General features: G+C 43.8%; 1 protein-coding gene across 1 annotated transcript; it reads right to left on the bottom strand.

Annotated features, from left to right (window-relative positions):
* Window positions 1-19472: 19472 nt before the first annotated feature.
* On the bottom strand, window positions 19473-43184 carry LOC125523544 (sodium/calcium exchanger NCL1-like). The gene is made up of 7 exons (XM_048688572.1): window positions 42826-43184; window positions 41935-42126; window positions 31796-31977; window positions 31530-31675; window positions 31178-31445; window positions 20081-20380; window positions 19473-19973 (listed from the first exon to the last, which is right to left on the bottom strand). The coding sequence occupies exons 1-7, from the start codon at window positions 43085-43087 to the stop codon at window positions 19725-19727; spliced, it is 1599 nt and encodes a 532-aa protein (XP_048544529.1). The 5' UTR covers window positions 43088-43184; the 3' UTR covers window positions 19473-19724.
* Window positions 43185-72089: the final 28905 nt, after the last annotated feature.

Below are 72089 nucleotides of genomic sequence, written 5' to 3'. Positions count from 1 at the left end.
GAAGGCGTGTTAGATTATCCGCATGCCATCCTTAATTTTTTCGCACCCAAAGAACCAGTAAGCCCACACGCGTCGCTTGGCCCATAACTACATTGGGCCACAGAACGCGCTTAGAATCGTACGTGAGAGAAGAGGAGCGACCTACAAAGAGATAGCGAGTCCAAGTCAGCGTTCGCTGCGAGCCAGCGACGGACGAAAAAAGTTACTGTGGACGAAAAAAGTGGAAAACAATCCATACTTTAATATTAGGGATAGAATAGATATCCTTATCTTTATCTTTATCTAATATTAAAGGAAAGATTGTTTCTCCATTTTTTTGATTTATGATGGGTCCTAAATAATTTCACAGGACACACAGGGCCATAATGGACCGGCCCATTAGCGTACCAACAACCCGCAACAGTTCAAAAATTTCCAAGGAAAATACTGTGTTGCGAGGAATCGAACCATGTTGTTGAGGCAGGAGCGCTCAAAATGCTAGCCACTAGACTAAACAACTGTTGGTGTTCAATTAGCAGCGCAGATTTTAAATTAAGCTCACAGTCCTGCGAAATACTGAGAGGAAAATATTTGTTTTTTAAGTGAATATATGACGTGGATAGGCAGCGCGCGGGCGCTAGATGGAGTGCCCGAGCATATCCTCTATATTAGAAAACCTGTGTGCCACGTCATCCTATTCTGTGAAAAAAGAAAAGTACATGAGCCTTCAACCTCACGTTGCCTCAGTAAGAGCCCATGTGCATTAATTTTTGGGTTTCAAATTTTTTAAAAAGCTATAACTTTTGATTTAAGCATCCGAATGAAGATCCGTTTTCACCGCTGGGTTTCTCTTGACGAGCTCTTCAAAACTAGATCTCATATGAGTAGGTTTCAACAAAGTTTATTTTAGAGCAACTTTGGATACTATAGAGGCAACTTTAGTGCTGTAGGAGAGAAACTCCTTTTTATTGCCTAATATGACTACCTATGAGTCGGGAGTCCTTCTAAATTAGTTACCATGACCAACAATGATTAGTTTCACCTCTAAGTAGCACTATAGGGAAGTAGCTCCTTCTTTTTTGCCTAGTAGGACTACCAATTAGGTTGGTTTGTGTAAAAAGAATGAGAAAAATCACACGAAACATGAGGTAGTGCTACATGCAAGCAACTTCACTGCACTACGTGCACCTGTTAATTTACTAACATTATCCCAAAATACCTATCGTAGCTGCTCAGTTGTCTGTAAATACTATGGAATTTCCTATCATTGATGTCTAGTTGCCTACCATTGTTGACCAGTTGCCTACATATATTGTGAAGGTGTTTATCCTTGCCTTTCTAAGTTGCCTACAACACTATAAAGTTGCCTATCGGTGATGCTTAGTTGCCTGCAATTGGTAATTAGTTGCATACCATTGCTGCCCAGTTGCCTAACTTTACAAAATAGTTGCCTAGATATAGTTTGAAGTTGCTTACCATTGCTTTTTTAAGTTTCCTACAACACTATAAAGTTGCCTACCAATGATGCTTAGTTGCCTGCTATTGGTAATTAGTTGCCTACCATCGCCGCTTAGTTTCCTAACTTTACAAATTAGTGATACGTCCATTTTGCATCATGCTTTTATATCGATATTTATTGCATTATGGACTGTTATTTCACTTTATGTCACAATAGTTACGGCTATTCTCTCTTATTTTACAAGGTTTACATAAAGAGGGAGAATGCCGGCAGCTGGAATTCTGGTCTGGATAAGGAGCAAATATTAGAGACCTATTCTGCACAACTCCAAAAGTCCTGAAACTCCACGGAACGTCTTAAAATAAATAAAGAAAAATCCACGCCAAAGATGAAGGCCAGGGGGCCCACACCCTGCTCACGAGGGTGGGGGCGCCCCCCAAGGCGCGCCCCCTACCTCATGGGCCTCCTGGTGGCTCTCCGACGCCCATCTTCTCCTATGTGAAGTCTTTCGATGAGAAAAAAATAGTAAGGAACTTTTCGGGACGAGACTCCGCTGCCACGAGGCGGAACCTTGGCGGATCCAATCTAGAGCTCCGGCAGAGCTGTTCTGCTAGGGATACTTCCCTCCCGGAGGAGGAAATCATCACCATCATCATCACCAACGCTCCTCTCATCGGGAGAGGGCAATCTCCATCAACATCTTCACCAGCACCATCTCACCTCCAAACCCTAGTTCATATCTTGTATCCAATTCTTGTCTCAAAGTCCGGGATTGGTGCTAGTAGGTTGCTAGTAGTGTTGATTACTCCTTGTAGTTGATGCTAGTTGGTTTAATTGGTGGAAGATTATATGTTCAGATCCTATATGCATATTATTACCCCTCTGATTATGAACATGAATATGCTTTGTGAGTAATTACGTTCATTCCTGAGGACAAGGGAGAAGTCTTGCTATGAGTAGTCATGTGGATTTGGTATTCATTTGATATTTTGATAAGATGTATGTTGTCTAGCCTCTAGTGGTTTTATGTGAACGTCGACTAAATAACACTTCACCATTATTTGGGCCTAGAGGAAGGCATTGGGAAGTAATAAGTAGATGATGGGTTGCTAGAGTGACAAAAGCTTAAACCCTAGTTTATGCGTTGCTTTGTAAGGGGCTGATTTGGATCCACATGTTTCATGCTATGGTTAGGTTTACCTTAATACTTTTGTTGTAGTTGCGGATGCTTGCAATAGAGGTTAATCATAAGTGGGATGCTTGTTCAAGTAAGAACAGCACCCAAGCACCGGTCCACCCACATATCAAATTATCAAAGTATCGAACGCGAATCATATGAACGTGATGAAAACTAGCTTGACGATATTCCCACGTGTCCTCGGGAGCGCTTTTCCTATTATAAGAGTTTGTTTCAGTTTGTCCTTTGCTACAAAAGGATTGGGCCACCTTGCTGCACTTTATTTACATTTGTTACTTGTTGCTCGTTACAATTTATCCGTCACAAAACTATTTGTTACCACTTATTTCAGTACTTGCAGAGAATACCTTACTGAAAACCGCTTATCTTTTCCTTCTGCTCCTCGTTGGGTTCGACACTCTTACTTATCGAAAGGACTACGATAGATCCCCTATACTTGTGGGTCATCAAGACTCTTTTCTGGCGCCGTTGCCGGGGAGTGTAGCGCCTTTGGTAAGTGGAATTTGGTAAGGAAAAATTTATATAGTGTGCTGAAATTTACTGTCACTTGTTACTATGGAAAGTAATTCTCTGAGGGGCTTGTTCGGGGTATCTTCATCCCGTCCAGTAGAGCAAAGAGTTGCTCCTCAACCTATTGAACCTATGGAAAATAAAACTCCTTTTGAATTTCCTTCGGGTATGATGGAAAGACTTCTAGCTGACCCTTTTACAGGAGATAGAACAAAGCATCCTGATGAGCACTTAATATATGTGAATGAAGTTTGTGGATTATTTAAGCTTGCAGGTATACCCGATGATGTTGCTAAGAAGAAGGCCTTCCCTTTATCTTTGAAGGGAGACGCATTGGTATGGTATAGGCAATGTGATGATATGAGATCATGGGACTATAAAAGATTGAAGCTAGAATTTCATCAAAAATATTACCCTATGCATCTTGTTCATCGTGATCGCAATTATATATATAATTTCTGGCCTCGCGAAGGAGAAAGCATCGCTCAAGCTTGGGGGAGGCTTAAATCAATGTTATATTCATACCCCAATCATGAGCTCCAGAGAGAAATAATTATGCAAAGTTTTTATACTCGGCTTTCTGAAAACAATCGCAACATGCTCGATACTTCTTGTGCTGGCTCTTTTATGATGAAGACTATTGAATTCAGATGGAATTTATTGGATCGAATTAAACGCAACTCTGAAGATTGGGACCTCGACGAAGGTAAGGAGTCAGGTATGATACCTAAGTTTGATTGTGTTAAATCTTTTATGCATACTGATATTTTCCGTAAAATTAACACTAAATATGGACTTGACTCTGAGATAGTAGCTTCTTTCTGTGAATCTTTTGCTACTTATGTTGATCTCCCTAAGGAGAAGTGGTTTAAATATCATCCTCCCATAGAAGTAAAAGTAGCTGCACCTGTTAAAGTTGAAGAAAAGACTGTCACTTATAATGATCCTATTGTTCCTACTTCTTATATTGAGAAACCACCTTTCCCTGTCAGAGTAAAGGATCATGCTAAAGCTTCAACTGTTGTTCGTAAAAGCAATATTAGAACATATACACCTCCTGAGCAAGTTAAAGTAGAACCTAATATTGCTATTGTTAAAGATCTCTTGTCTGATAATATTGATGGGCATGTTATTCAGTTCGAAGGTGAAACTGCTAGAATTGCTAAACCTTGTGATAAAGATAAACATAGACCTGTAGTAGGCGTGCCTGTTATTTCTGTTAAAATAGGAGATCATTGTTATCATGGCTTATGTGATATGGGTGCTAGTGCTAGTGTTATACCTCATGACTTATACAAAGAAATATGCATGATATTGCACCTGTTGAGTTAGAAGACATCGATGTTACAATTAAACTTGCCAATAGAGATACTATTTCAGCAATGGGAATTGTTAGAGATGTTGAAGTCTTGTGTGGGAAAACTAAATATCCTGCTGATTTTTTTGTTCTTGGTTCCCCACAAGATATCTTTTGTCCCATCATATTTGGTAGACCCTTCTTGAACACTGTTAATGCTAAGATAGATTGTGAAAAGAATGTTGTTACTGTTGGCTTGGATGATATGGTTCATGAGTTTAATTTCTCTAAATTTAGTAAACAACATCATGAGGAAGAATTACCCAGTAAGGATGAAATTATTGGTCTTGCTTCTATTGCCGTACCTCCTAGTGATCCTTTAGAGCACTATTTGCTAGACCATGAAAATGATATGTTCATGAATGAAAGAAGGGAAATAGATGAAGTATTCTTTAAACAGGAACCTATTCTGCAACACAACTTGCCTGTTGAAATTTTAGGGGATCCTCCTCCACCCAAGGGTGATCCCGTGTTGGAGCTTAAACCGTTGCCTGATAATCTTAAATATGCTTATCTTGATGAAAAGAAAATATATCCTGTTATTATTAGTGCTAACCTTTCAGAGCATGAAGAATAAATATTATTGAAAACTCTGAAGAAGCATCGTGCTGCTATTGGATATACTCTTGATGATCTTAAGGGCATTAGTCCCACTCTATGTCAACATAAAATAAATTTGGAAGCAAATGCCAAACCAGTTCGTGATCCCCAACGACGTCTGAATTCTAAAATGAAAGAAGTGGTAAGAAAAGAAATACTCAAGCTTTTGGAGGCAGGTATAATTTATCCCGTTGCCGATAGTGAGTGGGTAAGTCCTGTCCATTGTGTCCCTAAGAAGGGAGGTATTACTGTTGTTCCTAATGATAAAGATGAATTGATTCCACAAAGAATTATCACAGGTTATAGGATGGTAATTGATTTCCGCAAATTAAATAAAGCTACTAAGAAAGATCATTACCCCTTACGTTTTATTGATCAAATGCTAGAAAGATTATGCAAACACACACACTATTGTTTTCTAGATGGTCATTCTGGTTTCTCTCAAATACCTGTGTCGGCTAAAGATCAATCAAAGACTACTTTTACATGCTCTTTTGGTACTTTTTCTTATAGACGTATGCCTTTTGGTTTATGTAATGCACCTGCTACCTTTCAAATATGCATGATGGCTATATTCTCTGACTTTTGTGAAAAGATTTGTGAGGTTTTCATGGACGACTTTTCCGTCTATGGTTCCTCTTTTGATGATTGCTTGAGCAATCTTGATCGAGTTTTGCAGAGATGTGAAGAAACTAATCTTGTCTTGAATTGGGAGAAGTGCCACTTTATGGTTAATGAAGGTATTGTCTTGGGGCACAAAGTTTCTGAAAGAGGTATTGAAGTTGATAAAGCCAAGGTTGATGCTATTGAAAAGATGCCATGTCCCAAGGACATCAAAGGTATAAGAAGTTTCCTTGATCACGCTGGATTTTATAGGAGGTTCATTAAGGACTTCTCAAAAATTTCTCGGCCTCTGACTAATTTATTGTAAAAAGATATACCATTTGTCTTTGATGATGATTGTGTAGAAGCATTTGAAATACTTAAGAAAGCATTAGTCTCTGCACCTATTGTTCAGCCACCTGATTGGAATTTACCCTTTGAAATTATGTGTGATGCTAGTGATTACGCTGTAGGTGCTGTTCTAGGTCAAAGAGTTGATAAGAAATTAAATGTTATTAATTATGCTAGTAAGACTCTAGACAATGCTCAAAGAAATTATGCTACTATTGAAAAAGAGCTTTTAGCAGTTGTATTTGCTTGTGATAAGTTCAAACCTTATATTGTTGATTCTAAAGTAACTATTCACACTGATCATGCTGCTATTAAATACCTTATGGATAAGAAAGATGGTAAATCTAGACTTATTAGATGGGTTCTCTTGCTACAAGAATTTGATTTGCATATTGTTGATAGGAAGGGAGCTGAGAACCCCGTTGCAGACAACTTGTCTAGGTTAGAAAATATTCTTGATGACCCACTACCTATTAATGATGACTTTCCTGATGAACAATTAAATGTTATAAGTACTTCTCGTAGTACTCCCTGGTATGCTAATTATGCTAATTATATTGTTGCTAAGTTTATACCACCTAGCTTCACATACCAGCAAAAGAAAAAGTTCTTCTATGACTTGAGACATTACTTTTGGGATGACCCACATATCTATAAAGAAGGAGTAGATGGTGTTATTAGACGTTGTGTACCTGAGCATGAACAGGAACAGATCTTACGCAAGTGTCATTCCGAGTCTTATGGAGGACACCACACTGGAGATAGAACTGCACATAAGGTATTGCAATCTGGTTTTTATTGGCCTACTCTCTTCAAGGATGCCCGTAAGTTTGTCTTGTCTTGTGATGAATGTCAAAGAATTGGTAATATTAGTAGACGTCAAGAAATGCTTATGAATTATTCACTTGTTATAGAACCATTTGATGTTTGGGGCTTTGATTATATGGGACCTTTTCCTGCCTCTAATGGATACACACATATTTTAGTTGCTGTTGATTACGTTACTAAGTGGGTAGAATCTATTCCAACTAGTAGTGCTGATCATAATACTTCTATTAAAATGCTTAAAGAAGTTATTTTTGTGAGGTTTGGAGTCCCTAGATATTTAATGACTGATGGTGGTTCACACTTTATTCATGGTGTCTTCCGTAAAATGCTTGCTAAATATGATGTTAATCATAGAATTGCATCTCCTTATCACCCACGGTCTAGTGGTCAAGTAGAGTTGAGCAATAGAGAGCTCAAATTAATTTTGCAAAAGAATGTTAATAGGTCTAGAAAATAATTGGTCTAGAAAGAATTGGTCTAAGAAACTTGATGATGCATTATGGGCCTATAGAACTGCATACAAAAATCCTATGGGATGTCTCCATATAAAATGGTTTATGGAAAAGCATGTCATTTACCTCTCGAACTAGAACATAAGGCATATTGGGCTATTAAAGAGCTCAACTATGATTTAAACTTTCCGGTGAGAAGAGGTTATTTAATATTAGCTCACTTGATGAATGGAGAACCCAAGCTTATGAAAATGCCAAGTTGTTTAAAGAAAAAGTTAAAAGATGGCGTGACAAAAGGATACAAAAGCGTGAGTTTAATGTAGGTGATTATGTATTGCTATAAAACTCTCATTTAAAAATTTTTGCAGGAAAACTTCTCTCTAAATGGGAAGGCCCCTATGTTATCGAAGAGGTCTATCGTTCCGGTGCCATAAAAATCAACAACTTCGAGGGCACAAATCCAAAGGTGGTAAACGGTCAAAGAATCAAACATTATATCTCAGGTAATCCCATAAATGTTGAAACCAATATTATTGAAACCATAACCCCGAAGGAATACATAAGAGACACTTTTTGGAACGCTTTAGACTTCGAAAAGGAATAGGTATGTGGTACGGTAAGTAAACCGACTCCAAAACAATTTTCAAGGCAATATTTCTCCGTTTTGGAATATTTAGAAAAATATAAAAATAAATAGCAGTCCGGAAAGGACACGAGGGCCCCACGAGGGTGGTGGGCGTGCCCTCCCCCTGGGTGCGCCCCCCTACCTCGTGAGCACCTCGTGTGCCTTCCAGACTCCGTTTTCTTGCACGATACGTATTTTGGTCTGTAAAAATTCATTATATATTCTCCCGGAGGTTTTGACTCCAGTATCATGCAAATTTCCTCTGTTTTTGTTTTCGAGCTGTTGCTGCTGCAGATTAGAGCAAGATGTCTTCTCAAGAGTCAATCGGGGAGAGCTGGGTATCTAATCCGGCACCGGAACCAAGGGCAAACAGTGACGCTGACCACTTTGGGCCAGCAACGGAGGAAGAGATTGAGGCTGACTTGATGAGAGTAGATGCTATGGAGGATCAAGAAGTCACCTCTCGCCTCCGAGATGGATTCACGATGGGGGAACTACAGAGCTCAACTATCCCAAACTCGGTTATCCCTTCTAATGTTAGATTTCTTTCTTATGAAAATATGAAGAGGAGTGTCACTTGTTCTCCCGCAGCTATGCAACACCCTTGGGTGCAAGGAGCTTTAGCTGCCACAGGAAAGCTTCGTAAGGAAATAATGGATCTCAAACAGCAAGTTAATAAGCTCGAGGAGGAGAACCGCATCCTGAGGGGAATCATCACCAAGAATATTACACCGACAACAAAGAAGGAGACATAATCACACAGGTTTGTGCACTCCCCTTGGCAACTGCCAAGCTTGGGGGAGGTGCCCCGGTATCGTATCACAATCACAACTCCTATTTTTACCGTTTTTCTGAAGTTCGATCCTATTAGTAGTATCTTGATCTAGTAGAATAAAGTTTATGGCATGATCTAGTTTTGAGTTTTGCTTTATGATCTCTCTATGTAATCGAGTCCGTGAGTTATATATAATAAAGATTAGTGTTGAGTCAAGGGCTTGATTATTTTGCCATGATCTTGGGTAAATAAAAGAAAAGAGAAAAAGAATAAAAAGAAATAAAAAGTTCATATTGATCTTATTGAGAGTAATGACTTCACATAGAAAGAGTATGATGATTAAAAGTTGTTGGGAGTTGGCAGACATAGCTTTGGTCATTGTTGCAATTAATAGGAAGTAATAAGGAAAGAGAGGTTTTCACATACAGATATATTATCATTGACATCTTTTATGATTGGGAGCACTCATTAAAATATGACATGCTAAAGAGTTGATGTTGGACAAGGAAGACAACGTAATGAGTTATGTCTGTCTTATATCTGAGATAAAGTATGTTGTCATGGTTCCTCTAACTTGTTGAGCTTCCCTTTCCCCCTCATGCTAGCCAAATTCTCAGCACTAAGTAGAAATACTACTTGTGCTTCCAAATATCCCTAAACCAGTTTTACCATGAGAGTCCACCATATCTACCTATGGATTGAGTAAGATCCTTCAAGTAAGTTGTCATCGGTGCAAAGCAATAAAAATTGCTCTAAATATGTATGATTGACTGGTGTGGGAGAAATAAGCTTTATACGATCTTGTGATGTGGAAGTAATAAAAGCGACGGACTGCATAATAAAGGTTCATATCACAAGTGGCAATATAAAGTGACGTTCTTTTGCATTGAGATTTTATATATCCAACCATAAAAGCGCATGGCAACCTCTGCTTCCCTCTGCGAAGGGTCTATCCTTTACTATTATCTTCTACCTTATGCAAGAGTCACGGTGATCCTCACCTTTCCTTTTTCATTTTATCCTTTGGCAAGCTCAGCATGTTGGAAAGAACATGATATATATATATATATATATATAATTGGATGTAGGAGAGCATGAACCATTATTGTTGACGTTACCCTTGAAGTAAAAGGTTGTGGGGCAAAACTATAAGCCCCTATCTTTCTCTGTGTCCGATTAAAGCTCCGTAACCACAAGTATTGCGTGAGTGTTAGCAATTATGGGAGACTAAATGATAGTTGAGTATGTGGACTTGCTTTTTAGCTCTGACATAGACTCTTTCCAATGTTATGATAAATTGCAATTGCTTCAATGACTGGGATTATAGTTTGTCGGAGCCCAATAAGGTTTATGATTTATAATTTTGCATTGTGAATACATCATCACTTGAACATAAGTAATCATATGATAAAATCTATATATGTTGCTGTTATGAGAATAAGCATGATGCCTTCATGTCCGTATTTTATTTTTATCGATGCCTCTACCTCTAAACATGAGGACATATTTATTGTTATTGGCTTTTTGCTTGAGGACAAGCGAGGTCTAAGCTTGGGGGAGTTGATACGTCCATTTTGCATCATGCTTTTATATCGATATTTATTGCATTATGGACTGTTATTTCACTTTATGTCACAATACTTACGGCTATTCTCTCGTATTTTACAAGGTTTACATAAAGAGGGAGAATGCCGGCAGTTGGAATTCTGGTCTGGATAAGGAGCAAATATTAGAGACCTATTCTGCGCAACTCCAAAAGTCCTGAAACTCCACAGAACGTCTTAAAAGAAATAAAGAAAAATCCACGCCAAAGATGAAGGCCAGGGGGCCCACACCCTGCTCACGAGGGTGGGGGGCGCGTCCCCCTACCTCGTGGGCCCCCTGGTGGCTCTCCGACACCCATCTTCTCCTATATGAAGTCTTTCGATGAGAAAAAAATAGTAAGGAACTTTTCGGGACAAGACTCCACCGCCACGAGGCGGAACCTTGGCGAGTCCAATCTAGAGCTCCGGCGGAGCTGTTCTGCCGGGGATACTTCCCTCCCGGAGTGGGAAATCATCATCATCGTCATCACCAACGCTCCTCTCATCGGGAGAGGGCAATCTCCATCAACATCTTCACCAGCACCATCTCATCTCCAAAACCTAGTTCATCTCTTGTATCCAATTCTTGTCTCAAAGTCCGGGATTGGTGCTAGTAGGTTTCTAGTAGTGTTGATTACTCCTTGTAGTTGATGCTAGTTGGTTTAATTGGTGGAATATTATATGTTCAGATCCTATATGCGTATTATTACCCCTTTGATTATGAACATGAATATGCTTTGTGAGTAATTACATTAGTTCCTGAGGACAAGGGAGAAGTCTTGCTATGAGTAGTCATGTGAATTTGGTATTCGTTTGATATTTTGATAAGATGTATATTGCCTAGCCTCTAGTGGTGTTATGTGAACATCGACTACATAACACTTCACCATTATTTGGGCCTATAGGAAGGCATTGGGAAGTAATAAGTAGATGCATTGGTAGAAAAAGGGCCTTTAGTCCCGGTTTGTAAGGGCCTTTAGTCCCGGTTATGGAACCGGGACTAAAGGGTCGGTACTAATGCCCTGACCCTTTAGTCCCGGTTCAATCCAGAACCGGGACTAAAGGCCCTCCACGTGGCCGGTCCACCTTTAGTCCCTGTTGGTAACACCAACCGGTACTAAAGGAAATTTTCTGATTTTTTTGATTTTTTTTTGATTTTTTTATTTTCAAATTTCTGAATTATTTTAACCTCTAATCTCTAATCACCCCTCATCACTGCTCAATTTAATCTCTAATCACCCCTCATCATTCCAAATTATCTAACTTCCCGAACGGTCACCCATCCTCTCACTACTCCAGCCTGAGCACGCTTAACTTCCGGGTTCTATTCTCCCTCGTTTCCAAGTCTGCACTTGTTGTTTTCCTGACAATAGTAAGATGTCAATCCTATTAACCCTCAGGAATTTAGCTTGAGCATGAAGTCACATATTTCACTGTTTGAGTTTAAAAACTATTGTTCTAAAAAACAATAATTTTTTAGTAACACTAATATTTCTTGAATAAGTACTTTGACCATAGTTTGACCATAGTTTGACCAGATTTGACCAAAATTCAAAAAAGGTGAAATAATTATTTAATAACACTAATATTCTTGAATAATTATTTAGTAACACTAATACTTCTTGAATAAGTAGTTTGACCATAGTTTGACCAGATTTACTGAAAATTTAAAAAAACTGAAATTTGAGCATAACTTTTTTTCCTTTTGGAATTTGAGGATTCTACAAATTTGCAAACAGGCCATAGGCGGTCTCTATCGGATTGTAACTTTTCGAATAGATGATTTTTCATATAAATTTTTTTTTAATCCGAGTTCGTATGCAAAAGTTATGTCCATTTTACAAATTCCAGAGAGATTTTGTAAATAAAGTCGAAATTCATATTTGTAAATTTTCCCAACAACTAGACCACATATCACATGGAAAACTTATTTTATTTTATTTTTATTGACATTTCCATCAATTTCTTTTGTTTTTTCTAAAACTGAAAAGGCGGTCCAGGGGGGGGGGAGTTTGAAAATGGGACATTTAGTACCGGTTCGTGCCATGAACCGGTACTAATGCCTCAAAGCCCATTAGTCCCGGTTGGTGGCACCAACCGGGACTAAAGGTCTAACCTTTAGTACCGGTTGGTGCCACCAACCGGGACCAATGGGCATCGCACCCTTTAGTCCCGGTTTGTGGCACCAACCAGGACTAAAGGGTCCAGGTGAACCGGGACTAATGCCTTAGCCGCACGAACCGGGATAAATGCACCCATTGGTCCCGGTTCTGGACTGAACCGGGACTAATGGGCTTACCCGGCCTCGACCAAAGCCCCCTTTTCTACTAGTGATGATGGGTTGCTAGAGTGACAGAAGCTTAAACCCTAGTTTATGCGTTGCTTTGTAAGGGGCTGATTTGGATCCACATGTTTCATGCTATGGTTAGGTTTACCTTAATACTTTTGTTGTAGTTGCGGATGCTTGCAATAGAGGTTAATCATAAGTGGGATGCTTGTTCAAGTAAGAACAGCACCCAAGCACCGGTCCCCCCACATATCAAATTATCAAAGTATCGAACGCGAATCATATGAGCGTGATGAAAACTAGCTTGACGATATTCCCATGTGTCCTCGGGAGCGCTTTTCCTATTATAAGAGTTTGTTCCGACTTGTCCTTTGCTACAAAAGGATTGGTCCAGCTTGCTGCACTTTATTTACTTTTGTTACTTGTTGCTCGTTACAATTTATCCCGTCACAAAACTATTTGTTACCACTTATTTCAGTACTTGCAGAGAATACCTTGCTGAAAACCGCTTATCATTTCCTTCTGCTACTCGTTGGGTTTGACACTCTTACTTATCAAAAAGACTACGATAGATCCCCTATACTTATGGGTCATCAATTAGTCGCATACATATAGTGTGAAATTGCTTATCATTGCTTTTCTAAGTTGCCTACAACACTCTGAAGTTGATTACCAGTGATACTTATATTAGTTGCTTGCAATTACTATTTCAGTTGCCTACAATACATAGCAAAGTTGCACATTAGTGTTGCTAAGTTGCCTATCTATGAAACCAAGTTGCTTACCATACCTAAAAGTATTGTAAGCAACTAAGGATTCCATTAAGCTACTCGCTAGTCATAGCAACAAGATTAGTGTAAATGTAAGCCTAGCTCGAAAAACTAAGTTGCCGGCTATACTATAAACTTGGAGGTGAAGTTACTTATGGTAGAGTACTTGCTAGTTATGGTTTGAAACTTAGAGATGAATCTAGTTAACTTGGTAGTCATGATAGCCAACTTTGAAGGGGTCTTCGATGATAGGCAGTCATACTGCACACACTAACAAGAAGTTGCTTTCATAGAGCACTAAAGTTGCTTCCTTAGCACCCAAAGTTGCTCGAGAAAAAAAGTTAGTTGAAACATACTCATATGGAATCTAGTTTTGAAGAGCTCGTCGCGGGGAACCTAGTGGTGAAAACAGATCTTGATTTCGATGTTCGGTTTAAAAGTTGTAGCTTTTTGAAAATTGAAAAACGTAAACTAAATGCATGCACGTGGAAACTTGCTGACAAGTCAAGGATGGAAAGACACGCGGAAACACAGTGACCATGTGCTTTTCTCTACGCGTTATGTCCTCTCTATGGGCCCCTTGGGTTGGTTTTATTTCTAGTATCTGTTAGGGGACCACACGAGGGAGGGAGACAGTGGACAAGAGTGTGCACTTGAGACAACAAACAAGCGCAGCTGCGTTCTTAAGAATTCAGGATATATTTGACAACGCAAACTTTTTAATAGAAAATTTAAACTCAAACTTAAAAAAAACAATATTTCTCTTTTATTTTTTAAAAACCGAGTAGTTTTTAAAACACAAACAATTTGTAAAAATAGGAGGTACTCTTATGATTATTTTTCGAAATTACAAACATTCTAAAAACACAAATATTTTTTGAACTTTAAATTTGAAAAGGCAAACTTTTTTCAAACATGATTTTTTTTAAAATAAACCTGGGAGGTAATGTAGCTAAATTGCTTTAATCTATACCTATTAATGAAACTTGGCAAATTTTTGAAATATGCCACCCTGACGCATTGTTTTAGTTCAATTTATTAAACTAGAAATATGGAAGGAATCTTTTTCTCTGTCGCGTCTTCAGGTACAACCAGTCTCACTTGGCCCAGTGGCTCCCGTCAAAATGCATTAGGAGTCCAACCAAGGTTTCATGGTCTATTGGCACAAACTAATCAATTTAGATGATGACACGGACATATATTATGTGTAGTGCTTTTCCCTATTATATTAGCCCGATGATAAAAAAAAACTTTGTTCAACGCTCTTGCTCTTCGCCGGACACGAAGGCGGCTCAACAATCCAACTATTGGACCTGGCCAACCTTGGTTAGAGACAACTGGTATTGCGACCACCGGCGATGAGACGACAAAGACAACAAGCGGAAACATGTGTCTAGTGTTATATTGAAATGGAGGATGTTGATCCGAGGATGAGGCATTAGTCATGTTTATTATGTTATGGGCATGAGGGTGATGTATTTAGTCATGCTCAGTGGGCAAAAGGCGTGTGAGAGTTGTTTTTTCCCGTTGCAACGCACGGACATATTTGCTAGTAGGAATCCTATATGCAGCTCTCGTCACGTCCACGAGCCCGTATATTTCGTCCCATGGTGACGGACGACACGGCCAGACCCAGACAGATATACCGGGCAGCAGCCAGTTCGTATCAGGATAGCGGTTCGCCTTGATCTGTCTCCGAAATGGATAGTAAGGGCCTCTTTGATTCATAGGATTTTGAAAATGTAGGAATAGAAAAAGTGTAAGGTCGGAGTGGCATGTCCACTTGAATCCTATAAAATTAGCAATGATTGTTTCATGTCACGAGAAAAACAAAGAAATTGTAAAAAGTGGTTAGAGTGAATGTTAAATCTCCTATGGAATGTAGTACAAAAAATTCCATAGAAAAAATTCCTATGAGATTCAATTCTATGAACCAAAGAACCAACATAGGAAAAAAATTTAAGGATTTCAATCCTTCAAAAATCCTATAAAATTCCTTTGAATCGAAGAAGCCCTAAATCGTGATACGTAGCACATACGTACGCACAGCGGTTTCTTCAGACGCACGGACACCTCCCGACGACAGCCAGCTCCACCGGTCCAGATCGACTCGTCGTCGGCCGGCGGCCCCGCGAGCTCAAAACACGTCCATCGATCTATCCATGGGTAACGCTGTCGCCGTGAGCCGTAGTGTCCAGATCTCCGTCATGACGACGCCCGGCAAGGTCCTGGCGCTTGACGTCCGGACCACGGACACCGTCGGCCACGTCAAGACGAGCATCCACCGCGAGCTCAGCGTGCCCCCGCCCTGGCAGCGCCTGGTCCTCGACGGAAAGGTGCTGCAGGACGGGCGCACCCTGGCGTCCTACGGCGTCGGCGTCGCCGGGAAGGCGGGGTCCTCCTACTGCCGCCTGCACCTCGCCGTCCGCCGCTGGGGTCCCGGATGGATGGAGATCTTCGTGAAAGTGCCGAGCGGCAGTACCCTCAGCGTCATGGTCGAGCGATCGGACACCGTCGGGAGCGTCATGAAGAAGGTCCGCGACAGGGAGGGCGTCCCGCTCGAGCGGCAGCGCGTCGTCTATGCCGGGAAGCAGTTGGAGGACGGCCGCAGCTTGGCGGAGTACAACGTGACGAAGGAGTCGACGCTCAGCGTGATCCTCCGTCTCGGTGGCCCTCATAGGTGGCTGATTTCGCTGGGAGAAGCAGCTCTCATGGACATGTATAGACAGGCATTCTTGTCAGCTGTCTCTGCACCACGTTTGACAGAATCAGAGAATGATTTGTTTGGCTGCCGCCGAATCGATTTAGGAATTCATTTGATAATTCTAGACCATGGACGCTATATGTACATGCAAATGTCGTCTGGCAGCCCATCGTTCGTCTGGAATTTGCCGCTCACCCCTCACCCGAAACCCAGCACCTCACCCTTTCCACTCCACCTCATCCTGCCTCGTGTGGGCAGCGCCACCACGCCCGGACGCCTCCCTCCTGGCTCCTGCTAAACAGTCGGCTGAAGCGTCGAGGAGATATGGCAACTTTAATTTTGATGACGAGCTTCAACGAAGAAAATTGCAAACCTCACACCGACCTAGGCCAACACTGTAGCCGGACCTATTGGGCTTGTTTGTGGTTTTGTTTCTCCGAGGGACCTCCCCGTAATTTAAAGGAGATTATTTTGTTCCAGATAGTTTTATCGCGCTCCTTAACTTTTACCAGACATAATAAAATGGCGATCTCTAGGTAACCGACTCCTCATGCTTCGTACTCACCACATCCAAATCAACAACTGTAGTAGTACGTAGACTTTGGTTCTAAAATCATGTTGCCTTCAAATTTGCTAAGATCTGGACGGACAGAGTTCGAGTTACAAAAATTGACAATTCACCATGTTCCTTCAATTCCCCTTGATTGACATTTCTCTCGTCTCTTCCGGCCAAGTGAAGGAATTCCCGCCCCTTCCTTAAGGTGCTCTCTTTGAATCTTTCGAGCTCGAACAATGTCGATGATGTCAAGAGAAAGGTCCATGAAATGCGGAGCATCGCGCTGTCCCAGCAGGCCATTGTCTTCGACGGGAAGCAACTAAAGGATGGACACAAATTAGAGGGCTACGATACGTGGGGTCCACCCTTCACCTCGCCCTTCCTGGGTCTGGATGGATGTTGATCTTTTTGAGGGTGCCGACTATTGACAAGGACACTAAGCTTGACCTCATGGTCCAAGGCTCTGACAAAGTTGACATACTCAGATATATGATTGGGTACATGAAGAGCATTCCGCGGTCCCATCAGACCATCATCTTCTGGGGAAGAGAGTTGGAAGACGGCTGCACCCAAGCGGACTACGGGGTGGTGGAGGGATTGTTCCTCTCTGTGGTTATCCGCTTGCCTGGACAACGGGGTGCTAGTTGCCCTGGTTGCGCGAGGAGCATTGCGTGGTGGCGAGGAGAAGTTAATTCAAGTTTTGACCTCTGGTGGATTGAGATACGCTTCTGAGGTCTTCTCTTCTCTGGCAGTGACGAGTAATTTATTGAGTAGCTAAGTATGATCTGTTGCATTTTATGTCAAGTTTTTCTTGTGATTTTTCGAATAGAATGTGAAGCATGTGACAAATAAGTAGTGGACAATACAGAGTATATAAATCTAGAATACGCTCAGACCGATTCTTCAGGGTGAAAACCTAGAATCTATCCTTTGATGGTTAGATCCGGTGATGGTGGTGCTTGATCGCCGCTCCCCTTCCTAAAGGCGTTGATGTAGAAGAATCATCTCGTCCTTGTGGTGTCACGAGACAGTTGGTGCAGATAAGGTCACTGTCATAGTTTGTCCATTGCGGATTTGATCGCTTTGTTTTTTTTTTCATGCATAGGCATAGCTTTGGTCTTGTATGACTTTGTCATTTGCCGGTGTGTTTTTTTTTGCGTGTGTTGATGTTGGCTGTGTGCATTATAGCTATGCAGAGGTCGGGTGTGTTCTCATTATGTTTGTACCCTCTTGATGCTTCATAACGAGTCAATAAAATCCATCCTTTATCGAAAACAGAGTATATAAATCGAAGAAGCTAAAACACACATGGACAACAAAGATTTTTTATGAAACCAGAAGTTACATTGAAACTCTTTGAAGTTGGCTTCATCTTTTTTATTCTCCAAATCGCCAAAATGAAGACAATACTAAACATTTTTTCAAACCAGTGCTTCATTGCCATGTACGAAAACAAGGAGTTTGAGAAGAAAAAAAATGGGTCAATCACTTCGCAAACAAAACTCAGCACACAATCGTCAACACGTCAGGAGCTCGCTGTATGCTGTATCATGCCTATGTAATTCTGTACTTGCCCCCCTCCCCTGGTGGTGATTCTCAAAAAAAAAAACGTCAACACAACAAGAAGCGGTAGACGACAATCCGTCACGCCTAGATAGAGAGAAAGATGGATAGGACCAAAACACCTCAGGCTATCCAATCGTGTCAGCCACACTAGAAAGAGGACTCTCCGTCTTAATAGTTGAGACCATCATGAACTGGTAACAAAAATCTAACTAAAAAATCTTACCAAAACCACATCCAAACCTTCATTCTTTCTTCAGCTCTTCTCACCTAGTCTCCCATTCGTCGCGTGTCTCAGTAGTGGATCTGCGGATGTATGCATATTTTGAATCTCAAGGCCTTGAAACTTGGTGCAACTGGGACCTTTTATTCGCATTAGGCCTGTTGATCTTTGTGGTTTGATCCACTTCTTGTTTTGGTTTGCTTGTACGTTTAATGGAAAATTAAGAAAAGATATATTGAAATCAAGAATAATTATTTTTTACCATCATGCAATAGAAGAAGAGAAATTTTCTGTAATTTCTTGGATTTGCCATGTGTTCATGTTTATTGGGCACCGAAGCCTTCTTTGCCCTGTAAAACCAACTCATGATGGGAATGCGCTACCTATTAGGACACTGGTTCGGCCCGTAGTTTCAAGAACGATGGGTCTTCTCTGTATAGGCTTCATCAGAAAATTGGGTAAGTGGAGCCAGTTGTCATTGGCCCACTAGGACAAGCGGTTCAACCCAAATTTAGTTGCCCAAGGTTGCCGTTTGCCGATACAACGTGCATGCCTTTGCAACCCTTTACAAAGTTGTTATCTTTGTGCTTATATGAAAAATTTCAAACTATTGACCTAACACTACTTTTGTTTTGTAGAAATAGAAACAGAGTTTCATTTTTTCTTTAAACAAATAAATTCTAAATATCCTAATAACTTACTAAAAATCCCTATGACTAACTGATGCTAGTTAAATAATCCTATTAACGGACATAATGAAGAATGAAGAATGAGAGAATGAGTGCTGGAAGGGTGTGTGTGTGTGTGTGTGTGTGTGTGTGTGTGTGTGTGTGTGTGTGTGTGTGACTACCACATAAAATGAAGAACGATAGCAATACATTGCCAGCAATTCAGGCAGCAATACGTTCTAGGAAGCACCACGTATCAAATTACAGTAACTACCGCATATAAGAATCTCATGAACATATCTGATGTAGTACGTACTAGCACATAACCAAATAGAGTCATAGAAGCACATACAGATGGTCCATTTGGAGCAACAAGTCATCGTCAACAAGCATACAAAAAAGCAAGTTAGATAAGAAATTTATGATCGATAACATGACTTAGAGTGATGATTAACTCAAGTTATCTTCTTAAAATACTACTCATTATGTAACCGGTTGATCACACCAACAGCTGAGTGTTGCTGAGCTTCAGTAAAACTCTGAATTCAGCCGTGATAAACCAATAATGAGTCAAGGTCACAATAAGACTAAGAGTACATATCGCGGTTGGTTTCTGGGACAGAGACGTTCGTTTTACGACCAATGGAAAACCGAGTCGAGAATGTGAACGAGGACGAGAGACAGTGGGTAGAGCAAGTATGCCACCAGGCACGTCCAGAGAGGGAAGTTGGTCCGGAAGCTCGTGAAGAGGCCCATGACGATGCAGACAAGCAAAATGATGAGCAGCTCAGAGGAGAAGTCCCACGTTATGTCCCGGGCATAGACCAGCGCCAGGAACATGCCCAAGCACATCAGGTTGTTCACAGTCACAACACAGTACACCTGCAAATTAACAAAGTACGGTGGTAGTAAATATTACCCCAATTAGTGTCCAGTTTACAAAGGTTGCATGCATGCATCATGGTGATTTCATGGTGGAGGTGAGGCACCTCCGATAAAGCGAGGGAAGCGCTCCTTCGCTTCTTCTTTCTCATGGACCTGACGGCAGAGACGACCTCGCTGGAGTTGTTCACCAGCGGGAGCACAACGAAGGAGACGAAGAAGGACGATACGTGTGTAGCCTTGGACAGGCTGTATATGGCGTCGACAAGTGGGTCCGCAAACGCGGCAGGGATGGCAGCACCCACAAGCATGAGACCCACGGCCTTGACAATCATTCTTCCGGGGTTTTCCACAGGCTCCACCTCTTCATCGCTTACCGCCAGCTGATCGTGTTCCTCCCGTGTTCTCTGCAGGATCAAGACCGCTTGTTGGGAGTGCATTTCTTTCTCAGAAGTTAGGGCAAATCTGCGATGCTGATCTTTTACTTTTGAAATGAGAATGGCTTGGAAAGCTATAGCTGGATTTTCCTTAATAAGCCGGCTCATTCGTTCTTTATTTCGTATATCGGTGGGTACTAAAAAAGATCATTAGAGATAGTTGAAGGCATGGGGACCGAAACTCGAACGCCGTGCACCGAAACACCTTTAAATATCCAGACCACACGGTCCCAACACCTTTTGCCATCCAACATCATGCATCAAACGTTAGCGGAAAACCAAGAAGGTATATGTTTTGATTTCAAACATCCCATTCGTATATGTTTTCAAAAACTTCATTTTCAAAAAGGAATACATCTCAGCAACAACTGGAATGTGTTTTGGCTATGTGCATCCTAGGCTCCTAGCTATGCAAAGGTGAGAGTGACTGAGTGAGATGTGACCTGAACAAATTTTGCTTATATCCCACTGATGTGATATCAAGTCAATAAAAGCATCATTTTCAAGAAAAAACGACAACTCGTACAATAAGGAGTTAAGAAATGGAGACGTAGCTGCCATAGAGGCACTGGTGTCAGCTGAGACCAGTAATTTTTTTATTTTTCTTCACTAATCTCGTACTAATCAATGCTAAATGGCATAGATGACACCATTGCTACATAGCTTACACCATTGGGTTTTGTTTCTAGTTTCCTCCCTATTAGAGCAAGTACAATAATGAACTTGTAACCCGCTTACATGGCACTTTTAATTATGTGGAGGAGAGAGACATGAAAAAAATAGTGGGAGTGGGCTCTCATGAAAAAGCCTAGCTATATGCGTACTTCTAGACAATTGCAATAAATATAAAGAAAGAGATAGAGAGAAAGTGAAAAATAGCCAACCTTATAACTAATTTTATTGTACGAGTAACTATAAATGGTGACTATATATGACATGGCAATTTCATATATATAGCCATGGATCCACTGGCTCGATGCACTTCAGTTTCCTAATACGCGTTCCAATGTGGGGGAAAACTAAGATGCGATCCTTTTTTAAACGAAGGGAGTAGAAGTCAATGTTTGGTCACCAAATAGACAATATTTACATAGGGGACTGCGATTTACAGTTAGACGCGATATCCAGTTAAATACGGCACAAATAGTAGGTCCTGAACTCATAAAAATGGCAAGGATATCAATCAGTCTACCTCGAGGAGTGAAGACAACATAGTTACGACTGAACCGTCTCATATATTGTTGTGGAGAGACCAACTTGTTTAGTTTTCACTAAGTGATTGAATTCAAAATTTTCATTATTTTATCTTGGTAAGCACGTTTACTGCGGGGGTGTTAGGAAATGTGGTAATGTCTGGTAACTGAATTTACCGCCCAGTAACCAAAACGTTCGTACGAGTTCAAATATAGTACAAATTCGTAGCCAAAGAATCATGAATGAAAATCCCCTAATTTATATTCGCAATTATAAATATTCTGAAAATGTCACAATAGAAAACATAATTAAAGCTTGGCAATCAAATGCAAGATTTTAGAATTGATATACTGTTTTCCTACAATCTTTCTGTTTGTACAACATTTGTTATTAAAAGTACCTTTAAATGTCTGGACCATTTGGTAAGCTATCATTTGGGTTTTCCTTATAAGAGGGCTCATTCGTTATTAGAACTGGTAAGCTATCATTTAGGTTTTCGTTATAAGAGGGCTCATTCGTTATTTATTTCAGATATCGGCAGGTACAGTTCTTGATTAAAAAAAGATCAGCAGAGACAGTTAAAGGCATGGGGAACGAAACTCCAACGCCGTGCACCGAAGTACCTTTAAATGTATGGACCACGCGGTATGTACACTGTTAAATTATAATCCAAATTTTAGTATCGTATTGGACTAGACGTAATACAAACAGTATGGGCCTTTCCGTTAGTACCGACGCGTACGAGTACAATTTGTTTATTTGTCCTTTAAGGACTCTCATGTATTGCCCTCATATATATTTCATGTAGTCACATCTAAGACGGCCTATCATTTCGTGCTTGTAATACTCCTTCTCATAGTGATTGTGCCTTCCTGCGACCGTGATTTTCTCCCTCAAGGGTTTCCACGTAAAAATTTGTGTCTCTCGTGTCTCATTTTATCTCGTTTTATCTAACAAATGATATATAGAGCCAAGTTGTAAATACAAGTTTTCAGTGGCGGAGCTAGCGAATTGCTAAAGCCCGGGCACAATGTAAGCTAAAGAATATTTTGGTCTTTCGAAAATCACAAGTATCACATATCTGATCTATCAAAATATGCCCAATTCTGAAATTTGAACAAACATAATTTGAATCGACACAATCAATGTTAAATTGCATAATTTTTCGTAAAACTACAGAGAATGACTCACCTAATTATCGTGTGCCGCGGTAGCCCTCTTTGACAGTTTGGTGCTAGCTGCCTCTTGATCGCGGCTTTGTTTTGGTCGAACACTTGGCAGTGCTGCTGGCACGGCTACTGCGGACGGCAAAGAGCCACCGTCCGCCGGAGACGGAATGAAATTTTCACAGGAGGAGCCGCCGCCTCGGCGCTTGCACTTTTGATTATACGTGATCTGCCCAACAGAGTAGTGGCCCCGCCGCGCGCCAACACTCTTGCAGCTCACCGTGCCCTCCGGCAGTCCGCCCTCCACCAGTGGCCAGATCGTCTTCGAGAATGGAGTAACGAGCTAGGGTTTGGGCGTGCCGCGCGAGCGCCCGTTCCCATCTCCCCGAGTTCCTCGTCTCTACTCGACAGGCAACAAATCGATTGATTCCTCTCCTGATTTTCTCGAGTTGGTTGTGGCCCACGTTACGAACGGGTGCATGACCTCCTGGTTGTTCTAAGAAAGCCCAATAGACAAGAAAATGAGCATGTTGGCCCAGTTATATAGCAGTTTCTAGTTTGCAGCGTATTTTCACGAGTTTTCAGCCTATATGAGCAACTTTTGCGATTCTTGTGGCTTCGGAAGCTCTCGAAAGTTTGGGAAATTGACGGCGTCGAGCCCGGGCACATGCTCAGAGTGCCCGTACGGTAAAATCGCCCCTGCAAGTTTTTTGAGACGAGAGAATTAGAGTTTCTGTTCGCGCCGCTTGCACGCGTCGTGGCGATCTGTCAATTTGAAGGCAGATTTATTCTGTGCGCGGCCGTACACGATTATTAGATCGTTTCGCCAAGTCCGGCATGCAGTCCAATCCGTGCATTCTGCTTCTTCTCGATCGGTCGCGCGTGGAGCTACAACGGCGTCACACCTGCAAGTACTACTTCTCCTCCCGCTCCAGGTCATCGCACAAGGAAGGAACTACTAATTGATTCGCGGACCCGTCTAGCTGGCGGCCGGGGGCTTGCTAGCGGCCGGCCAAATAAAATAGGTGTCCGTCTCCTTAGGCTGATTATAATGAGAAGTAATTTATACTAGTGTCATGCATATGATATTAGTCTAAATTACCATCTTCATAATGCAAAATATCTTAGTAGTAGTGTCATATATTGTTTCATTTATTGCCTTATAGACTCATTTTATCTCGGGAAGCGCTATGTTACTCCAAACACCTCTCTCCTCATTAAATACTTGCCACATAAGCAAAATTATTTTGAGGTGTGTTAATTAAGTTACTATCTAAGTTACCCCCACTATGGCTAGCCTTAGTCTCATGAAAGGCGGGATACTGCTAATTAATCATCCTATGTGGTCTATCCTCACGTGATGAATGACGTTTGCATGCCGCTGCATTAATGTTTCTTATGTTCGTCTTTTGTGCATTAGTTTTTTGTTTTCAAAATTATAAAAGACATATCTTCTAAACTATGCGTCGAAATTTAGATCCGTTTTCGCCGTTGAAACCCTCGCGACATGCTCTTCAAAAGTAGATCCTGCATCTGGATGTTTCGATGAACTAGTTTTTCTACCAGCTAAACATCAATGCATGTGCAACTAGACTACATTGCCGTACCAATTGAGCATATGTGTGTGCCAATAGTCATGTCTACTAAACATCAATGTGTGTGCAACTAGACTACATTGCCGCGCCAACTGAGAATATATGTGCAACTAGTGTCCTGTCAATTAAACATCAATGTGTGTGCAACTAGACTAAATTACAAGCCAACTGAGCATATGTGTGTGCAACTAGTATTCCAGCCAACAAAACATTAATATGTGTGCAACTAGACTACATTACAAGCCAACTAAACATTAATGTACCTGCAACTAGACTACATTACAAGAGGAGGTTGCACATCGACTTTCATCGGGGTAATAGACTAGTTGCACATCAAAGTTGTCGTGGTTTCTAGGTTGCAACCTCATACGAAGGTGCAGCTTCAAACATTAGTTTTGAAAAAAGTTACACGATGTAGTAATAAAGTTACACAATACAGTACTAAAGTTGCACAATATATCATCCAAGTTGGCACCAAAAAAATTTCATTGAAACATACCCATATGAGATCTAGTTTCAAAGATCTCGTCACGAAGAACCCAACGGTGAAGACGGATTTGAATTCCGACACGTGGTTTGAAAGATATGACTCTTTAAAAATTGAAGATCCGGAATAAATACCCGTGAATCTGTTTTGTTGTCCATTGAATATAATAAATCTGACTACATTTAATGATCAATCATATGCACTAGCAGACAAATCCTACGCATGCATGTGCGTGGCAGAACGTGGCCGCTCGTTTTCTCCAAAATGTGCACGTGCACTTTGAAGATTTTAGGTTGATTCGCACGGTGACGGAGAAAGCTACATCTCTGTCATCGCTAATCGCTACATCTATTCCAAAGCTATCAGGTGCTACTGTTTCTAGTTCCGTTTGACCGCAAATTAATTATGTCCAGAATTTTTCTACCGGTTTATACTACATTGTGAACACATATTTTATCGACTCATGGCATCAATGAAGTACGATCTTCCGCTGCTGGATCATGACACAAAGTTTACCCTATGGCAAGTCAAGATGCGGGCGTTGTTGGCACAGTCCTACTATGATGAAGCACTGGATAGTTTTGGAAAGAATAGAACTCAGGACTGGACTGATGAGCAGAAAAGAATTGATTGTAAGTCTTTGGGAAGAATATTTTGCAGGAAGTTTGAGCAAGAAAACTGACGCCGCTCTATGGTTAAAGCTGGAAGGGATTTGAATCATATTTCTACACAGGTTACCCGAGGAAGGTAATGTTTTGAATCATATTTTAGAATTTAAAGAGATCATATCTGATCTAGCTACAATGGAGGTTAAGTATGAAGAGGAAGATACCGCTTTAATGTTACTTTGTTCACTGCCAAGTTCTTATACCAATTTTAGAGACACCATATTATACAGTCGTGATACTCTCATACTTAATGAAGTTTATGAAGTTTTGAACTCTAAGGAGAAGATGAAATTAATGATGCCTCATGATGGTTCGAGTTCATCTCAAGCCGAGGGATTATCTGTTCGTGGCAGGACAAAGGAGAAGAACTCCAATAATGGAAACAGAGGCAAAAGCAAAAATGGCTACAGGGTCCAGTCGCAATCCAGAGACAACAAATATTGTAGATATTGCAAGAGAGACGGGCATGACATCTCAGAGTGTTTCAAATTACAGAACAAGGAAAAGAGGAAAGGTAACAAACAAGGTGAAAATTCTGCTAATGTTTCTTGTGATGATAGTTTCGATAATGCCCTTGTTGTTATTGCTGGATGTGCTGAGACCAATGATGAGTGGATACTTGACACTGCATGTACTTTTCATATGTGCCCGCAGAGATTGATTTTCTACTTTTGATTCCACTACTACTGGTTCCGTTTTGGGTTTTGATAATTCACCATGCAAGATTGAAGGCATAGGTTCTATTCGAAACAAGATGTTTGATGGCACAATTAGAATTTTGACAGATGTTCGGTATATTCCGAAGATGAAGAGAAATGTTATTTCTATGAGGGCCCTTGATGCAAAGGGATACAAGTATTCAGGTGGAGATTGTGTTTTGAAAGTCACCAAAGGTTCCCTTATTGTGATGAAAGGTGAATTAAGTTCGACCAATGGTCTTTATTACCTTCGAGGTTCTACCGTTTCAGGTAACGCTACTCCAGTTATTTCAAAGAATTCTGATTGTGATGTTGCTAACCTTTGGCATATGCGTCTTGGACATATGAGTGAACTTGGTTTAGCAGAGTTAAATAAGAGAGGTCTTCTTGATGGATATGAACCTGATAAATTGAAATTTTGTGAGCATTGTATCTTCGGCAAGCACAAAAAGGTGAAGTTCAACACTTCGACTCATACAACCGAAGGTATTCTTGATTATGTCCATTCTGATTTATGGGGACCATCTCGCAAGAAGTCACTAGGTGGTGCTAGTTACATGCTGACTATTATTGATGATTATTCGAGAAAAGTTTGGCCTTATTTACTGAAGCATAAATATGAAGCATTCTCAGCATTTAAGGAGTGGAAGGTTATGATTGAGAGACAAACTGAAAAGAAGATAAAAATACTTCGCACTGATAATGGTATGGAATTCTGTTCTAACCAATTTAAGAATTTTTGCAAGTTTGAAGGCATTGTCAGACACTACACCGTTGCTTATACTCCTCAACAAAACGGTGTTGTTTAGCGTATGAACAGGACCATTATTTCCAGAGCCCATTGCATGTTGTCCAATGCAGATTTGCATAGGCGTTTTTTGGGCTGAGACTGCTTCCACTGCTTGTTATCTGATTAATCGTTCACCATCTATTGCTCTTAATAAGAGAATTCCTATTGAGGTATGGTCTGGTCACCTGCTGATTATTCACAATTGAGAGTTTCTGGTTGCACTGCTTATGCTCATGTTGATAATGGGAAGTTGGAGCCTAGGGCTGTTAAGTACATTTTTTTGGGTTATAAATATGGTGTTAAAGGTTTTAAATTGTGGAGTCCTAAAACCCAGAAGGTGGTTATTAGCAGAAATGTTATCTTTAATGAATCTGCTATGTTACGTGATGTTTCATCTACTAAAGTTCCTGTTGAGAGTGAAGCAGCCTATTGTTCAGGAGCCTACTGTTCAAGAGGAGCATGTTATTGATTCAGGTGATACATCTGGTAATGAAATTGTTGATGCACATGATGAACCCGTAGTTAATGATGATCATGTCACTCCCACTCCAAATCGGCATATTGTTCCACCCAGTTGGAATCTTGCACGTGACAGAGTTAGGCGGGTACTAATAACCTGACAGGTTAATTGAAGAGTGCAATATTGTTTCTTTTGCTTCATCTGTTGCAAAGAAATTGAAGGTAATTTTGAGCCTTCTTCATATTCCGAGGCTATTATTTCTGGTGATAGAAATAAGTGGATGACCTCTATGCATGATGAGATGGAATCACTTGAAAAGAATGGCACTTGGGATTAAGTAAAATGACCCAGAGTGAAGAAACCTATTTGTTGCAAGTGGGTTTTCAAGAGGAAAGAAGGTGTTTCTCCTAATGATGAGACAAAATATAAAACAAGGTTAGTTGCTAAAGGTTATAGCCATATTCCAGGTATTGACTATAATGAAGCATAGCTCTATTCGCACTTTACTCAGTATTGTTGCCATGCATGATTTTGAGCTTGAACAATTGGATGCTAAAACTGCATTCTTACATGGAGAATTAGAAGAGGATATTTATATGGAAAAACCTGAAGGTTTTATTATTCCTGGAAAACAAAAGCTTGTCTGGATATTGAAGCAATCCCCTAGACAGTGGTACAAGAGATTTGACACCTTTATGCTCTCTCAAGGTTTCAAAAGGTCTAATTATGATAGTTGTGTCTATTTGAAAACTGTCAATGGTTCAACTATTTATTTGCTCTTTTATGTTGATGATATGCTAATTGCTGCAAAGAGTATGTCAGAGATTAATGAACTAAAGAAGCAATTGAGTAATGAGTTTGAGATGGAGGATTTGGGTGCAGCAAAGAAAATACTTGGTATGGAAATATTTAGAGATAGACCGTCTGGAAAAGTATATCTAAGTCAGAAGAGTTATATTGATAAAGTTCTTCGTCGTTTTAATATGCATAATGCCAAGCCGGTGAGTACTCCATTAGCTGCACACTTCAAATTTTCATCACCTTTATGTCCTAAGTCAGATGCAGATATTGAGTAGATGTCTAGAGATTAAGTACATGCCAACCCAGGCGCGCCCAGGTGGGTTTTGCCCACCTCGGTGGCCCCCCCACCGCCTCTTCGCCCTATAAATCCCCAAATATTCCAGAAACCCCAGGGGAGTCGACGAAACACAATTCCAGCCGTTGATACGTCTCCATAGTATCTAATTTTTTGATTATTTCATGCCAATATTACACAACTTTCACATACTTTTCACAACATTTTATATGATTTATTGGACTAACCTATTGATCCAGTGTCCAGTGTCAATTCCTATTTGTTGCATGTTTTTTGTTTTACGGAATATCCATATCAAACGAAGTACAAACACGATAAAAATTTAGGAAGAATTATTTTGGAATAGATGTGATTTTTGGGACTTGGAATCAACGCAAACGGGGGCCCATAGCCCCCAAGATACACCAGGGCGTGCCCCAGGGGCCAGGCACGTGGTGGTGGGTTGTGCTCACCTCGTACGTCGGTTGGAGCTCTACTTTAGGCGCAAGGAAGCTTATATCCAGAAAAAAATCATGTTAAAATCTCTGGGCAATCGGAGTTAAGGATCTCCAGGCATTTAATAAACGGTGAAGGGCTAGAAAACAGGAACGTGAAACAGAAGAGAACATAGGGATAGATCCAATCTCGAAGGGGCTCTCGCCCCTCCACCGCCATGGAGGCCATGGACCAAAGGGGGAACTCTCCTCCCATCTAGGGGGGAGGCCAAGGAAGAAGGAGGAGGATTGGGGCTCTCTCCCCCTCTCTCCCGGTGGCGCCGGAGTGCCGCCGGGGCAAGGATCGTAACGACGATCTATATCAACAATCTTGGTACCGTCAACACCAACTTTCTTCCCCTCTATGCAGTGGTGTAACACCCCTTCTCCCCGCTGTAATCTCTACTTAAACATGGTGCTCAACGCTATATATTATTTCCCAATGGTCTATGGCTACCTTATGATGTTTGAGTAGATCTGTTTTATCCTATGGGCTAATTGATGATCGTGGTTGGTTTGAGTGTATATTTTTTGTGGTGCTTTCCTACGGTGCCCATCGTCTCACGCAAACATGAGGGGTCCCCGCTGTAGGGTGTTGCAATATGTTCATGATTTTCTTATTGTCGGTTGCCGGAGTGACAGAAATGTGAACGCGAATAAGTGGGTTATTGCGTATGGGAGTAATGAGGACTTGATACTTAATGCTATGGTTGGGTTTTACGTTAATGATCTTTAGTAGTTGTGGATGCTTGCTAGAGTTTCAATCATAAATGCATATGATTCAAGTAGAGAAAGTATGTTAGCTCATGCCTCTCCCTCGTATAAAATTGCATGAATTATTACCGGTCTAGTTATCGATTGCCTAGGGACAAATGACTTTCTTGTTGACAAAAGCTATCTACTTTTATTATCTTGCAATTTATTCGTAGTTTTATTCTCGCAAAGTATTCATAGGTTTATTCTTGCAAAATAGTTTCATACTTGTTTTAGGTAAAGCAGACGTGAAGTGTGCGTAGAGTTGTATCGGTGGTTGATAGAACTTGAAGAAATATTTGTTCTACCTTTAGCTCCTCATTGGGTTCAACACTCTTATTTATCGAAAAAGGCTACAAACGATCCCCTATACTTGTAGGTTATCAGCCGCCGCAAGTTTCAGAACCATGAGATCCAATCTAGACACCATCACGGAGGGGTTCATCATCCTCATTGGTGCCTCTCCGATGATGCGTGAGTAGTTCATCATAGACCTACGGGTCCATAGGTAGTAGCTAGATGGCTTCCTCTCCCTCTCTTTTGATTATCAATATACAATGGTCTTTTGGAGATCTATCTGATGTAACTCTTTTTGCGATGTGTTTGTTGGGATCCAATGAACTTCGAGTTTATAATCAGATCTATATATCCATGAAAGTTATTTGAGTTTTGATCTCTTATATGCATGATTATTTATAGTCTCATGTTTCTTTTTCGAATCTTTGTCTTAGTTAGGCCGACTAGATCGATTTTCTTGCCAGAAGAGGTGCTTTGTCATGGGTTCGACCGTGCGGTGTTCTTTCCCAGTAACAGAAGGGCAGCAAGACACGTATTGATGCTATTAAGGATAACAAGATGGGGTCTATTCCTACATGAATAGATCTTGCCTACATCATGTCATCGTTCTTATTGCATTACTCCGTTTCTTCATGAACTTAATGCACTAGATGCATGCTGGATAGCAGTCGATGTGTAGAGTAATAGTAGTAGATGCAGGCAGGAGTCGATCTACTAATCTTGGACATGATGCCTAGATATTGATCATTGCCTGGATATCGTCATAATTATTTGAGGTTCTATCAATTGTCCAACAATAATTTGTTTACCCATCGTGTGCTATTTTTTGTGAGAAGCCGCTAGTGAAATCTACGGTCCCCGAGTCTATTCTTTATCATATTTGTGTTCTGATCTATTATTTGCCTTTGATGGTACATTTTGAGTTAATAATAGCACCCTTTATCGAAAAACTTATTCACCAAAGTTAGAGAATTTTGATTGGACAATTATTAAAACATTATTTAGTTTTTAGTAAGACTTCATTTGATTTTCTAAATTATTCAGTTTGTGCGTGAGAATCATTGGCTCATAGTAATTTAATGCAAATTACCTCATGGTAGTCGTTGATGAACTTGTTAGCATACGCACCCGAAGCCTGCACCTTTCTCTTGGCCTCATTTATCCATATCTTCATTCCTGCGAGGAACTCTTCCTCATCTACTGTGTCATTGCCTGATGTGTCGAAGTCGTCCATGATTTTGTCCACGACGTCATTCTTGTCAAAATCAATCTCCTCAAAGTTGATTCCAATGATAAGGGCATGCAGCTCAGCTCGTGACAGGTCGCGGCTACCATCATTGTCAATCTTGTAGAACAATCTGCGCATTGGCACAGAGGAGTACATCATGTTCATGAGTGTTCCATTGGCATATCAAGAACAAAACAAAGTTGAAGCATAATACTTTCTTATCACATTTTCATTAGGCGTGCCATCGTCGTTTAGCAGACGTCCGAGCGCTTGCATTTGGGCATGTTTTAGTATGCCAGAGATTACATGCCTATGTTTTGCAAACGCGAGTCGCCTCCGCTGGATCCAGGGTAGGAAGATCTATAATTTGAGAAAATTAGCATTGTCAAGTAGATCTTTGTAACCTAGATGTACACGTATGTACCAATGTAGCCATCATTATTTGAACGTGCAAAAGAACATCAGATGGAATGGATGTACCTGAAACATGCAGTAGGAGAGTGCAAGCAAGAATGATACAATGCTAGCCAGCAAGATTGGTAGGCGATGCCCGGGCTGGGTTCTCAACATTTTTGGGAAAAGTGCAATGGCGAAAGGAATAACACAAATCGCCATGATTCGTGCCGTCCAGCTGGTTTCGTCGTCGGTTGAAATACCACTGCCTGCGAAGCGAAACAATGTGGATGCAACACATGATTAACTACTAACCACACTTTTGGGGAAGTGCATGCAGAGGAGCTCGTAAGAACAACACTTTCAGATTAATTATTTTGCCACATTGCAACATTTTATTGCACCTCCAGTTAGACAAACTTGACTTACACGTGTGTTTGGTTCTAGCCACACGCCCACACCTAAGGGAAGAATTTTTTTTGTCAAGATGAGCCCCACATGTAGTACAAACAAATGTGGTAAGATTTTCTTAGGCAAGTCAAAGTGTGGCTTAGAATATGTTCAACTAAAGTTAGGCAAATTTGGTAAAAAAAAATAGGTTGGCAAACAAGGGAGAAGTTAGTCACGAACCAAACAAGCACTATGATTTGGTTCTGTGGCATTTAATCTACAAAATAACTAGACAGACACCGTGATTTTGTTCGGTAGCATTTGATCTGCAAAATAACCAAACAAGCACCATGATTTCGTTCGATTACATTTGATCCGCAAAATATATAGCCATATATGTTCAGGGAGCATAGGTTAGGCACTATGAAGGCTATGTATGCCACCAATGGCAACAAATAGCCCAGTTATTAATGTGCTCTTGTTGAAATTGAGATACCACTGGATGTACAACAATTGCTTATTCAACATCCTTTATTCAATTGCCCCTTGGCATGCCAAAGTCTTTTCTAACGGATGACGTATGTACCGGATAAATATCTAAATTTCATTCGCTTCAAGATCTGTGCATTTTGGACTCATATGCATGTGGTATTCTATGTATTTGCTTTTCCTCTTAGGTGGTATAGAAATATTGAAGGCACATCAGAGGGTCACATCACCTTTCGTGTGCGAGAGGAGGACGTACGTGCATGCATGACTCTGCCATTCACCATCCCTCTCCCATGGAAAACATTAGCATTATTTTTCTTGCTGTTTCTTTATATGATCCATCTTTCAAACTAGAATTTTTTTGATTTGTTTATACATATTTCGAATCCCGACGCCAAGATCTTTCAAATATGATCAATATTGAATATTTTTAAAACTCATTTAAATTTTCTTGTTTCACAAAATTGATTGGAACTGAAATTACTTTAATATTTTTAAATTATTTCTTCGATTGATTGAAATTGAAATGAATTCCATCTATAACATTATGCCATACATTTCATCAGTAACATAGTTTCACACCGTATGCTTCAATAATTGAAATTTAAATGAATGTTAATTAATTTCATATATTTGAATAATTGAATTTGAAAATTGAAATGAATTCCATATATTCAAACAATATCATATACTCTATGTTTCACAACCATATCACTTTCTTAGCATATGAATTTCAATACCAGCTGCATTTCAATTTCCACACCAGTTTCAGTACCCAATCCATTTCAATAACTTCCACATATTTCAAATTAAATACAGTTTTTATTCTATTTCAATACTATAAAGTGAAATATAAATTATAAATTTCAGTACCAAATGCATTTCAATACTAGATGCATTTCTATACCAGCTCACATTGTTACCGAATGCATTTCAATATTGTATGCCACACTACCATATCACCTTGTTAGCATATGATTTTCAATAGCAGTTGCATTTCAATTTCCGGACCAATTTTAGTATTGCATCCATTTCAATAAAATGCACATATTTCAAATTCAATAATACTTTAAAACTATTTTCAAAACATTGATTTGTAACAACTATCAATATGAAATTGAATCTCACATCACAACTATCAATGTGAAACTGAAATATTGGAAATTAATTTCATTTTAAGTCATGTTAGAAAATGAATTTTCGGTTTAGAAGAAGTGAATTATTTAATATATCACTTAGAAATAAAAGGATTGCTTTTTTGCATGGGAGAGAGAAAAATATAAAACATTCATGCATCGTCGTTCTCTGTGCTCTCTCTTTCTCTTTTCTGGCAAGACGACAAAACACTGACATACACAGGTATTCTCTTGTATTCCGTATATCTAATTCTGAGCCCGGGCTCATCTGCACCTTGTCAAGAAATAATTCATAAAAAAATATAAAAAAATCCAAATTTTTTGTGCATGGTAGATAATTTGGTGCGTGAGGTGCACTCCAAATTTCAGAGCATTTGGACATTTGAGTAGCTCTCGGCAAAAAAAGACAAATTGGGTCAGAACAGTATACGAACAGTACATTATTTAACAGACCCCAAATTTGTCTTTTTTGCCGAGAGCTACTCATATTTCCAAATGGTTTGAATTTGGATCGGACATCATGCACCAAATTATCTACCATGCCAAAAAAAATTAGATTTTTTTTAAAATTTTCTACTATTTGTTTTGATTTTTTTATTCAGCGCAGGCGCAGATGCTCCTGGAGCCAAAACGCCTCACTCCTTTCCAACATAACACTCATACACATGCACAGATCTCGAAAAAAAAAGTGTTGAACGATGGATGCTTGCCGTTACATACATCTTCCACTAGAAAATGCAGTTTTGGAGGAGGGTCATACAGTCATATATACTGGGATGATGCCTCCAACGGCTCCTGTACGGCCTGGCGACGCGGGTGGCGATGGGGCGGGCGACGCGCCGCGCCCCAGTGTGTCAGGTGAGTCGGCGGGCTGGTCGGAGGTGAGGTCGTCGGGGCGGCCGGTGCGCGTGGCCCCGGCGGCGGCGCTGGGCGTGGGGCCGTCCCCGCGCTGGGAAGGGAGTCGGTTCTGGGCGCCGTCTGAGATAAGTGACGACAAGGTCTCGGAGGAGGAGGAGTGTGTTGGTAGTGGCGATTCCGCCGGTCGGCGTGGTGCAGGGTCCAGGCCGTCGGTGGGTGCGTTCGTAGCCTTGGCGGAGGAGCTTGGGGGCTCCCTCAAAGCTGGGCGACGCGGTGCTTTTGCACCAGGCGGTCGGGGCGTCCGCAGACCAGGGGTGCCGGGACGGGCGCCGTCGTCGCGTGCGGTGGAGGCGTCGCGCGCCCGCTCGGTGCGGAGGGACGACGAGGTCGTGCCTGCCGTGGTGGCGGCGGCTGCTACCTTGCCGGCCATGGGGCCGGCCATGGCGGCAGATACACCACGTGGGGTAGCGTCGGCCGCGGGGCCAAGGGTGGCGGCGGCGGCGGCGGCGGAGCCGCTCGAGACCTGGCCTAGGGTTGGCGAGGTTGGTGAGGCTGGGCTGATGGGCCGGTCCTTGATTCCGGGCCAGTCGGGCCCATCCGTGCCGTGTGTAGCCCAGGGGGACGGGGCAGTTGCGGAAGCGACACAGGCGGTCGTGGGCTGCCTAGTGCGGCCCAGGCCCGCCCCCGCTGTGGTGCGGCCAGTCCTTAAGTGGTTATGGATCCGCCGGGGCGCCACTGACTGCGTCCTAGGGTTTCCAGCCACTCCCGCAGAGGTGCGGCGCTTCGGTCATGTCACTCGCTCTCTCTCCCCACTTCCCCCTCCCCCACCCCTGGATCGCTCCTTCACGGAGGTCGTCGCCATGGGATCCAAGGCGGATCGGCAGGCGGACAAGTGGGCAGAGCCGGATCCGGAGGCGGAACGGCGGCGCAAGCGAGATCTGCGCGAGCAAGCTAAGGTGCGGGCGGCGGAGCGCGCCGGCGAGGAGGGCGGCTGGGGGCCTCCCCCTGCCTGGTGGCTCAAGGAGCAGGAGCGCAAGAAGAAAAGGAAGGAGGTATACAAGAAGAAGGGGCTGGAGCTCAAGCGCAAGGAATAGCTCCATCCCCATTGCGACGACCGGGTGGGCGACCCGTTCAACAAGCCGAAGATGAAGAAGCACAAGCCGGCGATGAAGGCGGAAGCCCTCTTCCTCCAAAGGCACGGCGGCGGAGCCAATCCCCGTCGAGGAGTTGGCGGGGCCGGAGTGCTTCCGCTGCGGGCGCACGGGCCACTACCAGAACGAGTGCGCCTTCCAGCAACTGTGCGTGCTCTGCAGCATGGAGGGCCATGCGTCGGCGTACTGCCCCACGAGTGGCAAGCAGCTGGTGCTCCAGACCATGGGCCACGCCTTCGCGGGGGGCGTCTTCTTCTGCTTGCCGTACCCAGAGGAGGCGGACGCGGGGGCGTCGGATCTGCTGGGGGTCAACGTGGCGTTGGTGTCGGCCGCGCCCGGCGTCCTGTCGAAAGAAATCCTGGAGGCAGAGCTCCCCCACCTCTTTGAGGGGGAGTGGGATTGGCAGGTTGCTCCGTTCGACGTGGACTGCTTCTCGGTGGCGTTCCCAGATCCGGCCTTGCTGAGGATGGCGACGCACAGCGGCAAGCTGTTCCTCCCCATCAACAACATCACGGCGAACATTCGCGACGCGGTCCTCGCCGAGCCCAAGGCGCTGTCGATGCCGGAAGTGTGGGTTAAGATGTGGGGCATCCCCCCGAAGCAGCGGCGCACGGAGCGTCTGATGGTGGCCACGACCATGATCGGGCGGCCCCTCGTGGTGGATGAGCTGTCCCTGATTCGATCCGGGCCGGTGCGCATGCGTTTCGCGTGTCATGTGCCGGCCAAGCTCCGGGGCTCCGTGCAGATCTGGTTCAATGGAGAAGGGTACAACGTCAAGCTCGAGCCGGAGTTGGAGTCTCGCCCGGCGGCCCCTGCCCTCCCACCTCCTCCGCCTCCTTCCAGTGGCCGCGGGCCCGACGAGCAGGACAAGGACAAGCAAAAGGACAAGGATCAAGAGCAGGATGCGAGCATGGAGGAGGACGACTCCGTTGACATGGCGGCGTGGGACAAGCTGGGGATCTCCGCGCCGGGCCCTGTTGCTCAGGTGGATGGGGCAACGACGGCGAGGGCGGCGGAGGCTGGGGGATCGGTTGGGATGACGGTCTCGATCCCCAACCAATATGGATCCAACCTGGGGTCGATCTCCTCTCCCCCCCATGGCGGCCGCGGGTGCGGATGGTGGCCTATCCCCGCACGGCCTCTCCCCTGCTCCCTCGCGCCCCCGCCCCGCCGGGACTCCTACCTCTGGTGGCCGCGGCTCTCCTCTTAGCGGCTCGGTGAAGCTCATGAAGAAGACGGCGGTGCGCAAGGTCAGCGCGGAGGCGGTGCGCGCGATGGAGACGCTGGGGGCGCCTGTCACTCCAAGGCAGTCGGTCATGGCGCTGGTGGCCTCGATGGCGCCTCCCCCAGTGGACCATCTGTTGCAGGACGCCTCCAAGACGGGGATGATCTCGAAGGCCAAGCGCACCAAGACGGTGCCAACGGCGCCGGTGTGCACCAGCTCGCGTTCGAAGGGGGCCAAGGGCAACATGCCGTCGCTGCAGAGGGCGCAACTCCTCCAAGCCCCGAAGAACATGGAGATCTCAGGTAATCCACCCCCCGGTTTATGGTTCTTGATGATTTCTCGGACGATCATTTGCATGAGGTGTTAGATGCGAGCGGTGTGGATCCCACCTGTGTAGGAGGGGTTAGAGAGTTAATTTCGCTTGTGCGCGCTAAGGAGTTAGCGCAGGCCGCGCTCGCGGCCACCGCTGCAGAGCGTGCTGAGCAGAGACCCCGGGTACCCGAGGGAGGGGACGCCGTGGTGATCTCTGTGCCCGAAGAGGGGGGACATGCAACAGGGGTTGCCCCCTCTCCCACGCCTTGCAGGGGCAAGACGAGGCGAGTGGCAAAAGCGGTCACCTCCAGGGGTGTCCGGCTCCGGAATCGCGTGATTTAGATGCGAGCCTTGTTCTGGAATATTCGTGGCTTCGGCCACGTGGGGTGGCGCACCCAACTTAAAGAATACATGCGCAAAGAAGACATAGACATCGTAGGGCTTCAAGAGACGATTAAGGCGGACTTTCGTTTCCACGAACTGCTTGCGATCGACCCTTTGGAGCGCTTCGAGTGGCAGCACGTACCTGCGGTAGGGCACTCAGGTGGCATGCTGCTAGGCTTGAGCCGAGCCCTGTACGAGATTATTGACTGGGACGTAGGCTCGTTTTATACCGCGACACATTTTCGTATTAGTGCCTCGCTTCGTGAGTTAGTAGTCATACAAGTCTACGGACCGGCCGATCACTCTCGTTCGACGGAGTTCTTGGCAGAACTCCAGGCCAAAGTCACCACGGTGACCGCGGCCACGCTCCCTGTTCTGGTGGGTGGAGATTTCAACCTTATCCGATCGGGAGCCGACAAGAACAACAGCAATATAAACTGGCCTAGGGTGGCCATGTTTAACTCCGCCATTGCTTCCATGGCCCTTAGGGAGGTGGCCAGGTCGGGCGCGAGGTTCACTTGGACTAATAAACAACTCGATCCGGTGCGGTCAGTGCTGGACATGGTGTTCATGTCGCCGGAGTGGGAAATGGGCTTCCCTCTCTGTACATTGGTCGCGAAGACGCGCATAGGCTCTGACCATGTACCGCTCGTCTATTCCTCGGGGGAGGACAGGGTGCGACGCAGCTCACGCTTCTTCTTCGAAACAGCCTGGTTCGAGGTTCCAGGCTTCGAGGAGATTTTCAGAGCGAAGTGGTGGGCGTGCGTTGATTCGTTAGGGCCCCAGAGAGGCCCGATGGAGTTTTGGAACGCGGTTGGGGGTCGGCTCAGGGCTAGCCTCAAGGGATGGGGCGCAAACCTAGGGAGGACTGACAGAGAGCGCCGCGCCGCGATCCTTGTGGAAATCGCAAGGATTGATGCAATGGCTGATGCTAGGGCCTTTTCGGAGTAGGAATGGGCTCATCGCTATGACCTGGAGGATCAGGTCGAAGCTTCACTTCACGCGGAGGAAGAATACTGGCGTCGATGAAGTGGTCTGAAATGGGTTCTGAAGGGCGACGCCAATACTAAGTATTTCCAGGCTTATGCTAACGGGGTCGTTGGAAGTGCTCCATCCTAAGGTTGCAATCAGAGCAGGGGCTTCTGTTGCGACAGGAGGATATCTCCCGACACATTTACGAGTTCTACATCAATTTGATGGGCTCGCGTGAGGCCTAGGGGGCGGGTCTCCGCGCGGACATTTGGGAGGATTCGCAACGTGTGTTGGACCGTGAAAACGAAGCGCTAGGGCTTGCGTTTCTGCCAGAAGAGATCGACGCCGCCCTTCTCGGTATGAAAGTGGACACGGCGCCAGGCCCAGACAGGTGGCCGGTGGCGATGTTCAAGCGCTTCTGGCCTATGCTTAGGGGCCCTATTTTCGAGATCTGCAACGGTTTTATGCGGGGGATGGTTGACATCTCGCGCCTCAATTTTGGCGTCTTAACGCTCATCCCGAAGGTTCAAGGGGCAGGCAATATTAGACAATTCCGACCGATCGCGCTCATTAACGTGCCTTTTAAAATTTGTGCAAAAGCGTGCGCCAATAGGCTAGGTCCGATCGCTCACCGCTCGATTAATCGTAACCAATCTGCTTTCATCCGAGGCCGCAACATCTTAGAGGGACCGCTCGCCCTGCAAGAGATCGTTCATGAACTAAAGCGCACTAAGGAAACAGCGGTGTTGCTGAAACTTGATTTCGAAAAAGCATACGATGGTGTGAATTGGGATTTCTTGCGGCAAGTGCTTATCGGTAGAGTCTTTTCTGCCGTTTGGGTCCATTGTATTATGCAGTTGGTGTCGGGAGGCCAAACTGTAGTTTCGGTGAACGGAGAAATAGGGCATTTCTTCCGGAACAAACGCGGGCTCAGGCAGGGTGATCCGATGTCCCCTCTCCTATTCAACTTTGTTGTGGACGCTCTGTCCACAATGCTTCGGAAAGCAGCCGAAGCTGGCCATATCCAAGGGTTGGTAGGCCACCTCATTCCAGGGGGAGTGACGCATCTGCAATATGCAGATGACACGCTGCTTTTGTTTCGCCCAGACCACCACAGCATTGCGTCGGTCAAGGCGATTCTTATTTGTTTTGAGCTCATGTCAGGGCTCAAAATAAATTTTCATAAATGCGAGGTGCTCACGATGGGGGTTGAGCCGGAGGAGGGTAAGCGTATAGCGGACCTGCTCAACTGCAAGGTGGGCAAATTCCCGCTGACATACCTAGGCCTTCCAGTTGACATCAAAAGGCCGGCGATAGAGGATTGGGAACCTTTATGTGCTAAGGTGAGGGGTAGGGTGTGCCCTTGGAGGGGTAAATTCCTTTCAAAAGCGGCCAGGCTAGTTCTCACGAACTCAAGCCTCTCTTCCCTGCCTATGTTTGCTATGGGCCTTTTTTTGCTTGCAGAGGGGGTGCATGCAAAGTTTGACACACCGCGGTCTAAATTTTTCTGGGAAGGAACTAGCCCGAACCGTAAATACCATATGGTTAAATGGGCTTGGGTGTGTCGACCCAAGGACTTGGGGGGCCTCGGGATCACCAACTCTAGACTGATTAACATCGCAATGATGTGCAAGTGGATCTGGAAAATTGTCCAGGGGGCATCCGGACTCTGGGTTGATCTCCTTAATGCCAAGTACTTCCCCAACGGGAATTTCTTTGAAGGTAGGGCAAGGGGCTCGCCTTTTTGGAATGATCTCCAGACGATCAAGTCGGCCTTTGCCTTGGGGGCTAAGTTCTCGATTGGAGATGGGCGCTCTGCGCGTTTCTGGACAGATCTTTGGATAGGCTCCCGCCCCCTATGGGAAGAATTCCGCGATCTGTACGACATCGCCGTGGATCCAGGCATGTCGGTGGCTGATGCGCTGAGATCGACCCCTTCGGAGATTCATTTCAAACGTGAACTCCAGGGGCCAGAGCAGGCCAGCCTAGTAGCCCTGCGGCAGTTAATTGATCGGGTGGTGCTCTCGGACCAACCGGGCGCGGTGAGCTGGGCGCTCACCAGCTCTGGGAAGTTCTCGGTCAAGTCTCTATACCGAAAGCTGTGCCAGGGGCCGTCGCAGCTTGTGGTTGCAGGGCTTTGGAGCGCGCGGTTGCCACTGAAGATCAAATTATTTCTTTGGCAAATGTTCCGTGATAAGCTCCCCACTTCCCTGAACGTGGCCAAACGAAATGGACCGGCCAATGGGCCATGTGCGTTGTGCGGGGATCCAGAGGACGCGAATCACGTCTTCTTTTGGTGCCCCTTAGCGCGGTTTGTGTGGAGCGCAGTGCGGTCCGCGGCTGGAGTCCAGTGGGACCCTCGCTCGGCTGCAGAACTCATTCACATTTTAGGCGCGCTGCAAGGCTCAACGAAACGGGTCGTGTGGAGCTGTGTCGGGGCACTTCTCTGGTCCTTGTGGCTAACTAGGAATAAACTCACGATTGAGGGGACCTTGCCAACACATCCGGCTAATATCATCTTCAAATGCAATCTTCTTTTGCAGCAGTGGAGTCCGTTGGGGAGGCGCAAGGATGCTGATTTGATCAAGACAGCGCAACAACGAATTCTGCAAGTGTACGCGGCGGCTAGGGAGTCATGACTACGGTGGTATACGTAGTCTCTTTTGAGTGCTTGACGAGCCTGCGTGCTCAGTACGGGCGATGCCTTGTAACGCGATAGTAACTTTTTCTCTCAGCTTGATCCTGTGCGTGGCCCGATGTGGCTTTTGGGTGTTGTAAGACTTATTGCTATGACTCTGCCGTTGGGGCTTTATTAATTTAAAGCCGGACGCACCTGGCGTCTCCGTTCTAAAAACAAAATGCAATTTTCCCCTTGGAGCATAGTGGCTAACCATTCACACTCCATCCAATCTAGCATGCTAGCACCACCAACTCACATAGCTCGGATGTTTGGAGATTGATTTATGTGATGTGGTTGACATTTAGATGTAGATATGTTCTTACTGGGGCTGCTGCATTATGTTGGTCGACTTGGTCATGTCTAAACCATAATATGTTTGGTAAGCATAAGATTCTACTAATCCATTGCAAGTTATGGGCATCTCAATTTTCCACGGTCAGCATAATGGTTAGAGCACGGGGATGCGTGGAACCATGCAGCTAAAGCAAAAACAAGGTAAGCAAAAGGAAGCATGGCCAATATAAAACTCAATCAACAAGAGTGACGCGCCAGCTTATTGTAAAACAAATTAACCACGTATGCTTCTTGTAAAAGCTGGGTAAGTATAAGAGTAGTTGAAGATATCATACCAGTAAAACTGAACCACCCTTTATTGTCTTCTAAATCAATGGCAGCACCATTGGGCCCAATGTCACACTTGCCAGCAAAAACACAAGTCCCCCAAACGACGGTGAGAAGAAAGATCGTGGAGCCAGCAAGCAGACCCATTCCGACCAGAACCTGATTTTGTGCCTTTTCTCCGCTTCCCGAGAGGCCAGATGCTGTTTATATATGAAATAGAACTGAGACTAGTTCGGAATCCTGGTTTAGACATACACATGTACTTTCAGAAAAGGCGAAGACACACTATATATTCAGCATAGGTACTAGCTAGTGAACGTGGTAGGATAGTTCTATCTAGGTGCTAACAGGTTTTAGTCTCATTGCTTGAGTTTCGATTGCGGGCGCGAGCAGTGTTTTCTGTTAGCTTAGGCTGGTTGTAATGAGGAGTATCATATATTAGTATCATGCATATGATATCAGTATATAATACTACCTTCCTAATGCGTAGTATTTTATATTAGTATCATGCAGTATTTTAGTTATTGACATGCATGACACATAATTCTACTAGCATAGCATTTATTATGATATGGTATCATGATATGATACTCAACCCTCTTTTTCTTCATTTAATTCTATGACACCTTTTTAAAATTGCCTAATTGACATGCATGATACTTGGTATGATACTACCATTACGACTAGCTCCTTTCCTGTGTTCTTTACTTTTGACTCGGAATTTTTTCCATTAAGAAATGAATGGAAAGGGGTTAATGCTCGGTTAAAAGAAAAAGCGAAGACACACTATTCAGCAATGGCACCGACAAAAGAGCGCAATGGTGAGATGTGCCTCCTCGGGTTCAACGGGAACCCAGCAGATCCATTCATTAGCAGGCGGAAGCAAAACGGGGACGTACCGAGCACGAGGAGCGCGTCGGGGAGGGCGCCGAGCATCGGGAGCAGGAGCGTGACGATGTGGCCGTGGCCGACATAGCCAGGGCCGATGGTCTCCAGCAGCAAGTCGCTCCCGGCCGTCAAGAAGGAAACTCGCACCTTGTAATTCAGGATGCCGTAGGCAAGAACCAGGAAGAGGTTGCCAAGCGCAGTGGTGGTGCAGGGGAGGAAGCTGTACGTCTGCGCGCATGTCTCCGCCGTGGAGGATGAGCGTACGTGGTTCATGGTCGGATACCGATCCACCGACGTACTTGTGTCTAGGATTTCATAATATGTGTGATAATAGTGGCGTTGTTAGTTTTCCTCCCTCAGATGAGCTCTCTTTGGGATGGCTTGCCGGGAGTGAGATGCACCCAACCCCTACTCCCCTTTTGCCATTTGGAGGTGCTTTGAATAAAGCAAGAATTGTTCTTTTCTTGTCGGCATAGGGTGACGCTTTGGCCCATATGCACCTTTGTTTTTTTCTATCATCGACCTTGCGGGCAGCTGAGGTATAGTTTGTTCTAACCAACCTTCATATTAGCCCTTAACTGCACATCTAGTCCCTTCAAAAAACTTACGTACTTGCATGTTTAACCCTGTAGGTGACCGACGCCTCGTGATTCGTACTCAGCTTGTCCAAACCAACAACCCTAAGTTGAGTTTGGATCGATCTCGCGCCCCCTCGCTTCCAAAGAACGAGGCTAACCACTTGATTAGCCAAACTGTAGTGATTATTTAGAGCGTGAAGTTTAAAAGAATAGAAACAAAGACGCATTATTAATTTCGCATTACACGGTAGCATTTAGATTTTCCAATTATTTAAAAACATGTGCACATATTACAAATGAAGTTCATGCTTATGCAAAAATAGTTCGCGTACTCAAAAAATAGTTCAACAAATAAAAAAGTTCATGTATTCAAAATAAAGTTCACAGATTCAAAAGAGTTCATCAATTTTCAAAAAATATCCATCGAACAACAAAATTAGTTCATCAATTTGAATAAAAAAAGTTCATCAATTTGAATAAAAAAAAGTTCATCGAATTTGAAAAAAGTTCATGTATTCAAAAACAAGTTCACAGATTCAAAAGAGTTCATCGATTTTCAAAAATGTTCATCGAACAATGAAATTAGTTCATCGATTAGAATAAAAAAAGTTCATCAATTCGAAAAAAGTTCATCGGATTTGGAGAAAGTTCATCAGTTTTGAAAAAAGTTCATCAACGTTGAAGAAAAGTTCATCGATTTTGAGAAAAATTTCAAACAAATGAAAAAGTTCATCAAATTGGAAAAAAAAGTTCATTGATTTTGAAAAAGGTTCAAGAGTTTCCAAAAAACAGTTCATGGATTTTGAAAAAAAGTTCATCTATTTGAAGAAAACAATTACGAATTTGGAAAAAGAAAGAAGAAAAGAACAGAGAAAAAAGAAAAAGAAAGAAAAAAGAAAAAATGGAAGGTATAAATGGACGAAAAACGTTTTTGTTATCAAAGTTAGTGAGGTAGTCGGGTTGGTCATGCCACGAGCACTGATAACCAGCGATGCGGTGTTCGAATCCTAGCTCACCCTCTGTTTTTGCAGTTTTCCATAGAGTTTAGAGAGCGGAAGAAAATGAAAGATGGGCCGGCCCACGAGATCCTGCTGCAGGCGCCGGTTAGCAAAAACAGTAGAAACCGGCGCCTGCGGCGCTAAATAGGAATTGCCGACGACAACTCACCGTGTTCCTTCAATACCCCTCGAGCTTTTTGCCGGCCCAAGGAGTCGCCCGCTCCTCAAGGTGATCTCTTATCTCCAGGGGCGGAGCCCAATGGGCCAACCCTCTAGCCTGTGCTACAGGGTCCAAAAGAAAATTTAGTGCTAATTATAAGGTATATGGCCCGAGGCAACTGGGTGGCCCATCGAGTATGCATTAGGGTGGCCCATGAAACCAATGAACCAGGCCGAACCAGCTTCGAGGCACGCGCGTATGCTCTCGCAACCCAACTCGCGGATTCGTGTACGGCTGCGGCTGGGCGTTCGGTCTTCTAGTACGTGATCGTGACTTTTTAGTTTTCTACTCGAGAAAAAAAAAACAGCGACCCCAGATCCCAATCCTATAGTCTTCTCATCTCCCGTGATCTGTTCCTGGCGGCTGGGTGGCCGGCGTTCGTGCAGCAGCGGCCATAGAGTTTAGAGAGCGGAAGAAAATGAAAGATGGGCCGGCCCACGAGATCCTGCTGCAGGCGCCGGTTAGCAAAAACAGTAGAAACCGGCGCCTGCGGCGCTAAATAGGAATTGCCGACGACAACTCACCGCGTTCCTTCAATACCCCTCGAGCTTTTTGCCGGCCCAAGGAGTCGCCCGCTCCTCAAGGTGATCTCTTATCTCCAGGGGCGGAGCCCAATGGGCCAACCCTCTAGCCTGTGCTACAGGGTCCAAAAGAAAATTTAGTGCTAATTATAAGGTATATGGCCCGAGGCAACAGGGTGGCCCGTCGAGTATGCATCAGGGTGGCCCATGAAACCAATGAACCAGGCTGAACCAGCTTCGAGGCACGCGCGCATGCTCTCGCAGCCCAACTCGCGGATTCGTGTACGGCTGCGGCTGGGCGTTCGGTCTTCTAGTACGTGATCGTGACTTTTCAGTTTTCTACTTGAGAAAAAAAACAGCGACCCCAGATCCCAATCCTATAGTCTTCTCATCTCCCGTGATCTGTTCCTGGCGGCTGGGCGGCCGGCGTTCGTGCAGCAGCGGCCATAGAGTTTAGAGAGCGGAAGAAAATGAAAGATGGGCCGGCCCACGAGATCCTGCTGCATGCGCCGGTTAGCAAACACAGTAGAAACCGGCGCCTGCGGCGCTAAATAGGAATTGCCGACGACAACTCATCGCGTTCCTTCAATACCCCTCGAGCTTTTTGCCGGCCCAAGGAGTCGCCCGCTCCTTAAGGTGATCTCTTATCTCCATGGGCGGAGCCCAATGGGCCAACCCTCTAGCCTGTGCTACAGGGTCCAAAAGAAAATTTAGTGCTAATTATAAGGTATATGGCCCGAGGCAACAGGGTGGCCCATCAAGTATGCATCAGGGTGGCCCATGAAACCAATGAACCAGGCCGAACCAGCTCCGAGGCACGCGCGTATGCTCTCGCAGCCCAACTCGCGGATTCGTGTACGGCAGCGGCTGGGCGTTCGGTCTTCTACTACGTGATCGTGACTTTTCAGTTTTCTACTCGAGAAAAAAAACAGCGACCCCAGATCCCAATCCTATAGTCTTCTCATCTCCTGTGATCTGTTCCTGGCGGCTGGGCGGCCGGCGTTCGTGCAGCAGAGGCCAGCCGGGCGCCGGCAACCAGAAGGCCGCCGATCAACGGCACAACGCCGGACGCTGAACTCCTCCAACGCGAGACGCGACTAGCTGACTACGCCGCATGCCGTAAATTTTTTCCTCCTTGGACCCCCTCTATTTTAGGCCTTATTATTGCCTTAGCGAAGTAGCAACATCACTTTGAGTATTTTTACCTAATTGTAGTCAATTAGTCATACTTGATTCGCATTCTGCTTGGTACCCCATTTGTGTGTCATTCTTCATAAATGCTTTTATAAATTGCAAACAATTGTATGTATTAACTTGTAGCTAGTAGATCAATTTTTGTTCTCTGTTGTAATTTTATTTGTTAAATGCAGACAATGGACAAGTTTCTTCTCAAAAGAAAGGAACCATCACAAGATGCTCCAGAAGACATGAATTGGGAGGAGGAGATTCAATATGATCCAGGCAAGAGGAAATTGATAGAACATTATCATCCAAATTTGAAAGACTTGGTAAGAAGAAAGTATTTGCTTAATGAACCTTGTCAGCCAAAAGATATCGATTTTCCATATTCAAACTTTGGGACTAAGAGGAGAAGGTTCAATCCTGAATGGTTTGATGATCATGAGAGTTGGCTTGAATACAGCAAAGATAAGAAAAAAGCATATTGCTTTTGTTGTTTCTTATTTAGGGATCGTGGACACAAGAAAGAAGCTGGGTATGAGGCATTTGTTCTGAATGGTTGGGATACCTGTAGCGTTCCATCAAGGCTAAAAGATCATGTTGGCGAGCCAGGTAGTGTCCATGATCAAGCAATGAAAAAATGTACCGCTCTACTAAAAAGAGATGAACACATTGATTTTGCTATGCAATTTCGAGGTGAAGCTTCGAAGGTTGCATATTTTACTCGACTGAATGCTGCAATTGACACGGCTAGACTATTGTTGAAGCAAGGGTTGCCTTTACGGGTCCATGATGAGTCAAAGAACTCGCACCATAAAGGTAATTTCTTGGAAGTTCGTGATTTCTTAGCTAAGAATGATCCATTTGTTGGCAAGGCTATGGGAAAAGATGCTGAAAAGAATGCTGTTATGGCTGCTCCTCAAGTCCAGAAAGATATTGCTGAAGGTTTTGCCCATGTGATAGTCCAATCTATTCTCAAAGAAGTTTAGAATAATGTGTTTTGCTTGCTTGTAGATGAGTCCATAGATGCCTCTTGCAAAGAACAAATGGCTGTGGCCTTGCGGTATGTTGATAGTTCCGGAGATTCTAAAGAAAGCTTTGTTGGTCTTGTTCATGTGAAAGAAACAACTTCTTCGTACCTCAAGATTTCAATTGATTCTCTTTTTGCAAAATATAAGCTGAGCTACAATCAAGTTAGAGGACAAGGGTACGATGGTGCCAGCAACATGCGAGGTGAGTTTAATGGTCTCAAATCGTTAATCATGAGAGAAAGTAGCACAACTTATTATGTTCATTGCTTTGCTCACCAACTCCAGTTAGTTGTTGTGGCTGTTGTAAGAAAGCATAAAGGAACTAGTAATTTCTTTAGTATGATTTCTACCTTGTTAAATGTTGTGGGTGGTTCTTCCAAGAGAAGAGACATGATTAGAGATATAAATCTTGAAGAAGTGAGCAAGGCTTTAGGGTGTGGCCAGCTTACAACAGGAATAGGTCAGAATCAAGAGCTGTGTCTTCAAAGACCCGGAGACACTCATTGGGGTTCACATGCTAAAACACTTAAGAGTTTGGTTGCCATGTTCAGGTCAGTTATTAAAGTTCTTGAATGTTGAAGAAGAAGACACTGACAGAACAAATAGAGACCAAGCAATTGGTCTTCTAGTGTGCTTTCAATCTTTTGACTTTGTCTTCTACTTGCATCTTATGTTGACAATCCTCAGTACTACCAACACATTGTCATTAGCATTGCAGCGGAACGATCAAGACATAGTAAATGCCATGAAATGTGTCAAGTCAACTAGAACAGTTTTGAATGAACTTAGAGAAGATGGATGGGAATCTATGCTAGGTAATGTTCATGTGTTTTGTGAGAAACATGATATTGTAGAGTTGGACATGGAAGAAGCATATGTTAATCCAAAAAAGAGAAGGCAGGTAACTGGAATTACCACCAAACATCACTATCAGCTTGATTGCTTCAACGGTGTTTTTGATTGGCTAGTTCAAGAGCTTAACTGCAGGTTCAGTGAGGCATCCTCTAATTTGCTTGTTTTGTCAGCCGCTTTGAGTCCAAGAGACTCATTTCGTGATTTCAATTTGGATAATCTCATGAGTTTGGCTAAACTATACCCCGAGGATTTTAATTCCGGGGATTTGAGGGATCTTGATAAGGATCTACGTCTCTATATTGCTGATGTGCGCACAGATGATAGCTTTTCCAGCATAGCAACAATCACCGAGCTTTCAAAAAAAATGGTGCAAACAAGGAGACATATTATGTATCCTTTGTTTTATCGGTTGTTGAAACTAGTAATTGTGTTTCCTATTGCTACTGCTACAGTTGAGAGGTGCTTTTCAGCAATGAAATTGGTCAAAACTGACTTGCACAGTCGCCTCAATGATGACAGCTTGAGTGATGATGTTATTTGTTATGTGGAGAAAGAAGAGATGGAAAAGGTCACCAATGATCAAGTGGTTGAGTATTTCATGGCTAGAAGGAAAAGATTTTACTGAAGGTAATTCCTAAAAAAAGCAAATTAACGTACTTTCATTTGTGCATTTTATTATGTTCCACACTTCTACTTGAAAATTCAAAACTAGTTTTTATACTGTAGGTTATTGAGTCTTGGTATGTGATGAGGTGTTTTGGAATCTGAGAATGCAAGACATCCTTTTGAAGTAAATTGTCATTTGTTTTACTGTTTTATTAAGCCGTTTACCTCTTACATTTTGTTTTTTATAAACCGACTTATATTATGTTCTGTAATTCGTGTTACAAGATCTGAAACATTTCTTTATTCATTGCATCCTCGCTTGAAAAATTTATGCCATAGTTAAGTGGTCCTTCAGGGTAAGATTAGCTCCAGATCCGCCCCTGCTTATCTCTACGATATTTCTTGGCGCCCATGACCATGACCATGATGCATCAATCGAGGACGATTTTTTGTTCTGTTTTGTTGATTTTGTGGGAGTAGCATACCACGTATTTGGTTGTTGTGTTTCAATCCATGCACACGTCAAGCATACGTTATAATCGATCTTGTGATTACTTCCGCAGATCTGTTGCGAGATTACACTTAATAAAATATATAAAAGACAAGTGGACTAATTTGAGATGGCGGTGGTGATCATTAGGGATGGACAAATCAATGAAACTGAGTTGATAAAAGCTCTCAATGATTGCTGGGATGGCAGTGGAGAGAAAAGGAATATGGAAAAAATTGTTATATGATGAGATTTCCCAATAAAGCAAAGTTGGTGAAATTGGCAAAGTCAACGACTTCAACTTGTTGGGGACAGGGGTGGAGCCCAATGGGCCAACCCTGTAGCCTGTGCTACAGGGTCCAAAAGAAAATTTAGTGCTAATTATAAGGTATATGGCCCGAGGCAACAGGGTGGCCCATCGAGTGTGCATCAGGGTGGCCCATGAAACCAATGAACCAAGCCGAACCAGCTCCGAGGCACGTGCGTACGCTCTCGCAGCCCAACTCGCGGATTCATGTACGGCTGCGGCTGGGCGTTCGGTCTTCTAGTACGTGATCGTGACTTTTCAGTTTTCTACTCGAGAAAAAAAAACAGCGACCCTAGATCCCAACCCTATAGTCTTCTCATCTCCCGTGATCTGTTCCTGGCGGCTGGGCGGCCGGCGTTCGTGCAGCAGCGGCCAGCCGGGCGCCGGCAACCAGAAGGCCGCCGATCAACGGCACAACGCCGGACGCTGAACTCCTCCAACGCGAGACGCGACTAGCCGACTACGCCGCATGCCGTAAAAATATTCCTCCTCGGAACCCCTCTGTTTTAGGCCTTATTATTGCCTTAGCGAAGTAGCAACATCACTTTGAGTATTTTTACCTAATTGTAGTCAATTAGTCATACTTGATTCGCATTCTGCTTGGTACCCCATTTGTGTGTCGTTCTTCATAAATGCTTTTATAAGTTGCAAACAATTGTATGTATTAACTTGTAGCTAGTAGATCAATTTTTGTTCTCTGTTGTAATTTTATTTGTTAAATGCAGACAATGGACAAGTTTCTTCTCAAAAGAAAGGAACCATCACAAGATGCTCCAGAAGACATGAATTGGGAGGAGGAGATTCAATATGATCCAGGCAAGAGGAAATTGATAGAACAATATCATCCAAATTTGAAAGACTTGGTAAGAAGAAAGTATTTGCTTAATGAACCTTGTCAGCCAAAAGATAACGATTTTCCATATTCAAACTTTGGGACTAAGAGGAGAAGGTTCAATCCTGAATGGTTTGATGATCATGAGAGTTGGCTTGAATACAGCAAAGATAAGAAAAAAAGCATATTGCTTTTGTTGTTTCTTATTTAGGGATCGTGGACACAAGAAAGAAGCTGGGTATGAGGCATTTGTTCTGAATGGTTGGGATACCTGTAGCGTTCCATCAAGGCTAAAAGATCATGTTGGCGAGCCAGGTAGTGTCCATGATCAAGCAATGAAAAAATGTACCGCTCTACTAAAAAGAGATGAACACATTGATGTTGCTATGCAATTTCGAGGTGAAGCTTCGAAGGTTGCATATTTTACTCGACTGAATGCTGCAATTGACACGGCTAGACTATTGTTGAAGCAAGGGTTGCCTTTCTGGGGCCATGATGAGTCAAAGAACTCGCACAATAAAGGTAATTTCTTGGAAGTTCGTGATTTCTTAGCTGAGCATGATCCAGTTGTTGGCAAGGCTATGGGAAAAGATGCTGAAAAGAATGCTGTTATGGCTGCTCCTCAAGTCCAGAAAGATATTGCTGAAGGTTTTGCCCATGTGATAGTCCAATCTATTCTCAAAGAAGTTTAGAATAATGTGTTTTGCTTGCTTGTAGATGAGTCCATAGATGCCTCTTGCAAAGAACAAATGGCTGTGGCCTTGCGGTATGTTGATAGTTCCGGAGATTCTAAAGAAAGCTTTGTTGGTCTTGTTCATGTGAAAGAAACAACTTCTTCGTACCTCAAGATTTCAATTGATTCTCTTTTTGCAAAATATAAGCTGAGCTACAATCAAGTTAGAGGACAAGGGTACGATGGTGCCAGCAACATGCGAGGTGAGTTTAATGGTCTCAAATCGTTAATCATGAGAGAAAGTAGCACAACTTATTATGTTCATTGCTTTGCTCACCAATTCCAGTTAGTTGTTGTGGCTGTTGTAAGAAAGCATAAAGGAACTAGTAATTTCTTCGGTATGATTTCTACCTTGTTAAATGTTGTGGGTGGTTCTTCCAAGAGAAGAGACATGATTAGAGATATAAATCTTGAAGAAGTGAGCAAGGCTTTAGGGTGTGGGCATCTTACAACAGGAATAGGTCAGAATCAAGAGCTGTGTCTTCAAAGACCCGGAGACACTCATTGGGGTTCACATGCTAAAACACTTAAGAGTTTGGTTGCCATGTTCAGGTCAGTTATTAAAGTTCTTGAATGTTGAAGAAGAAGACACTGACAGAACAAATAGAGACCAAGTAATCGGTCTTCTAGTGTACTTTCAATCTTTTGACTTTGTCTTCTACTTGCATCTCATGTTGACAATCCTCAGTACTACCAACACATTGTCATTAGCATTGCAGCGGAAGGATCAAGACATAGTAAATGCCATGAAATGTGTCAAGTCAACTAGAACAGTTTTGAATGAACTTAGAGAAGATGGATGGGAATCTATGCTAGGTGATGTTCATGTGTTTTGTGAGAAACATGATATTGTAGAGTTGGACATGGAAGAAGCATATGTTAATCCAAAAAAGAGAAGGCAGGTAACTGGAATTACCACCAAACATCACTATCAGCTTGATTGCTTCAACGGTGTTTTTGATTGGCTAGTTCAAGAGCTTGACTGCAGGTTCAGTGAGGCATCCTCTAATTTGCTTGTTTTGTTAGCCGCTTTGAGTCCAAGAGACTCATTTCGTGATTTCAATTTGGATAATCTCATGAGTTTGGCTAAACTATACCCCGAGGATTTTAATTCTGGGGATTTGAGGGATCTTGATAAGGATCTACGTCTCTATATTGCTGATGTGCGCACAGATGATAGCTTTTCCAGCATAGCAACAATCACCGAGCTTTCAAAAAAATGGTGCAAACAAGGAGACATATTATGTATCCTTTGTTTTATCGGTTGTTGAAACTAGTAATTGTGTTGCCTATTGCTACTGCTACAGTTGAGAGGTGCTTTTCAGCAATGAAATTGGTCAAAACTGATTTGCGCAGTCGCCTCAATGATGACAGCTTGAGTGATGATGTTATTTGTTATGTGGAGAAATAAGAGATGGAAAAGGTCACCAATGATCAAGTGGTTGAGTATTTCATGGCTAGAAGGAAAAGAGTTTACTGAAGGTAATTCATAAAAAAGCAAATTAACGTACTTTCATTTGTGCATTTTATTATGTTCCACACTTCTACTTGAAAATTCAATACTAGTTTTTATACTGTAGGTTATTGAGTCTTGGTATGTGATGAGGTGTTTTGGAATCTGAGAATGCAAGACATCCTTTTGAAGTAAATTGTCATTTGTTTTACTGTTTTATTAAGCCGTTTACCTCTTACATTTTGTTTTTTATAAACCGACTTATATTATGTTCTGTAATTCGTGTTACAAGATCTGAAACATTTCTTTATTCATTGCATCCTCGCTTGAAAAATTTATGCCATAGTTAAGTGGTGCTTCAGGGTAAGATTAGCTCCAGATCCGCCCCTGGTTGGGGACTAGTATCATTATAAAGGTACAACCCTGGTCTCTTTATCATTTGGCAATTGGGAAAATGCATACTGCCTGGGTGAAATTTGAGAAAGTAGTAGATTGCTTTAGACATTTCTTTGGGATGTGTGAAGTGACTGCTGCTGTAGGGCCTATGTTAGAAATAGACATGGACACTATTAATGAAGAGAAAGTGAAAGTGAAGTGCGGGGTTAGGGATGTGGGGAACATCCCTTCCTAGGTGGAAATAACCTCTCCAAATTTGTTGATATTCAGGATTGGGGCAAAGCTTGATAAGGTGACTGAGATGGGCTGGTATAAAGAGAAAAAAATCTGATGTTGTATCTGAAATGGAAGATGGAGATGATGAGGAGGAAAAGAGAAAAAGAGCAAAGCTGACTGGAGCTGATAGAAGAGGGATGTCATTGCGCAGTTTATCTTTCAAACAAATTGAAGAGATTGACAAAGAGAATGAAATGATGAAAAACTCAATAAAGGAAATCATTGGACACTTGGACAAAAGTATGGCTGCCGAAAGAGGGAAAATGCAAAAAGAAATTGATATTATGTTCAGGAAAATCCAGAACTTAGAGGAGGAGAAAGCCAGAGAAAATGCTTTGTGGTACAAGGTTGATAAGAGAATAAAAGACTTAGAGAGCACACAAAAAAGTTTAGAGAGCATGATTGAAAAACAAAAGGAAGATATATTGAAGTTGGAAGAGGAGGCTGCAAACAGAGAGCAATATGAGATGGAACTGGCTAATCTAGAGGTTGAAGACTTTGAAATATAAGCTCAAGCTAAGAAAGAGGAAACTGGATCTGGAAAGTATAATGAACCGACTGATTATAATGCAAGCCAAAAATCAGTAGGGGCTTTGGGAGAGAGATTGGCAGAGTTACATGGGATGGAGGTGATAGAAAAAATGATGAAGACAAAGAAATTGAACTGAAAAGAAGCTTGAGGAACAGGGGAAATGTAGATCAAAAAGTGGAGGAAATGGCAAAGATGAGGGCTGAAGAAAGAGATAATTATGGTAAGGGCTCTGATCTAAATTGTGCAAACTTTTCATTGTTACACATTAGTTGTTCTCTAGTTGGGATTGATTTAGGGTGTTCCATCGATATGATAGACAAAAACTTAGAGATCATTAGGAGAATGGAGATAGCAAGAAGAGAAATATATTTCCAAAATCTGAAGGAGAGTAAGGAAAGGAGGAAAATAACAGTAACATTGGGGAGAAAAAGGCAACACACCAGTGTATATTCACACTGGGGATGTGGATTTAGATGAATTATGCTCAAACTTAGAGCACTCCGATGCTGATCTAGAAGAACAACAATTTGAGAAACTGAGAAATATATTCTCAGGGAAAAAAGGAGAAAAAAGAATGGCTCACCAGCATCAAGTTGTGTGAAGCAAACTGTTGGGATTGGTGTGCTCGGAAGAAAAAAGAGAGCAAAGGATTGAAAAAAGAGAAGGAGAAGGGTAGAATAGCAATAGCAAAAAAATATTTCAATAAAACAAAAATGAGAGGAATTTTTTGGAATGTGAGAGATTTTGGGGAAAGATCACAAAAAAGATATGTGAGAGAATTAATTGTGGATCATAGACTTGATTTCAGAAACTATTAAGAAAAATATTTCAAAAAATGAATTACATAATCTTTGTGGGGGGGAGAAATTTTGATTGGTGCTGGAATGAGCCTAGGGGGATGTCAGGAGGGATCCTGATGGGAGTGAATCAAGATAGGTTTAATGTAGAACACATAGAGAAAGGAGTTTACTTTGTGAGGATGCTGATATATGATAAAATTATCAAAATGCACTGGAATTTGATTACTGTTTATGGAGATGCACAGATTGAGGGAAAAGCCAGCTTCCTGGCAGAGTTAGCTAGAGTTTATCATGATAACCAATTACCTTGTTTGGTAGGGGGAGATTTTAACATCACTAGAAATGAGAAGGAAAAGAACAAACCTATACACAATGAGCAATGGACCTTTATGTTCAACTAGCACAGTGGCCCTCGCAAATGCGAGGGTATCACTTTAGTGCATTAAAGTATGTTTTGTGTTATGGGTGTGATAATTCTCTGTGAGTGAATGTCTTTAGTGTGTTAAAAGTAGGATTCATGTTACAGGTGGGATCATTCTATAACCATCCCATTTATGAAATACATATTAGCATCAATAACATAAATAATTTGTGTACAAATTATTGTTAAATACAACATATTAATTAATGGTTTTATGTGTCGATTGTGCATGATCTTACTTTAGTGCAAAGAATTGAACCTCAAATATTGGGATAAACACTATTTTGTATGTAACACATATTATATCAATTGTGCAACTATAACTCAATTTAGATTTTATATAGTTGTTAGACTACACTAGATGTAAAAATATGAATATTTATTTATTGATGTCTATTAATAATTAGTTTGGATCAAGCACGACACAATAACAAAGACATTTGATAAAGGAGGATTTGGGGTAGAATCGGCAATTCAAGGGAAGAAAATAAATAAACCTAATAAATGATAATTTCTCTTAGAAAGAAATAGAATTAACATCACACAAAAAAGGAGTAATACTATCAAGTAGATGGTAGTACAAAGCTTATTTACAATCATCAAGATTTATCATTTTTGGGGTGTACCTAATTAATGTCTTTGTGTTTTGCTTTACTATGGGCTATATGTATGGTGCTAGTTTGGCATTGTTTTTCGTAAGCCTATAACTTATAATAATTATGGTATATGTCATGAATACAGAAAAAATAATTTAATATAAAAATAACACAATGAAATAATATATTAATGTATAGGAGCCAATTATACCAACTAAATAATCGTATTATATTTTGAATCAAATAACAATAAACATTGATTAATGAAGTGTAACACCCACAATGCGGCTATATCTCCCACGTGTCAGGGCACGACTTAGAGGCATAGCCGCATGGTAGGTTTGTTGCAAGAGGGGTAATCTTCACACAATCCCATGTACTGAATAAGAATGAGATAAAGAGTTGGCTTACAATCACCACTTCACACAAATAACAAGTTAAACATACATCATCCAGAATACAATCAAGGTCCGGCTTCGGAACCAAATTAAAAGAAGACAACCCCAAATGCTAGATCCCCGATCGTCCCAACTGAGCGCCACTACTGATCAATCGGAAAGACACAAAACAACGAACAAGATCTTCATCGAGCTCCCATTTGAGCTGGGTTGCGTCACCTACACTGGTATCATCGGCACCTGTAGCTATTTGGAAGTATCTGTGAGCCACGAGGACTCAGCAATCTCACACCCGCGAGATCAAGACTATTTAAGCTTATGGGTAGGAAAAGGGAAATGAGGTGGAGCTGCAGCAAGCACTAAGCATATATGGTGGCTAACATACGCAAATAAGAGCGAGAAGAGAAGCAATGCAACGGTCGTGAACTAGAAGTGATCCTGAATCTACTTACGTTCAAGCATAACACAAGACCGTGTTCACTTCCCGAACTCCACCGGAAAGAGACCATCACAGCTACACACACGGTTGATGCATTTTAAATAAGTCAAGTGACAAGTTCTCTACAACCGGACATTAAAAAATTCCCATCTGCCACATAACCGCGGGCACGACTTTCAAAAGTTCAAACCCTGCAGGGGTGTCCCAACTTAGCCCATCATAAGCTCTCACGGTCAACGAAGGATATTCCTTCTCCCAGGAAGACCCGATCAGACTCGGAATCCCGGTTACAAGACATTTCGACAATGGTAAAACAAGACTAGCAAAGCCGCCCGAATGTGCCGACAAATCTCAATAGGAGCTGCACATATCTCGTTCTCAGGGCACACCGGATTGTCCAAACTTCCGGTAGGCCAGCCCAGAGGTGCCCCTGGTGGCCACCGGCAGCTGACAGGTTGGACCAACACTCAGAGGAGCACTGGCCCCGGGGGGGGGGGGGGCTAAAATAAAGATGACCCTCGGGTGCGCGTCTCCCAAGGGAAAAAGGCTTAGGTGGCAAATGTTAAAACCAAGGTTGGGCCTTGCTGGAGGAGTTTTATTCAAAGCGAACTATCAAGGGGTTCCCATAACACCCAACCGCGTAAGGAACGCAAAATCAAGGAACATAACACCGGTATGACGGAAACTAGGGCGGCAAGAGTGGAACAAAACACCAGGCATAAGGCCGAGCCTTCCACCCTTTACCAAGTATATAGATGCATTAAAGTAAATAAGATATAATAATGATATCCCAACAATATCCATGTTCCAACATGGAACAAACTTCATCTTCACCTGCAACTAGCAACGCTATAAGAGGGACTGAGCAAAGCGATAACATAGCCAAACAACGGTTCACTACTAGGGAAAAGGCTAGCAGCAGCGTGGGTTTTATGTGTATCAGTAGCACGGGGACCGGCGCTACTAATAAGGCGCTACAGCTAAGACGTAGCAGTAGCGCGTGCTCACCAGCGCTACTACTACACAAGTTTAGCAGCAGCGTGCTTAATGGAAGTTCGCTACTGCTAATAGCTATAGTGCGCTTCTCCTGTGCGCGCTACTGCTACTACCGCGCTGCTGCTAACTTTTGTCCACTCGCTATTGCTAATTTTAGTAGTTTTTTTGTTTTTTTCGGCATATTTGTTTTGTATTTGAACAGGCTTTATAGAAGAATCTTTAGCACATACAAATGTCATCATGATACACATACAAATGACTGCGAGACCACAAATGTAATCATAGCATATACATACAAATAGTCTCATCATAATCATCATCCAACACAAAGTGGTATCTTGTCATTATCTCGAAAATAGCGATACATGCAAGTCTCGAATACTTGCAACTACAACGTCATCCATCTAAACAAAGGTATACGCGAGAAGAGCTATCACTATGAGTGAGAGCGTAACTATGCAGTACATGAGGTGGCGGTTACGAGTCCTCTCTCGCGCTAGCGTGAACCTCAAGTAACTAGCTTCTCCTTCTTGTCTGCTTTTGAAGCCTTTATGGCTGGCGCCCGAGAACCCATTCACTTGCGCCTGACACTCATGCCACTCGTTGTACACCCCCGGAACCTTCCCTTTGTACACGACATAGCACTTCCATCTCGCCAATAAGAAACTAGGTACCTGTTAGAGATGCATGTTCATGAAGAGGATGTACAATCATATATATGCAACAAAATATACTAGAGCAACACCGAAAAAGAAAGGGTTAGCAACTAGATGCAACATACAGTACGCAAATTAATTAACTAGAGGTACACAGGTCATCATACGCAAACTAACAAAGTAGCGTTACACATGTTCGGCAGGGATCGTGGACATCACAAAGTTTCATCGCTACAAAAAGTATACAAGTTCAACCGACACATATCATCATCATCGGCATCATAAATCACTAGAAGTTCCATCCTTCTTTATCATCGAGGATGGACCCTAGCTTCCTGAATGGCGTGAGGTCTAGACGTTGCATGCCTATGTGAGTTCGGACGTCAGCTCGCGATATAGGGCCTTGGTGGAACATCCCCTTCTCATCGACGACTTCTTTCATGATGATCGTTGCAATGTCGCTTTGGATGCGAAAGAAGTCATCTCTAAGTTTATAATCCGCTTCTCCATGAGATTCTAGCCACTTGTGGATATGATCATCATTTCTGCTTCTCATGCGAAGCTTTTGGTGATCCATGTTGAATTGAATCATGAGATGGACGATGTAGAATCCATCCTTCTTGCTTGGTTTTGGGACATGGATGCAGGAGAAGTTACTTTTATGCGCGAAACCCATCTTCTTGTTCCTTTGTTTCCTGATCTGCATGTGGCCACCTCTAATGCTGAAGCCTTGGAGAGCATCATCTAGAATATTCATTATGTGGGTGTAGTCTTTTTTCTCGTAGTCTCTGGAAGGGTCAAAATACACGGCGTGGGAGACTTGTGGGTAAAGAACGATAAGGACGGCGCGCCCGTTGCTGCGGGGAAAAGACACCTCAAATTATTCCCCATATGAGAGAGAAGGAATGATTGAAATGTATGAAAGGGTTGTCCGGAACTGACTTACTTTGGATGATAAGGCACGAGGACAATTTCCCGGTCCTTATTCTGTACCATGAAGTTTTGGAGGTACTCCCTAGCAGTTTCACGCTCAAAGTCGTCGAGACTCAAGAAAGACTCGTGCATGTAGTACGGATCCGCCACACAGATTTGCGAGACTTCTTCACTCTTCATGATGGAGCTCATATGTAGCGCAAAAAGGCGGACGATTGTAAAATCGAGCCGCCTTGTCAGAAACATCTCAAAGATATGGTCAAACCGCAGGAAGAAAACCTCCGCGGGCCGTGTGTCGACGTAGCACTTCCCCTCAGGCACACGAGCCGCGTATGTCGGATATCCTGGATCCTTTGAGGCTAGTAGGCTTTTCTCAGTCGACAGCACATGGTCGTGCAGTCTCCTGAGATCCCCTGATAGTGCCTCCAGCGGTTTCGGCGGTAGCATCGGCTCGCCCGTGAGATGGAACATGGTCACACCTTTCACGGGTACACGCTCTTCAGAATGCATTGTCTGGCTGCTTTGTGCTCTGGCTTGTTTGGAGGCAGTTATCTTCCCCGATCTCTTCCTCTCCTTTTTCTTGGGCACACCTTCTAGACCCTTCCTTAATCCCTGCCCCAGGGTTCCCGGGCTAAGCACTGTACGACCCCCGGCTAGTTGAGCCTGCGTTGAGGCGACATCTTCAGGCGTGTCCTGTGAGGAATTCATGAAGAGAGACTTTTTGCAATCCTTCCAACGACCTTCCTGCCCGGGCATATCATCCATATCCTCATTAGCATGCTGATAGCCTGATTCGTCATATGGTTGACTCATCATATCTATGTCACAGTCATACGCATTTGTATTGAGGAAACCCATAGGGCCGACCTCCGTCTCATCATCCATTCTCTGTTCTACAGGACTGATTACATCAGCCAGTACTATTGCACCCCCTTCATCACGTCGTCCGCCGCTCTCACTTGGCACTACAGGAGCTGGTAATTGCGTAGGCGAGTGGTGGTCTCTGCACATGCTTGTTGATGTGTGGTTATTGGTGTGCTCTCGGCCGGCTCCAGACGAGTAAGATTCTTCGGCCATAGCAGCACCCAACCCTTGTAGTTTCCAATCCGTGGCGGGGTCTGTCGTCCTCTCCCACGGGATATACCGGAGGAGGCAAATGCTCATTCCCTGATTTCACACTGGACAAGTTAACCCTGAAGTGCCCAGCAGGGATCGGCTGGTTGTGGAACGTGGGTTGCATGGGGTTCATTATCATCCCCTTTCCCACGTCCACCTTCTGGCCTTTGATCAAGTAGAGTATGGTGCACGGGGTTTCTTCACCCTGCAAGCACATATGTCTGTGGCGTAAAACATCCGAAAGGCAACAAAAATGGAATATTCTATATATATATATATGTTGGTGCGACATGTAATTACCGTGACGGCGTCGAGCTTAGCCAAAGACGAAGGCCCACCTAGCGCGCCAGAGACTGAGGACGGGCTGCTATGAGCGGGAGCGACCGCGAGAGGAGGCCCGGTTGCGTGAGCAAGTGATGGTGCGGTGTTGTTGTTGTTGTTGTTGTTCATGGAGTTGCTCCCGACGAAACTGGGCATCGGGAAATCATGTACCGTCTTGTCTGGATTTTCCTTCGTCCAGTTGATGATAGCTGGAACCAAGTTAGTAGCGAAATCATTTCTGCAGGCAGTTACAGCTGCATTGACTGCCTGCTGTAGCAACTCATTTTTCTCCTCGGCTGTTTTTTCCGCATCCTCAACTGCTTTTTTCTCGACCGCAAGCTTCACCTTTGCATCGATGTCCGCCTGACTAAACTTCTTTTTCTGCTTCTTGGCCTCCAGGCACTCATTGTAAAACAACTTCCACGTGGCACCGTCTCCAGCGCCATGCACACGACCATATTGCGGCCGCTGGCCCAAAGGGAGTCCCTTAAGTTCATTCAAGGCTCGGTTGAGAGGGGTGTCCCACTTGGGCCTCGTCAGAGAAGTAGGGCTTTCGGCTGCAAGCTAGTGATGCTTCTCCAGTAGTCTAATCAATTTCCTCGTGATCTGGTTCGTGTAAAAAACCCTTTTCTCCTTGTCCCACTTGTAGCGGGCCTTGATGAAGTCACGCTCCAAGGGGTTGGTGAACTTCGCGAAGGTGTCTGGGAGACCCGTGGCTTCACGTTCCGTATCCTCCTTATCCCATATGGGCCTTTTACCGAGGTAGCCACGGCTTCCGAGGCGATGCTTCCCCGTGTTCCTTTGCTGAAGGCTCTTGAATTTCGCAGCCTTAGCCTTGGCTGCCTCGGTAGCGCAAGTGTCCTTGAACTTTTCGAACTCCTCTTCCGTAAGTGTCGGATTTTCCTCCAGAATCTTAGACAAGGGTTCGTCGGCCCCAATAGCTCGTTTTACCCTCCCTTTCCAGGAGGCCAAATCATTGCTAAACATGCCCATGGCGTGATTGATAATCTTTTTCATCTTCGGATCATCCCACGGTTGTTCTATGTTATCATCCCGGTTGGGGAACTTGAATCTCTTGTGCAACTTCATTAGGAGCAACTGCGTCAAATGCTCTTTACTCCTTAAGTCATCGTCGTTGATGCTCGCCCATTCTCGTAGGATGCATCCTAATTGGTTCCCATAGCACTTGCGAGGTTCTTCCGGCTCTAATGGCTCAAACTTGCCAGGTGCCATCTTTGTGATCACAAGTCGTCCAATCCCTAGTTTGTTAGGTTTTCGTATCCTCTACTTCTTATGCTTCCTCTTTCCGGTAGCGGCATCGGCGCCAGTACCTTCCCCGCCGGTATCTTCCCCGCCGGTACCTTCCCCGCCGGTCTCGGCGCCGCCATCGGTGGCGGCGCCGTCGGTGTCGATGTCGGCGTCAGTACCATCATCGAGGCCGACCTGCAAACCTTGCTTAGCAGTCAAATAGTCGAGGTACTCTTGTTCACCCTCATAATCCATCTCGTCTGCATCTTGGTCAGAAGGCCCAGTTTCTTCGTTGTTCGACATGTTTCCTATGATTAAGTGTCCTCGTTTATTTCTAAAAGTATGAATAAATGAGAAATGACATAAAAAAGAAATCTATGTGCCAGCACTCGATATGCCAACTATGTAGCACAAATCATGCCTTTATTCACGGCAAATTTCGACATGACCTTTGCTAAAAAATGGACATATCGAGCGCCTGAGATTCACCAGAACGGAAATGAATCAACATTCCGGCGTAACATAGGCCACTCGGATCATTTACCAAAATTGAACCAAAACATCACATGTCCAAATGACATGTTCAAATTCCAAACATGACATGTCCAAAACATGACATATCCACATATCACACGTCCAGTTTAAATTTGCATATAAATTTAGCCTACCTAAATTTGCTTTAACAAGGGATGTTGATTTGGACAATTGCTTAAATGCTGCCTTTTCTTTTAACTACATTGCTTAACCCTAAATTTTTGTCCTATTTTAAAACCTAGCTAAATTCATAACTAAATAGATAACCTAATTGACCTACTGCCCTAACTAAAACCTAAGTAAATTAACCGAAGAACCCTAGCTAGCAGAGAGGGGGGGGGGTTATAGAGGGTGTAGGGGCGAGGAGGCAGGCCCAACGACGGCCGAGGTTGGGAGGGGAGGAAGCAGAGGAGGGAGGCGAGGGCCGACGGGTCGGGGGCGAGCGCCGGGGTCGGGGGCGAGGGCCGGGTTGGGGCGAGCGCCGGCCGGGGTCGGGGGCGAGCGCCGGGGCGCGACGGTGCGACGGGGGAGAGAGTGGGGATTTGGGGGGGAAATAGGCAGGATGAAGCAGGGAGAGTGAGAATTTTGAGTTAAGTGGACGTAGCAGTAGCGCGTTTAGACAAAACGCGCTGCTACTACCTTCACTAGCTGTAGCGCATTTAGACAAAACGCGCTGCTACTACCTTCTTCTCCCGTGCCTCTGTCTCCGTCTCTGTCTCGTCTGACATTTTACGGGGCGGCATGTGCAGATCTTCCCTGATTTTCAAATCTTGCAAGTCTTTTCTTGCCTTCGGCCCATCCTTGGTCTTATCCGGCATGTTCATCAGTGTTGCGAGCAAGCTCTCAAGGACATTCTTACAGATATGCATTTGATCAAGGCAATGAGGTGTATCGAGTTTGTGCCAGTACTCCAAGTCCCAGAACACAGACCTCGTCTTCCATACCTTCAGCAGCGGCTCCGGCGCCTTTCTCATCGTCTTTCCCGGCGCGGGGCCTCCTTCTAGTTTTTCAACAGCTCATCGATTTCGGCACCGCTCCGCTTACGTGGAGGTCCTCGATGCTCAGCATGACCATTGAATAGATCTCCACGGTTTCTCCACGGGTCGTCCTGTTCGAGCCATCTTCGATGCCCCATGTACACGATTTTCCCAGACCCGCCATCTTTGCTTGATGTTAGCTGCTGAGACGTCGTATCATCCATGCACCGCATGCATCCGCAATATCCATGGCACACCTGGCTTGCCACATATCCGTAACTGAGATAGTCCTGCACTGTCGTGATCAGCGCGGCTCTCATGTTGAAATACTCGCCTTTGCTGGCGTCCCATGTCTTGGCCGGTGTTTTCCGTAACGTGTATAACTCCTCTTGAAGTAGCCCTAGATACAATTTAATATTATTTCCTGGTTGTTTCGGCCCTTGAATAAGCATGCTCATGTGAATGTACTTCGATTTCATGCACAACCAGGGGGAGGTTGTACATCCACACAAACACGGGCCATGTGCTATGGTTGGTGTTCTGGTTGCCAAACGGGTTCATGCCATCGGTACATGCACTGAGCACGATGTTCCTTGCATCACATTCAAAATACCGATAGAAGCTGTTCAACGCTCTCCACTAGCTTCCATCCTTGACGTGTCTCAGCTTCGGATCATCTCCATCGTCGGGCTTCTTCCTCTCCGTGTGCTAGCGCATTAGCTTTGCTTCCTTGGGATCTACAAAATACCTCTAGAGATGGGGAGTGATCGGTAAGTACCATACCACTTTCTGGGGACATTTCTTCCTGGCCTTCTTGTATCGAGAAGCATTGCACACCGGATAGCTTGTTCTTTCCGCGTGCTCCTTCTGATAAATTATGCAATCGTTGATGCATGCATGGTATCTAATGTGTGGCAGATCAAGAGGGCACACGATCTTCTTGGCCTCATCAACACTACTAGGACATAGATTACCCGCAGGAAGAACATCCTTTAGGTACTTGAGATGCTCATCGAGGCTAGTGTCGGTCCATTTGTTTTTAGCCTTCGTCTTCAGGAGTTGGAGCGTGAAACTCAAGCGGGTCACCTCAGGATTGCAACCATCATACAATGGAGTGTTCGAGTCTACCACCAGTTGCTCCAGCTTAGCCTCCTCTCTAGAAGCAGCTCTCTCAGTACTCGTCTCCTTGCGAAGCAATGCTTGAACATGAGGGTCCCGCACGATTGAACTTAGTACCGACGAACTCTGCTGCGTGGAGTCCATGTCGTTCTCTCTGCCGCCATGTCCGGCCCCTTCTCCGCCGCCATGCCCGGCCTCTTCCCCGCCGCCATTATCGATCATCTCTTCGTCTTGCCCCGTGTCATCATTGCCTGCCCCGTCGGCATCCTCAACATCGTCATACTCATCATCAATTATCCACCGAGTATAGCCATCCATGAAACCATTCATGAGCAGGTGTGCTTCGACACGACCATCATCATGGGGCTCGAGCCAAAATATTCCTTTGCATTTTCGACACGGACATAAAACCTCTGTCCGGTTATTTTCTTTCATGTCCTGGACCGCCGACCGCAACCACCTGTCCACCATCGTTCCACTGACCATCGTCAACTCTGCATGGTAATAATAAACAAATTGATTATAAAAATGCGTGCATGCATCAAAGTCATGCAAAAATTCGGCATGACCTTCCTTAAAAATAGGACATATATAGATCTAGAGTTTGCCCAGAATTCACCGAAACGGAAATAAATCGACATTTCGGCAAAACATAGGCAACTCAAAAGCACAATTTGGCATCAACTCATGCCACACACACAATTTCCATAAACATATCACACACACATAAACATATTTCCATTTTGCAAAAGCATGAAATTTTAATCACCTATATCTCGAGATCGAGCACACGGTGGAGATGATGATGTAGGGAGATCAAAAGTGCACAAAGCTCTTCTTGACAAAGATAGATCTAGTTAGGGGGCAAATAGGCCACTTAACTAAATACTACATCTACCTAGCTACCTAATTTGGGAGGAGACAACTTCAACTAGTGGAGGAGGAAGGAAAAAGAGAAAGGAGATGCATTAATGGAGGTGGTGTAGTTAGGTAAGAGTAATGAAGAGAGAGAAAGGTAGGTAGAAGAGGGAGAGTAATGGGGGAGAAGTATTGAGGAAGAAGAAGAGTGAGAGTGGGAGAGGTAGGGGAAAGGGAGAGGAGGGGGAGGGGGAGGGTGGGTGGGGAAAAGGTGGTGGGTGCGGATTAGCAGTAGCGTGGGACTTAAAACGCGCTGCTACTAAGAAAGTAGCAGCAGCGCGCTTTCGGTACAAGCGCTACTGCTAACCGGGACCAAAAGTGTGCCCGATATGAAAATTAGCAGCAGCGACCTCAGAAAAACCGCGCTACTGCTACAACTATAGCGGTAGCGCGGCTCGCGGCACCGCGCTGCTGCTAAATGGAGTTGGGTGGGCACTGTCGGTCCATATTTGTAGCAGCGCGGGTTACGCCGAGCGCACTACTGCTAAGCACTTGTCAGTAGCGGGTTTTCCACACCCGCGCTACTACTAATTAGCAGCAGAGCTCCTTTTTGAGCCGCGCTGCTGCTAAGATTCTATGTATAGGGTTTTCCCTAGTAGTGGTTTGCTAGGAAAGGTGGATTAGAGGCTTGAATGGCAATGTGGGAGGCATGATATAGCAAGTGGTAGGTAGCGCGGCATGGCAATAGAGCGATCAACTAGCAAGCAAAGATAGAAGTGATTTCGAGGGTATGGTTATCTTGCCTGAGATCTCGCAAGGAAGAAGAACGAGTCCATGAAGAAGACAAACAGACGTAGTCGAACGAATCCTCACGACTCTGGAACGGAACCGAAGCTAACGAGAGAAGCAACCCGGAAAGAAGCAAGCAACATAGTAAACAACCATCACATAAACATGACATGATGCACAACCAAGTATGATGCATGTCCGGTTTAATGAAGCATGGCATGGCAAAGTGCACAAACAATACTACAAATTAAGTGGAGCTCAATATGCAACGAGTTGCATATTGATGGAACACCACATGACTTATTTAGTTCTCTCCCGTTTATGTACTCAAAAATATTAAATGTTGGTTAGCATGGCAAGAGGTGAAGCATATGAAAACTACCTATCTAGGCAAGTTTAAATGAGGCCGGATCAACAAGCAACAAGTCCGGAAAAACCTCATGAGCATATATTAGATTTGGTACTGTTCTGCCATAAACACAATTTTAGAGTTGTTAAACATGCAAAGTAATGCCACCATGTTAAACTAGGCATTTTTCTACCCCATTTACATATAAAGATTATTTAAAACCGAGCTACGGTTATCTAGTTATGAAATAAATCATTTTAACATGGCATTTAAGCAAATTAATGCAAACAACAGTTTAAACATTTTAAACATGCATGAAAGTTGGAAATTATGAAACTAGACAAAATTCTAAGCATGTTTCATATATAAAACATTTCAATCTGATGCACGGTTGTGGAATTATTAAATGCATGATCAACAATGGTTTTTCTATAAAAACTGCAGTCTCTGGAAATTAGAAAAATCGTCCTCGCAGGGAAAAAACATCACGCGCTAGATCTGAGGCAAACTGGGCCGGGGGGAGCTGCTGGTTGCTCACCATGGGCTGGGCGCAGACGGTGGAACAGGAGGCCGGGCAGGCCTAGAGCGGTGTTGGGCCTCGCAGGCCGATCGAAGCAGGGGAGCGCGGTCAACGCTCGGGACGAGCGACTCTACTGGTCTCGTTTCTGAAGAACAGAAAACAGCAGCAGAAGCTTGGCGATGCAGAGGACGACGCGGGGGTGGGGGTTTCGGTCGAGGGCGACGGGATCCGGGCATGGAAAATGAGGATGGCCAACGACGAACTCCCTCGTTGGGGTCCATGGCGGCTAAATCTGGTCATGTGAGGTCGAGGAGGAGCGGAACCCGGCGCTGTAATAGAGAGCAGCGAGAGAGGGGGTTGGTGAGACAGCGGAAGCTTCAGCGAAACAGAGACAGGGGAAGGGAGCGGGTGCAGCGAGGACGACCTGGCCGTGACCTTCATCGGCGGCGGGCGTGGGTGCTCGAGGTGGTCGTGGGGTGGGGCGTTGGGGCCGGACCTTGTACAGAGGAGGCCGCAGGCGAGGCGGAGGAAGGCGGGGCGTGGAGCTCCTGCTGGTGGTGTTGCTTGCGGCCGGCTCGCGGAGAGGGCAGAGGAGGCCGCGGGGTCCTGCTCGAGCTCGCTGTTGACGACGGTCGCCGAAGAGGAGCTCGAGGAGGAGAGGGGCAGTCGAGGCAGTGTCGCCGATGAAGGGCTGCAGGTCCACGGAAGGTAGCACGACGCGGCGGCGAGGGCCGAAGTCCTCCCGGACGGCTGGATCAAGGGGCTTGGAGTCCCCGAGCTGCACGGAACGAGGTGGCTGCACCGGCTGCGGAGGGAGCAGAGGATGGCTTGAAGGATGGATTTGGTGTTGGATGAAAGGGAGGAGGGAAGGAGGCGGTGATTGGGTGGCGCTGAAATCTAGTGAGGTGGATCTCGAGGAAGACAAGAGGAGTGGATCTGATTGGTGGCTAAGGAAAACGAGGAGGATGCGGCGGCGACCGAGGGGATGGATGGGACAAGCCCCTAAGATCTAGGTTTCCATCTATATAGCAAGTTGGTAAGGTTTAGGGTCACTTGGTCCATCTGATCGTAATCGGACGGTCCGAGATAAATGGGTTAGGGAGTCTAAAAGAGAAATCGATGATGTTTTATAGATGTTTGGGGATGATCCGGACCCAACGGTGACGACAGTCTGGGTTGGGTTCGGGGGAGTTTTCAGACGCGCGCGTGAGGAGAGCCGCGGGCTGTCGAGAGAGGTTAGGTTGGGCCTGGCGGTAGGTAGTGGACTATGTAGACGGTCTAGGGAGGAAAGAGAGGGAAAGCCCGGCAGCAGTTTTCGGAGACCGAAAACGTCTGACGTTTTACCGGCTATATTGCCGCTATAGTTAACCGTTGGGGCGTCAAACAGACTCCGAATGCAATGAAACATGGCAGGAGGCCTACTAACAAGGTAACAACACCGCATGCCAACTTTCAACCCATTCCGAGAACATTTTCTGGCCACTTATAAAATAATATTTCAGACATGCTGCGGGGGCGTGCAAGTGTGTCTTGGCTCAGAACGGACAACGGGGAGAACTAGGAAACCCAAACAGATGCAAGTTTTGAAACCATGATGATGCAATGCACATGATGACATGACAAGATGCAACACGCAAGCGAATGACAAGGCAAAAACAACGAATAACTGGAAGACACCTGCCGCATCGGTCTCGGGGTGTTACAACACCACCACTACAAGAGGATCTCTTCCCGAGATCTAGGACGGCACCGGAGGGAAACGGAAGAGGAAGAGAAGAGGTAAAACTAAGTTGCTTCTTTGAAAAATGAGGGAAACCAAAGAACCTTGCGAGGTTGAAGAAATTGGAAGAAAGAATACAACGAAGATGAACAAAGTTGAAAACACTCCGTTAGAAAAGAGGAACAAGGAAGAACAAATTCGGACATCACTCCGGTTGAAAAGAGATGCAAGACTTGATAAGATGAAAAGAACTTGGGCAAAGGACACAACCCTCCGGTTAAATGGATAAGCATGAAAAGAACACGATCCTCACCATCCGAGATAATGAGAGAAGAGAGCAACATCACAATGCCTCCGGAAGGAAGAATAGAAGATAAAACATAGCAATAACAGAATGGAAAAGAAATGCCAACTTCTGCCACAAATGATTTTGGAGAGCACCCTTCCAAGAAGGTTATAACGGATTTGTTGGAAAACCAACAACGAAACAAATAAACTTGTAGTGGGATTATCGAAAACATCTCGAAATCTTGAGGTGAAATTCTGCCACTAACGAAAACAAACGATTGGATTGATATGAACAAGGAGACGAGAAACTTATTTCACCGGGAGGATAAATGAAGAACTTGGGTCATTTATAAGCACCATAAATCGCAACAATCCTTAGGGAAAGCTTTAGGTGAAATATAACCCAAGATAATTCCAATGAAGAGATTGATGGTTTGCAAAGGATCTCATGAACGAATTGAAAATGATGGGTTTACAATATGTCATCCTGGATAACTTGTGAATCATGAAACACCAAACAATTTTCAAAAATGACTTAACACCACCTCAAAAGATAAGGTAGAACGAATTGCACTTCGGAATGCAAGATGAAGAATACTTGAGCTCGTCTGAAAAGAATCTCGATGAATGCTTCGAGAAGGAATTAAATCCTTGATGAGCCACCATGAAGAAACTCTCGAAGAACTCCGGTAATAAAAGAATGATAAAAAAGAAGTGATGGATTAAAAGAATAAGATTGAAGCCTTGCAATGATTAGATGGAGCTTTGCAATGACATAACCGAGAAAACTTGGCACCCCGGAAGGAAAATATGAACAAATGAAATCAAGAATTTTGATGAACCTCTGTAATAAGGAATTGAATTTACTCGATGAAACAAGAATAAGAATTACATTATGCTTATCCTTCATCAATTTAGATTGATGACAAGCACGGATTTGGCATACTACTTATTCTCGTAGAAAGGATTAAGATAGATATTGCGTAAACTTGGGAAGGTCTCGACGAGGCACCAGTAGGATTTAACCAACGAATAAACAGATATGATAACGAAGGAAGAGAAATATTGAACAAACCACCGTAAGAATTGAAAATGAACGTAGCAAAGGCACAATTCACCGGGAAGAATTGGAAAAATGAATGAAGATAGTTGAGAGAATTTAGATGCAAGTGAACGAAGAGATCCTGAGTTGATTAGAGAATACTTGAACGATGTACTAGTAAGATTTAGAGAATGAGAGCTGAAAGCTGAGAATGAATAAACCCGAAATGATGGCCTTCGAAGAATCAAACTGAAAAGACTCCTGAATTGCTTCGGATGGGTGAAAATAAATCTCACAATCGAAAACAATTATGAGAGGATGGCACAAAGCTAGAGCCATGAATCTTCAAGAGAACAAATATGATTTGGAGGAAACTCTTCTGCGTTCTTCAAATGTTGATAATGATGATAAGAAACACCACCTTGAATTGTTGAGGCACTCCGGAATGGAAATTAGAAAGGTTGAACCAATGATGAAAAGAATGTGAAAGATCCTGGAGAAGGCATTTGACTGATGATAACTCATTCTCACATCAAACTTGGAAAATAATTTGAGAGTAACTCCGGGAAGATTAGAAGAGTCAGGTAAGATCCTGCGAAAAGACCTGTGGGTTAGGGCCCACTCAAGGGAAACACCGTTGGAATGATTTTGAAGAGAGATTGCACCGGTTGAATTAACTGTCTTGAATGAGATAACAACCTCAAAATAACTTGAACAGATCGAGAATGTAACCGTGAATCTTTTGAGATATCTTCAGCACTCCGGAACAATTGAATAACGATATGTGAAAGATTAAGAGGTGCACCGGCATGAGAAAGCATTTGAACCGAGGAAAAGATATGATCGACAAAGCTTGAATTAAATCCACCGGAGAAGAAAAGAATGATGAATGATGATCTTGAAGCTCCGTTAGTATCTTCCTGAGAATCACCGGATAAGAACATTGACGGAAAAGAATGGAGAGACTTGCCATCAATAAAAGGATACTTGGATAAGAAATCAGAGTCCTTGAAGAAAAAAGGGTGGGTGGGCGGGAAAAACAAAGGCAACTTGGGGACAGATGAAACGAACAACGTTGGGAAAACCGAGAGATGATCTTGCGGATGTTGAAATGATCAGATCCACTTGAAGAGAAAACACACCTGTTGAGAAGAAATCGAGATGACAAACTCAATGATCAAGAAGGATTAATATTCCCAAAGAAATGTGAGAACACCACTTAGAAAGGGTATGGAATCCACATTTGACTTCGAAGCAACTCGAATACCACAACAAAAACAAAACAAAGGATTGGCTTGCAGAATAAACCGAAAACAAACATATGATAGATCCCATATCGTATCATGTGTCTGTTGGAAAGAACTCCTATGTGATACTTGAATTCCCACTTATAAACTCCCGAAACTTTCTGGTTATGCAATCAGGTGTTGGGGATACAGGGGAAGCATAATATCTCACCCAAAACTAACAAATCCTACATCCAGCTGTATCCATCCTTCAACACATAACCAAGAAACCTTCGAAAATCATTTACCTCAGCCTTCGAAAAGCATCCGTTATACGAGTTATGGCAATACTCCCGAACTCCCGCCCCAGTACTGGGTGGCGTCGAGGTTATCTCACCAACAACTGCATAAAAGAGATTTTCGATGTCGGCGAACTCAGGTATTCCAGAACTGCAACGATAAAATTGTGACGACAACACCTCGGAGCTCAACTCCCCGGGACACTGCCACAACCCCTAAATGTCAGGAGGCACCAAGAACAATGTTCTCGTCACAAAACCATCGGAACGATTCCAAGATATCCGCGTGATCCTAATTTTTTTAGTGAAATTTGAGGAGAGAAGAGTCAAAACTTCTACGTTAGGAGGCCTTACCAGAGCGGCGAAGGGACTGAGGAGTAAAAATAATCCTACTCTCCGATATATATAATCCTAAGACTCAAAACATTTTGTTCTAGACTCAACAACGTCAGCGATTCGATCAAGCAGGGGGCTCCTAAGTCGGGGATGGCTCTGATTACCAACTTGTAACACCCACAATGCGGCTATATCTCCCATGTGTCGGGGCACGACTTAGAGGCATAGCCACATGGTAGGTTTGTCGCAAGAGGGTTAATCTTCACACAATCCCATGTACTGAATAA

This window comes from Triticum urartu, chromosome 7 (assembly GCF_003073215.2).
Source record: "Triticum urartu cultivar G1812 chromosome 7, Tu2.1, whole genome shotgun sequence".
NCBI classification, from domain to species: domain Eukaryota; kingdom Viridiplantae; phylum Streptophyta; class Magnoliopsida; order Poales; family Poaceae; genus Triticum; species Triticum urartu.
This window is presented reverse-complemented; position numbering and strand designations above follow the sequence as displayed.

What these genes read in the sequence shown, in the direction of transcription:
- LOC125523544 (XM_048688572.1), bottom strand. Translation starts at nt 43,087, where the DNA reads ATGAACCACGTACGCTCATCCTCCACGGCGGAGACATGCGCGCAGACG. An exon ending in AGGGTGGTTCAGTTTTACTG is followed by an intron (nt 31,978 to 41,934) that starts GTATGATATCTT and finishes TTCGCTTCGCAG; the next exon opens with GCAGTGGTATTTCAACCGAC. An exon ending in CTTCCCTCGCTTTATCGGAG is followed by an intron (nt 19,974 to 20,080) that starts GTGCCTCACCTC and finishes GTTAATTTGCAG; the next exon opens with GTGTACTGTGTTGTGACTGT.